Source organism: Pinus tabuliformis, chromosome 2_1 (genome assembly GCF_031772625.1).
Source record: "Pinus tabuliformis cultivar Carrire ecotype Pingquan chromosome 2_1, CPIR1, whole genome shotgun sequence".
Classification (NCBI taxonomy): domain Eukaryota; kingdom Viridiplantae; phylum Streptophyta; class Pinopsida; order Pinales; family Pinaceae; genus Pinus; species Pinus tabuliformis.
This window is the reverse complement of record NC_142299.1, coordinates 256,669,994-256,742,082: the sequence shown is the minus strand read 5'-3', so window position 1 is coordinate 256,742,082 and position 72,089 is coordinate 256,669,994. Positions and strand designations below refer to the sequence as shown.

At 35.9% G+C, this 72,089-nt stretch overlaps 1 protein-coding gene and 1 long non-coding RNA gene across 2 annotated transcripts; both read right to left on the bottom strand.

Annotated features, from left to right (window-relative positions):
• Positions 1–35,965: 35,965 nt before the first annotated feature.
• Positions 35,966–51,584, bottom strand: LOC149199687 (transcription factor IIIA-like). Its single transcript, XM_089402527.1, has 7 exons — positions 51,563–51,584; positions 51,345–51,471; positions 51,112–51,258; positions 43,507–43,810; positions 37,189–37,421; positions 36,947–37,090; positions 35,966–36,859 (listed from the first exon to the last, which is right to left on the bottom strand). Exons 2-7 carry the CDS (start codon positions 51,468–51,470, stop codon positions 36,680–36,682), a joined length of 1,134 nt encoding a protein of 377 aa, XP_089258653.1. The 5' UTR covers position 51,471; positions 51,563–51,584; the 3' UTR covers positions 35,966–36,679.
• Positions 51,585–55,971: 4,387 nt separating this feature from the next.
• LOC149199686 (uncharacterized) lies at positions 55,972–56,286 on the bottom strand. The gene is made up of 2 exons (XR_016253308.1): positions 56,150–56,286; positions 55,972–56,036 (listed from the first exon to the last, which is right to left on the bottom strand). It is a non-coding gene; the product is annotated as an uncharacterized LOC149199686 (long non-coding RNA).
• Between the last annotated feature and the right edge of the window lie 15,803 nt (positions 56,287–72,089).

Sequence of the window (72,089 nt, the reverse complement as noted above, 5' to 3'; positions counted from 1 at the left end):
TCAGTTTCATGTATGAAAGCATGTAGATTTCAGTTTCATGTATGAAAGCAGTACAGGTTTAAAAAACTATTTATCTCACCTTGTTCATTGTATCTCACCGCAGAAACATAGCTGTTGCGCTTCGGCTTCATCCAGCGATCATGTAATCCAGTCGCCATCCCCAGAACTCGAACCAGAGCCACCGACAAGAAGCCAAGGGCCGGACTCTGCTGAGCGGTGGGCCTACTTCGGGTGGACAGCTAGAAGTTAACAGTTTGAATACTACTACAGTCAAGGGAATAGAAGTTAACAGTTTGAATACTACTACAGTCAAGGGAATATGGATCCCTCTGGAATTCAGATGTCATATCACAGTACACAGTTCAGACAAAAGAGAAGAGACAACGAAGGTTTCTCTAGCATACAGTTTGGATCTCCATATTGAAAGAAGCTCAGATATGTCTCTCTGTAATCTCGGGTAAACAGTGACAGTATGAAGTTTGGATCTCTGGGTAAAAGGTCTCATTGCTATAGCAGAAAGATAGGGTTCGGATGAATGAACGGGGTTTTGCGCAGAGAGGTGTTGATATTGGGGACTCTGCTGAGCGGGTAGGCGGACACCTCCCGCCATGCACAGACACCTGCACAACATGCACAACAGCCGTTATGGCGGACACCTGCACAACAGCAACCTTAGCATATGCTTGTTCGGATATAATACGAAACCTGTAACGAATTAATGCTAGCATTAACGCTAACGGTTGACGGTCAGGGATACTGAAACTAGCCATAATTTCCAACTTAACCTATGTTCGGGCCTCTTCCGCCTCGGGAAGAGGCCAAATAAGATGGCAATGATTCAAGGCGGAATAGAACTTTGGCTATGTGCGCACATGACCGCACAGCACATTTCCAAACTTTGGACTAATGACGGAATAACCCTCGCCAGCGACTACAAACTAATGCTAAATCGCACCCTAACGATTACTATAGTCCCTGCCGAATGCCAGATGGCAGGGACTAATAAGATCTATTATGTAATTGTAAGTGATATATAGTATTCATGGAGTTGGATTAGTTTGACCGTACAACACAAGTGGAATGAAAGATTTTATTATTAAAATGATAAATGGTTATATATGATAGTTATTTATATAATTATATATATTATCTTGTAGGGCATGCCTATATATATATATGGTATAAATATATATATATATATTACTTCGAAGTTTTCTAATATTTTCATTTTAATGGTTAATGAAATCTTTAGAGGTAAGGTTTACATTTGGGTCTTTCATAATTGAGAGGCTTATCAGCTGAAACTTTGGCCAAGCAAACTTTGGCCAAGCAAACATGTTGTTACAACTAGAATATAAAGAATGAACCCATGTCCTTTGGAGTCCAATTGTGGTAATTCTTTTTCTTTAAAAACATATATTTTTAAGTAGATAACTTGTTATTAGAATGTTAGTATAAATCTAGTCTGGTCTTTCCATATGTGCTTCTTCTCAAACGGTGCAAAACTATTTTTTGGAAAGATACAATGTACATTTTAAGCTCAACTTAAAAGCTAAGGTTACTTTTAATTATTTATTATTTAGATTTTTACATTTTACTAACTTTGATATTACATGTTAAATTGGGAAAAGAAATTTTGAGATATTTAAACTCTTCAAGCATCATAAAAACGAATGATTATAAAATTTAATAACCGTATGGTTTTATACAATATTTATAATTCTTTTTATTATTATTATATATGTGTGTGAGATTTAGATATTTTCAAGTTTTCAAGATAGTAGAAGCTTCAAATGATATGCTCCACCTTCAGTAGTATGACTACACTTGTTTTCTATCTTAAATGTCAATGTTTTAAATTTTAATTTAAAAAATTATATATAATTTAAAATAAATTAATATGTATGAATGGAAAATTAAAATCTTTACTCTATTTTGTTTGACACGGAGTTATTTTGTTTTCTGCATACTTTAACATTATGTATTTTTTGTTTGGGATTTTGAAAGTATTCCTTTTATTTGATTTTTTTGGTTGAAATTGTATTTCAATGAATTCATTTTATGTTAAATAAAAATGTAATTTAAATTTTACATATATTAATATTTTAATAAGTTTATTTTATTTTTAAATAAAATTATAATTAAAATTTTAAATATAAACCTTTAGTTAAGGATATATATAATTTTATATTTTACTAATCAAATTATATAAGTTTAAATAATGAATCATTTAAAATCATTTTCAAATAATTGTATTTCTATAATAAAAATATAATTGAAATATATATATATATATATATATATATATATAATTAAAATGTTAAATATATAAATTTTCAATGAAGTTTTTTTATTTCGAATATTGTCATATTCATATATATCATTTCAATCAAATAAATTAAAATTTGTAAACACATACTTCATTTCAACCAAATAAACTAAAATCTATAAACACACAATTTATGTGTTGAAATAAGTAGTGGCATGCCACCACGTAGCTCTTGTTTATATTTATATTACCATTTAAGATATGCTTCACATGTGGAGGGAATGTTAATTTTAATATTAAAGATCAAATTTAATGAATAATAATTTTGAAAATTTAATATTAAAATTAACTAGAAATTATATATATATATATATATATATATATATATATATATATATCATTGATTTCACACTTATGTGATCCATATCACTATTCAGAATGTATTTCAGATTAATCACATCTTTAGTTTTGAGTCAACGTTTCGAACTATCTAGATTCATCCTCATGACAAGGATGAAAAACTAGATCTATCATTAGGTATAAATAGCAAAGATGCATCAGGTTCCATAAATAAACCTTGGAAAATAAATTTAATAAAATAAATAATTCAAGTTTAAGATGAAGCATATAGTTTGGTCAAAATAATGTTAAAAGAAATTATTTAGTTGTGAAAGGAAAGAAAAATATAAAGACATTAATTAAAAATGAATAATATAAATAATATTATTAATATCAAAAAACAAAGACAAATGGAAAATATATATTAGGTATAAATAGCTGAGATGCATCAGGCCCCATAAATAACATTGGAAAATAAGTTTAATAAAATAAATAATTCAAGTTTAAGATGAACGTGGGAGTATAGTTTGGTCAAAATAATGTTAGAAGAAGCTATTTAGTTGTGAAAGGAAAGAAAAGTATAAAGACATTAATTAAAAATGAATAATATAAATAATATTGTTAATTTATTAAGCAAAGTCTTTTGGTAGAAATCACATAAGAGAAATTTTTGGCCAGATGGTTTTGAACCAACAAGTGTAGTTCATCATTTGGTCTTGATGATGAACCACACTTGTTGGTTTGAAAAGGGTCGCCCAAAAAATTCTCTTATGTGATTTCTACCGAAAGACTTTGCTTAATTCATTATGGATCACAAAAGCATGAATACAGAAAATATTATTAATATCAAAAATCAAAGACAAAGGGAAAATATATATTAGGTATAAATAGTAGAGATGCATCAAGTCCCATAAATAAACCTTGGAAAATAAGTTTAATAAAATAAATAATTCAAGTCTAAAATGAACATTAGATTATAGTTTGGTCAAAATAATGTGAAAATAAGTTATTTAGTTGTGAAAGGAAAGAAAAATATAAAGACATTAATTAAAAATGAATAATATAAATAATATTATTAATATCAAAACACAAACACAAAGGGAAAATATATATAACGGGTATGAAAAGGACATAAAAATTCAAAAGAAATAAGGTTTAAATAATAAAAAAGTAATTAATTTTTATATTTCTATTAGGCGTGTCTTAATATTTAAAACAAATAATAATAATAATAATTAAATTAAAATAGAACATAACAACAATTATAGAAAAAACAAAGAAAAAGACATGTAAAGTCAAAAAGATAAAAATAATAGAAATTAAAACAAGAAAAAAAATTGAAATAGTTCATTAAAAATAAAAATAAATAAATAAATCAAATGAAATAAAAATAAAAATAAAGAATAAAAAATTGTTTTAATAAAATAAACATAGACATCAAGAAGAAGGGGCAGGAATCCAACTCCTACTTAATTTCCAACCATCATCCTTGTTGAGATTCTTCACATGTTTTTCAATTTCAATGACCTCCCGCAACTTCCTATGATGAAAGTGATTAATCCTAGCGATGACCTGGGAGTCCTCAATGCAGACATGGTGCATAGTTTTCTCTGCATGCTCAACTATAGCTGAGGAGCAAGAACACCTTTGTCTAATGTCAACATCATAGTCTTGAATTTGAAGATTATTGGAGCGACCAATATCCCCAATGTAGGGAATCCCACAAGAGCAAGGGATTGAATAAACCCCTTTCATGTCTTTAGGGTCAACTGGGCCCTTAACAGATCTAAGGGAGCTTTTGATGGTACTAAGGGGGTTAAATGATCGGAATCTGGATTAGGGCAAAAAATTTGCTCAAAAATAAAGTGCCTGGAATCGCTCAAAAATTGAACGAACGCATCCGTCTCGGTAATATGATCCCAACGCAACTCGTTTCACTCAAAATGAAGCTCGTATGAGAAAGATAGAGACTTTTGTTCGCTTTGTCAAACATGCAAAATTTTGGGTACAAGGTTGACTAGGATACTAACTAGGCATCCGTACATCCCAGTGAGAAAAAAGAATATTCCTTAGAATATTTCCAGAATATTCTGACCGATGGCTCAATTAGATTGTGACAAGTGTCGGCATGTTATTGGTCAAAGGCATTTGAGGTGGACCAATGAGAGGCTGACATGTGGCAAGCCCGGAGGCCACCATGTGCCCTCTCAAAGGTCGTGTAAAATGTTATTTGGCAGGCCAGTGGAGTCAAACCCACAACCTACCCCACACAAGCACCAAGACCTATTGCTATGCCGCAACCATGTGACTTAACCATATACATTTTCATTTATATTTAAATGTTAATGCCGCAGAGTTTGGGAGGTGGGCACTAACCTTAACCGCCAGCATGTGAACGCGCCAACCTTAACCTCTAGCAGTTACCGTAACTGTCAGGGACCTTAACCGTCGGGGTAACCGCCAGCATGTGAATGCTCCAACTTTAACCGCTAGAAGTTACCATAACTGTTAGGGGAGCCTAACCGCCGAGGTAACCTCCAGCATGTGAATGCTCCAATATTAACCGCTAACATTTAGTTTAACCGTTGGCAAAGTTTAGTGGACCAGTTATCGATCCTACAAATTCACCCAAAAATTGGGGAATTTATCGCTCTGTTAGCAGAAAATGGGGCGAAATTATAGGATCATGCCAGATTTGGTGCAATTTGTGGAGCGAATAGTGGAGAAACTAGGAGAGGTCTTAACTTCTTCAGTTTTCGACCAATTTTGGCTAAAAAAGAGTCATTCCTAGATGATTTGAATGTTTTGAACAAAATTGAACATGTTGCAGAAGTAGAAAGACACTTTTGTATGTGATTTTGCTACGTTGAAATTTAAGGAAGCCTAGGGCCACCAAGAGAGGAGGTCAAGCCTAGATCAGCTAAAGTCCAATTACAGAGCTTGGATAGTCATTCTTTGGGTTTTTCAGCCTTTTGAATCCAATGGAGCAGGTTGTAAAGCCATTGGAGCACTGCAGGTGCATGTAATCAGAGAATTGACTATTAATCCAAAGAGGGCCTAGCCATTGAAACAAGTCCAAGGAGATGTAGCCCAGGAGGGGTGAGCTCCTTTATCAGGTTTGTGTTATGAGTGGTTGAGTTTTACTTCTATGTAGTTTACTTGTTTTATATGTGTTTTAAACAGCTAATTAACCTCATAAATTGCTCATAAAAGACACTCAATACTTGACACATAATTCCTCACATTTTGGTTAATTTGAAACGATCCTAAACATATTGTTTTTAATACTAATGAGGGAGCTTGCATAGCATTAACAAGTTTTCCCAACATTCAGATCAAGTTGGTATCAGAGAAAGTTATCTCATTTTAACCCTGATATGATTTGCCAAGGTTATCTAGAAATTAGCTATTGGTTTTGTATTTGTGCAAGGAGAATTTAACTGTGTGCAAGTTTATGTGTGCAAGCTAAAGAAGGGAGATGGTCTGAGATGTTTCTTTGTTGAGAAACTTTTTGAAGAGCTTTTATGCATTACAAGTGTGATGGCAGCTTCAACAAGTGATGTTTCTAATCCATCTTCCTTAGCAAGACTCTTTGGTTTAGAGATGTTACAAGAGCTTATCATCATGAGAGATATGGTGTAAGAGATGAATGAAGATAGGAAGAAAAACACTATACTTCAAGAGGAGTTGATGGCCATGAAGGAGGAGAAGCAAGAGCTTCTTGAAAAAATGCATGAGATGGAGATTCAACTCCATGATGCCAAGGAAACTCTATCCAAGTATGTGCATAAAAATGAGGTATGCAATTCAAGTTTATCTTCAATTTCCTCTCAAAATGAATGTTTTGGTGCTTTTGAAAGACACACTAGAGGAATAGGGTCCAAATTATTGATGAAGATGGGTTATGAAGGTAAAGGGTTAGGAAAACATGCACAAGGCATAGTTGAGCCAATTGTTGTTGAGGAAAGGCCTAGGTATTTGGGTCTTGGTTATGGACAACATGATGGAGAATGCTCCAAAGCCAAGGAGGCACATGAAGGTGTTCCAAGAAGGACTTTCATTACATGTTCATTACCTCAAGCTTGTGAAGTTTGTGTTCATGAGGAATGCAAAAGTTTTATACCCACTTTGCAAGAAGATGCTCATAAGCATGCAACTAGTGGAAATGGAAAACAAGAGGATGTTGAAAGCTCTAAGGTCATTGAAACCATTGTTGGTATTCCAAAGAGAGCCACTACCTCATCAAATTCACCTCTTCAAGAAGGCGACAAAGGTGAATGTGCAAGGTATAAATCTACCTTTAATCAAGTTTCTTTTGATTATGATAAACATGGTAAATCTTCACATAATATTTGGAGAAAATTTACATGTTCCTTTTGTGGTTTGAATAACCATATTGTTTCGAGGTGTTGGAAGAGGATAGCCATACACAGGAAACTTTCAAAACAAAAGAGACAGAAAGCCAAAGGTCCATTGGATAATGGAAACCATGTTGAAAAGAAGATGCAATTATTTTGCACTCATTGCCATAAGCAGGGTCATCTTGTAGACAAGTGTTGGACTTTGCATCCAACAAGTCATCCACGACATTTGAAGAAGGTGGAGAGAGATTTTGGCAAGAATGGAAAAGAGGATTCCATAATTGATGTGGGTCAGGATGATACACATGATGAAGTGCAGCTGAAAGAAGCACCATTGAAATGGTTTGGAAAGAGGTGGCTAGATTTATTAGCCAATTAAGGGCTTGCATTTCTTTTGATAATTGATGCAAATCTTGTCTTATTGGTGCATTTCCTTGTTATTCGGATGCATTTATTTTTTCCTGAAAGTATGTTGCATATTGCATGAAGCAAGATGTTGGAAAAGTAGAGTTATGTTGACTCACTTAGATGCAACAAAGATGGCAATTTGCAACTACAAATTTGCATGCATGTTGCATTCTTGAACTTGCATGTTTATGCCAAGAAGGTGTTCGAAAGTGGAGTATGTTGACTCACTTTATTGCAGCAAATTTGGTCATTTCAGTTCTTTAAGTAATCATACATACCAATGGGATTCTTGTACTTGTGATTGTACTTGTGAGAGAGTTGAGAATTGTTATACATGCATGAGAGTTTGTGTGTGTGAACAATGGAATTTTTAATAGTTTCATTGTGCTTGAACATGCATGAGTGATTGACTTGTGTTGGTTGATTGCTTTGTTAACATGTATGTTGTCAACTTGAGAATGTTGATCATTTGCACATGCATGAGTGTCGGCTTATGTGGTCAATTGATTGTTACATGTATGTTATATCGACTTGGAAGATTTGATTTTGTCTCCAAAGATGAAAGGGATATGTGACGAATTGTTTCATGAGAATGTGGAATTCCTGTTGTAAATCGTCAAGTTGTTGTACATGCTTTTGCTTGACTTGAAAGTCAGTTGTTTGAAGAAGCATGTTTTTTCAACTTGTGTTTAGTCAATGGTTTATACACCAATATGTAAGAGTACATAGCGATGTTCACATGATGTGACATTTGTTGCTTTGAAGAAGCAAAAGGAAGAGGTCGTCAAGTTATATTCTTGCATGAGTGTTTTTCAAGGTTAATGGTGTTTCTTGTGACAAGATGTCGTAGGATTTTCGAGGGTCCACGCTTGAGCAAGAGGCTCATTATTAGCCTTCATTCTCAAATCATGACATGAATAACATGTTAATATTAGAGGATGATGGAATCAAGAAGTGAAAGTGGAAAAAAAATGCCAAAAAAAAAATGCATCCATTGTAGACCATTTGATGTGTTGACACCAAGAGCGAAAGAGATGGCGAATGCATTCTTCCAGATGTGGAATTTGGAACCGTGGAGGTAAAATAATGATCATTTATTTTCTTGTTATTACTGATATTGGAACTCATTGTTGTTCACTCAAATGGGCTTAACTTGGAAAAGTGGTTTCCAAGGAGAAGCTTGGATTGAATGCATGTGTTGCAAAGGACGAGCATGATTCTCAGTGGGAAGGCCATCAGTGAGCTTTCCAATCACCGAAGGATCGCTTTGCTACAGCAGGGTGTTTAATCAGCAAGCAGCCAGCAAATGTTGGATTGGGTCAACAACAAAAGGAGAACAATGGTTGAAGTACCAATCCATTTGCAAGGGAAGGCATGTCAGTGAATCCAAGTGGTTGTCATGGAGATTTTTCCAAGTAGAATCAATTGATAAACTTGGGAAGGAGAAGAGTATTCAGCTCTCATCAGATAGCCAGATTGTGTGGGCCCAAAAACCTATTAGTGGGAAGGAGTGATCGAAATCTAGATTAGGGGCAAAAAATTGCTCAAAAATAAGTTCTCAGAATCGCTCAAAAACTGAACGACCGCGTCCATCTCGGCGATATGATCCCAACGCAACTCGTTTCACTCAAAACGGAGCTCGTATGAGAAAGATAAAGACTTATGTTTGCTTTGTCAAACAGGTAAAATTTTGGGTACATGGCTGACTGGGATGATGACTAGGCATCTGTATAGCCTAGTCAACAAAAATAATATTCCTTGGAATATTCCCAGAATATTCCGACAAGTGGCTCAATCAGATTATGACAAGTGTCGGCATGTTATTGGTCAAAGGCATTTGAGGTGGACCAATGAGAGGCTAACATGTGGCAAGCCCGAAGGCCGCCACGTGCCCTATCAAAGGTCATGTAAAATGTTATTTGGCAGGCCGGCGGAGTCGAATCCGCTACCTACCCCACACAAGCACCAAGACCTACCGCTATGCCGCAACCATGTGACTTCACCATAAACATTTTCGTTTATATTTAAATGTTAATGCCGCAGAGTTTGGGAGGTGAGTGCTAACCTTAACTGGCAGCATGTGAATGCGCCAACCTTAACCTCTAGGAGTTACCATAACCATCAGGGGAGCCTAACCGTCGGGGTAACCACCAGCATGTGAACACTCCAATATTAACTGCTAACATTTAGTTTAACCGTTGGCAGAGTTTAGTGGGCCAGTTACTGGTCCTATAAATTCACCCGAAAATTGGGGAATTTGTCGCTCCGTTGGCGGAAAATGGGGCAAAACTGTAGGATCATGCCAGATTTGGTGCAATTTGTGGAGCGAATAGTGGAAAAACTATGAGAGGTCTTAACTTCTTTATTTTTCAATCAATTTTGGGTCAAAAAGAGTCATTCCTAGATGAATTGGATGCTTTGAACACAATGGAACATGTTGCAGAGGCAGAAAGACACTTTTGTACGTGATTTTGCTACGTTGAAGTTTGAGGAAGCCTAGGGCCACCAGAAAAGGAGGTCAAGCCTAGATCAGTTGAAGTCCAATTGCAGAGCTTGGATAATCATTTTGGGGGTTTTTGGGGTCTTCTGAATCCAATGGAGTAAGTTTTAAAGCCATTGGAGCACGGTAGGTGCATGTAATCATATAATTGACCATTAATCCAAAGAGGGCCTAACCATTGAAGCAAGTCCAAGGAGATGTAGCCCATGAGAGGTGAACTCCTTTATCAACTTTGTGTTATGAGTTGTTGTGTTTTACTTCTGTGAAATTTACTTGTTGTATATGTGTTTTAAACAACTAATTAACCTCATAAATTGCTCATAAAAGACACTCAATACATGACACATAATTCTTCACATTTTGGTTAATTTGAGATGATCCTAAACATATTGTTTTTAATACTGATGAGGGAGCTTGTATAGCATTAACAAGTTTGTCCAACATTTAGATCATTAAAGGTAGTTAAGACTTTATGCTTTTTAAGAATATGAGTAATATTATCAATGGTCTCATGGATAAAAGGAAGTTTAACCAAGGAAATTGAATCATCGATAGCTTTTTTAATCCTGGGCCCCTTACTGGGTCTTTGAAAAGCTCTAAGACCTTGATGTTTCCTACAACCATTCTTTTCGAAAAATTTCAGAAGATGGAATTTCTCATCTTCAAGGTGATTAACATCAGAAATTCTTATGGCAGGGGTAGCTAGAGTGTTAACATCTCCAAATTTTTGGGCCAGAAAATGATGAGAACTTGCATAAAGATATTGCTCCATGTGAGTTTTTTTATGAAAAACTCGGTGCGATAAGGAGCCATCTTCCAACTTGCAGAGGAGAACATCAAGGGAAGGAAGGCACCCATCAACCTCAACCTCCATTGTGAATTTGATGGAGTTAGATTGAGAGTTTAGATGATGAAGGAACTCGTCTAACTTATCGCGCCCATGGGGCCACACGACACAAGTATCATCGACAAACATTTTCCAAAGATTGGGGTAGAAAGGAGCAGAGGCCAAAGTTTTGGTCTCAACCTCTTCCATGAATAAGTTAGCAACGACAAGGGAGAGCGTGGATCCCATAGCAACACAACAAATTTGCTCATAGAATTCCCCCTGGAAGCTGAAAAACATAGAGGTAAGGCAAAGGCCCAATAATTTGGTAGTGTCATCATCGGTGATTTTATTTATGACACTAATGGCTTCATCAATGGGGATTTTTGTATAAAGGGACACCACATCGAAGCTAACTAACAAATCCCTAGGGTCAAGCCTTAAATCCTTTAACTCATGAACAAAAGAAGCAGAGTCCTTAACGAAGGAATATGTGCGACCAACCAGAGGTTTGAGCTTTTGGGCAAGGAATTTAGCAAGAAAATAAGTGGGACCACCTATCATATTGACGATAGGTCTTAAAGGGGCCCCTACCTTATGGATATTGGGAAGTCCATAAATCCGAGGCGAAAGGGGGTTACTCTCAATAAGATTAGTAAAAAACATATTGAGAGTAGCCTCTCTAAATTTTGTTGAGGTGTGAGGAGCCTCTCTCTAAATTTTCAAAAAAAATGGAGTAGTTTTGAGTGCTCATTTCACATTTTGTCGAGTCCAACCACAACAACAACAACAACAATTTTTAGGCAATGTGTTTGGATAGATTGAGCCATTTCAGTTGGAGATTTCATTTAATTTCTCACATGGTTATTTCATGCTTGTAGTAGAAAGCCTAGGTTCTATCTATTCACTACATTGTATTCATTTCCAGCTTATGGCTTAATTTTATGGTTGTTATTCTATGGCTCTCTAACCTATTTCTATGTGTAAATTTGTGCTTGCATGTGTGGATAATTTTGGTTGCAATTTAGTGCATGTTTTGATATTCATTGTATTTTCTAGTTTTGAACATTACACATTTTTAACCTGCTTTTATACTTAGATACCTGGTCACAGCCAAACTCTCAATGGGGTAGAGGCTCACTTTAATGAAAATATGATAGGGTGTATTTCCTTTAGCTTTGAAATTATAGGTTATAATTTGTTTTTGAATTTATTCTTTCTCCAAGCCTCTTTAGATGAATACATATACAAATCGAACATCAATATGAAACAAGGTTGCATAGTTGACGTTCCATGTTGCTTAGTTTAAATATAGTTAAATTAGAGTAAAAAATAATAAAGTTATAATGGAACAAAGCCGTAACTATTGTGTGCAAAATTGGCAAAAGCACAAAGAGGGTCCTCCAAGGGAAATACATGGCCATTTGGGTCACACTTGTGAATATGTAAATATGAAGGTTAATGAGCAATCTTTGGGCTAAATTCACCACAAAGACTTTATACCTTGCACAAGCATAGCATGTCTGATTATGCAACAAATTTGTGTTCAAAGTCTACCATTTTGGGAAGCCCTCAATTGTAAGAAGTATTGTACTAGCATAGATCCATCCTAATTGGTTATCTATCAAGTGTCAAGAATAGCTAAATCTCTTAACGTGCAAACCTTCCCTCATGTTTTGCGCTCAAAAAGAGGTTTTCATCTTGAGAGATTTGGTCTCCCTTAGCATTTGGGTGATCTAAAGTTAAGATGGATCTATCCAAGTTTATTAGAATTTCATGTTTAGTTTGATCTCAAAGGAAAATACACATCCATTAAAAGTTAAATATCCACAATTAATTAAATTATTTTTTTAATATTTTTTTAATTATGTGTAATTTAGTATTTTTTAGTAATATTTTAAACCAATATAATAAAAGCATTTATCATAAATTAGATGTTTGTAAAAAATAACAACAATATTTACATTTTTTTTTATAATACTAAAAATTTACATTAGTATTTATTAACCTCAAAAATAAAAATAAAAATAAAAATTAATTTAAAAATCTTTACACGGAAAAAATAAAAATAAAAATAAATAAATAAATAAAATAAAAAAACATTTTTGAAATTTGCAAAAGGCTTCCAAATTCCATAATTCTTAAAACAAATGGAAAATGAAAGAATGAACTTCCAAAATACCTACAATGTTCCTATATAACTATAGAAATATAGGAGACATTATTTTTTGATGAGAATGTATTTCAAATTAATCAAGTCATTAGGATTTGGTGAACATTTCGAACCAACTAATGTGGTTCATATTAGTTGGTTCATCCTCAAGACAAAGGTGAAAAAATCCATCAATCCTAAAGAATAAAGAGCAAGGATGCATGAATATATATATATATATATATATATATATATATATATATATATAGAGTAAGAATATTAATCTTATTCTAATAAATACTCTATACAATTTAACCAATGTTGAATGAGTTTCCATTACGTGGATACTTTGGACACGTGGGAACGAGTATCCGATAAGGATAGAAGCTTTACCCAAATTTACAAGAAATGTCAAATTAGGAGCGGCAATAATATAATATATTAAAAATTAAAATTTAATATATATTAATTTTCGAGTACGCATGGATCTTGTCTATGACAGCGGGGAGATGGAAAAGTGAGAAAGCACATCAATATAGCACCGTACGATTGGAATTCTTCCATCTTCGCATGAAAATCAGACGAAAATGCATCAAAGACAAAATACACCACTCTCACGTCAAACTTCCCCGCGATGGAATGCATTTCTGGGATGACCTGCACAAATTTCATAATTCCACTTCAAGTGATAAATATTTTAATAATTCAAAGTATCGATTTTTATTATAGATCTAATCTCTGGAAAAATTAAATACCCACAATCTCATAAAACGTCGTGTCTCCAATTCGAGGGATAGTTGATGGCTTCCCCAGTTTTCCAGAAAAGAAAGCAGTGGATAGCTTTTCATGAGAGGCCGATGTCTGCACAGATTTCCCAGATCCATTAGTCATATTAAACTCACCACAGTTACAGTAATAAGATTACACATCCACTGATGCACCTCAGAGATCAACCACAAGATGATTATTGGTCCCAGGTTTATTAATTAAACACTTCGTGCAAACAGCTTGATTCTGACCTTTTTGAGTCTAAATCCCTTGTATCCCACACGACTCTGCTCCACCCTAACAAACGAGAATAACAAAGTTAAGTCAAATGCCTGTGTTTTATGGATTATTTAAAAGTAATAAAAAATTGGGCACAGAATACACATACTTGCAACAGAAACATCTTATGTATATCATCGTACGAAACTCTTCCACAACGTAATGTTTGGCTAAACTCCTAATTTGATCATGCATTGCAATTTTATATCTTCCCCTTGGGTGTGGAAAGTAGAAATTATAGTCGTCACCAATCTGAGAAAAACAAACAATTAGGGGCAATAAAAATCCACCAAGACCTCTCCTTTTCGCATGACAAAGATTAAATATAGAAATAATTCTTACGGGTTTTTCCGGCGTGCATTCAGATTCATCATCCGACTCGACTTCGAGATGATATTCTAGAAGGCATTTTTTATGGAGACTTTCCAGGCAATCCAGAATATCGTCGTAACCTAATCCCTCCAATACTTGAGCTGCTAGTTCTGTGTCCTTTCCCACCATGAAACAACTCATGTATTAATTTTTAATATATCGTGTACACATGGATCAGGAGCCCATAGGAGCTCTAATCCTCAATGGATCAGAGCTCCTATGGACTCCCAGTCCGAGCTCTCACTTGAAACCCACTCCGAAAACTGTGATTTTTGCCAGTACAAGCTCCGAGAAAGCTCCAATGCTCAAACAAAAGTTTCCCTCTATTTTGGAGTGTTTCGTACCAGATCCTAAGCTCCCAAGAGCGTCAGAGCTTGGGGTACTTTCTCTCCAACAACTAGGGGCAGTACCCGTGCAACATTGAATTTAACCTATTATGATATTATTGACTTTATTTAATTAATTCATATAATATTATTATAAATGAATATTAATTTAGTTAATTTATATATATAAATTAATAACTACTAATTTACTAGAGCTAGATTAAAATTAAATATTATTTTAATTAATTCAATAAGTAATTCCTCATGGTTAACTATGGATCTTGATGCATTCTTGCTATTTATTCTTTAGGATTGATGGATTTTTTCACTTTTGTCGTGAGGATGAAATACATTAATTGGTATCTGCCAGTGCATTGTTGGAATTGGGAGTCCCTAAAGCATATCGGAAACACCTTGGGCAAATTCATCGACCGAGCAAATAACAAAGACCAATACGACTGTGCTAGAATCTGCGTTGAAGTTGACCTGGAGGTTGGTTTGCCCGAGGCAGTAAAGATCAGGGTTGGAAGTTGGACTCATGTTCAAAAGCTGGATTATGAGCAGCTTCTGTTCAAGTGCAGGAAATGCCAGGTTTATGGTCATTTTGCTCGAAACTGTCCAAAGAATAGTGAAATGGAGAAAGGCAAGGATGAAGGTTGGACCCAGGTTAAAAGATCCAAAAATGCCCATAAAGCCATTCGAACTGGTAATACAAATGGCAATGGCCCTCAGGCAGCCCCTAGAAACCAAACCCCTATCATGGAAGAGCAAGGAAACAAATTTGCTCAGTTAAGCTCAGCAATAGAAGGCACCCAAGAACCAGAGATGCAGAAGGAAGGATCGATCCTCAAGGAGTCCCCCTCGGGACCAAAGCATGTGGAAAACAATGAAGACAGATCAAAAGAGATCCTCATTGAAGAGACAGAGGATGTGCAAGGTTCGGAGGAATCAGAAGAAGAAGGTGAAATAGGAGCTTCGCAAACCTCGGCCAGAAGATCACTGAGAGGCCGAAAATCTGCTCGGGAAAAAAGAGAGCAAGAGACTTACAAAGACAAACTTCAGGGAAGTCAACCAACCCTCGAGAAACTCTTGGAAAATACTCCGAAGAAGAACAGAAATCAGTCCCAAAGCTCTAGGGGAGCTCACCATCCAAAATGCAAGTGATGAAGATCGTCTCCTAGAATTGTAGGGGTATGGGGAGCAGAGTAAAAGAAGCCATAAGAAGCTTGATAAGAACATAATCTCCCGATCTACTCCTTATCTAGGAGACTAAAATGGAGGACTATGCCTTCCTCCAGATCGGTAAGAAGTTGTGGAAGAAAAGCGAAGGACAAGCAGTCTCATCTCAAGGTGCTTCAGGTGGAATGGGCACTATTTGGAATGCTAATAAATTCATAAAGATCAGAGAAGTCAAAAACACCCATTGGTTGTTCTTAAAGTTACAACATGTAGGAACAGATATGATACTCTCCCTCTTTAACGTGTATGCTCCTGTCAGCGCAGGAGAGAAAAAGCACTGCTGGGACTCCATTAGAAATCTAGCAGATTCTGAAGACTTGGCTAATATAATAATAGCAGGGGATCTTAATCTCACCTTATTATTGTCAGAAAACGTGGAGGAAGCATTGTTAGGGACGTGGCGCGGGAATGGGTTGAAGACTTGCTTCAAGACTGGGACATGATAGATATTAAGCCTTTTTCCGGGAAGTACACTTGGACAAACAAAAGAATCGGCCCGGGACATATCGCTGCAAGGTTAGATAGATTCCTTGTTCAAAGTTCTTTTCTTCTTCATGGTCTAGAGTCTAGAATGCATATTCTCCCTTGTTGTGTTTCCAATCATCGCCCCATTAAACTTGACCTGCTGGCACATTTGGACCAAGGTCCCATCCATTTAAATTCAATTCTCATTGGGTCAAGGAATAGTCATTCATGCCTCTGATAAAATAAATCTGGAAGCTCCCAATCAAAGGCTCTGCCTTCTTCGTTTGGGAGGAGAAACTTAGGAGAGTTAAAGCTGCTCTCAAAACTTGGGTAAAAACCTTACCAAATCCTGCTGTGGAAAGGAAAATGATTCAGGAATGACTTGAGATGCATCATCAAGTTTCGGAAAATGTTGAGATCACAAAAGAAATTCTTGACAAGGAGGCTAATTTTCAGCACATGCTCCTTAAGGCTAGCTTGGCAGAGGAAGAGTATTGGAGACTGAAATCCCGCAGTCTCTGGCTCAAGGCGGGAGATAGAAACTCTTCCTTCTTCCATAAGCAAGCTCAGGCCCAAAAATGACTCAACTCCATCTCTGAAATTAAAGTAGAGACCACCACGCACAGAGAAATCCGAAGCATAAATAACGCTGCCTTCACTCATTTCAAAAACCTCTATAGTGAAGAAGAGGCCTTGGGACATATTTCTACCCTTGTGAATGAGGTGCCCTCCCTGATTACCGCCAGAAAGAATCAATTCCTAGAAGCTGAGATCTCTAACAATGAAATAAAAAACACCCTCTTCGCTATGGAACCGGATAAGGCCCCGGGTCCCGATGGTTTCACTGCCAGATTCCTGCAGTCCTGTTGGCAGATTGTGGAGAAAGACTTAAGCAGAATGATTCGGAAATCTCAGGAGTGTCAGAAAATTGGGGGAAGCACTAATTCGGCCTTCCTGGCCCTCATTCCCAAGGAGAAAGGAGCCAACACCTTCAACCGGTTTCGTCCTATCTCCCTTTGTAATATAGGCTATAAGCTGATAACGAAAGTTATTGCCAACAGATTAAAAATCATTCTCCCATACATCATTCCTATGAATCAGGGGGGTTTTATTCAGGGAATAAAGATTGTGGATAACTTTATCTTGGTCCAAGAGGTGATTCACTCTAGTGTGGCTCACAAAGAGAAAGGTATGGTTGTCAAGTTAGATCTTGAAAATGTCTTCGACAAAGTGAGACATATTTTTCTGATGGATGTCCTGCGCAAATTCGGGTTTGGATCCAAATTTATCAATTGGATTAAGGCTTGTATCAGCGAACCATGGATAGCCCCTCTGGTGAATGGGAGGGCCACAGATTTCTTCAAAGTTTCTCGTGGATTGAGGCAAGGGTGTCCCCTATCCCCTCTGCCCTTTGTCCTTCAAGCTTCTGTCCTTAGCTTCCTTTTGAACAAAAAGCAACAGGATCAAGAATTAATGGACCTGAACATTGCGAGAGGAGTTAAAAATATAAATCATGCCCTATTCGCGGATGATTCCCTCTTGTTGGGTGCTGCCTCTGTGTCCTCAACTAAAAGATTCAAAGATGTGGTTGATGACTATTGTGAAGACTCAGGAAGCAGCCTCAATAAAGGCAAATGCCACATCTACTGCTGGAATACCCCTGCCACCACGCTGCAAGCCATCTCCAGTTGCTTTGGTTTCGCGGCCTCCTCGTCATGGTCTTCCTTCAAGTATTTGGGACTCCCTATTTTCCAAAAACGTGCTGTCAGCAGAGACTGGTTGCCCCTGCTGGAAAAGTTTGAATCTAAGATCCACTCCTGGGGATTTAACTGGCTTAATCTGGCAGGCAAGTCAGTGCTTATAAAAGCAGTCCTAAACAGCCTCCCCATCTATCAGTTTGTTGTGATGTTGGCTCCAGTTGGAATTATGAAGAAAATGGAGGATCATATAAGAAAATTCTTTTGGAAAGGCGGGAAAGCAAACGATAAGAAAATCCCTTTGATAAGCCGAACTAAAATCACCATGCCCAGATTGGAAGGCGGACTAAAAATTAAGAATATTTGCACTCAGAACATTGCGTTGGGAGCAAAGCTGATCTGGAGGATTATTGCCCCAAATCCGAGGTGGGCTCAGCTCGCCTTGTGGAAAAAATTCTTTCGTGGGCAGAGAAAAAGGTGTCTGGACCATCCCATAGCAAACTCTAGCTCGCTAATTCAAAAGCTCTGTGCAAAATCTTCCTTCTTAATTAGCCAACATGCACATTGGATCCTTGGTAATGGCAAGAAAATTAGAATATGGGAGGATCGTATAATGGGCTGCGATCCTCTGGCTGATGATCGTTCCCTGACATTGTTGAAAGACTGGATGTACAGAGCAGGTTACATTACTCTGTGGGATATTTCTAATTGGGAGAATGGAGACTGGCACAGCTGGATCAACATTGAGGTGCCCCAGATTCTGTCCAACGAGTTTGCAATCTTCTTAGATTTCTTAAATGGCAAGGCTCCTTTGAACAGCAGGAAGTTGGATACCCGTGGCTGGGGTCCGACCCCTGGGCGTTATTCAGTCTCTCAGGGTTACAGGCAGATCTTAGCGCATCCCCACGTTCCTCCAGATCTGAAACCATGGAAAGGGGTTTGGTCCCAGTTTTCACTTCCTAAAATCGACTATTTCTGCTGGCTCCTATGTCATCAAAGAATCTTGAATGATGATAGATTACAGAAAAGAGGCTATCTAGGCCCCTCTCGATGCTCGTTGTGCGGTGAAAACGCAGAAACTGCTGCACACCTGATGCTCAAATGTAAATTTGTGACAGACCTTTGTAATGAGGCCTTAGGCCCTTGGAGTTTGGATTTCGTCCTCCCCAGTAGCATTCCCGATCTGTTCTCGAACTAGTTGCGTTCATATCCTGGAGGCCCTCCTCAGAATGCACATATCAAAGTGGATTGGTGCATTCTTCCTAAACTAATTTGTTGGCACACCTGGTTGGAAAGAAACCAGAGGATTTTCAGAGATAAGAAGAGAGACCACAAGATTGTCTGGGTGAAAATCAAAAGCCAATTAAAGGAATGTGTCGGATATCAGCTGGACGGGGCAGGCCTGAGAGACCACGATGTTGCTTGGAGCGATATCCTGGACCTCTGATTCATTGAAATTGCTAGGTCTCCCGTTCCTCTCAAAGATTGGCAAATTAGACTTAATGCTTCATATTTCTTGGCTCTTTGCACAAAGCAGGTGCATATCATTCTCTTCTTTGATGGGGCAGCGAAAGGCAATCCGGACAGTTCCGGAGCTGGTGGAGTTATTAAAAGCGCCGATGGCAGAATTGTTCTTAGATATGCCTGGGGAGTGGGCTTCAATACCAGCATCCAAGCTGAAGCCCTGGCCCTTCTCCAAGGTATGAAGCAACTTAAATCTCTCAGTATAAACGATGCAATTGTGATGGGAGACTCTCAGTCTATCATAAAAATCATTGTAGACAGCTCTTCCCCTTCAGATCTAAGACTGTCCAAATTGATCAACAGAATAAGAACCCTGTCAAATTCCTTTCAGAGCTTGAAATTCTATCATGTCAAGAGAGACAACAACAAAGATGTTGACGCTGAAGCTAATAAAGTTGTTCTCCTCCCCCTCGGAGTCATTCTCAGAGATGGAGAAGAAGGCTGGGATCCCATTCCTTAACTGGCTGGTGAATATGTTTTACTGTCTTTTACTGAATTAGTTTGTCTGCATTAGTGGGAAAGATAGAGGCGGTTGTCCGAAAAATAGCTTGTAAAAACCTCTGGCATAGCAAAGAAAAAGACACTCCGAACCTGGCCAAGGAGTTTTCTGGGATTTGGCTAGCATTTTGTAATCAATTTTGCGCATTTTGGCCAGAAATTAATATATCACTTTATCTGTTTCTGTTAAAAAAAAGAAATACATTAATTGGTTCGAAGAACCAAATCCTAATGATGTGATTAATCTGAAAGAAATTCTCATAACATTCTTGTTTGAAATATAGATCACAAAAATCTAAAATCTAACACTAATTTTAAAAAATTTAATACTATTTAATTACAACTTTATTTTTATCTTTAATTTATGAAAAATATAATAAATCTTAGAATTTTATTTTGTATCTCAAATTTATTAAAAATATAATCATATATTTCATTAATTATTCATTAATCGAAACATTATTTTTATAATGTTTAATATTATTTAATTACAATTTTATTTTTATCTAAAATTTATTTAAGTATAAAAAATTTATAATTTTATTTTGTATTTTAAATTTATTAAAAATATAATAATATATTTCATTAATTATTTATTAAAATTTTAATTTAAAATAATTATTAATTGATAATATAAATAAATTGATGATAACTTCGGAATTCATTTATTTTTTATTTTTATTTTTTTTATTTTTTTCAAAAGGTGGAAAAACCTATCAAACTCAGTTTGTCAAACCAACAGTGAGGACAGCCATCTCTGGCTGCTATCCGCGAATGTCAGTTGACACATCACTGTTATCAAGGAAAACCACGCCACCTGAAATAACCCGCTGGTGGTGCTTAAGGGAGCAGACTTTGGGAGCAGACTTTCACTCCTGCCAGATGCCTCTGGGTCTTGGGCCGTTAACCTGTTTCCTTACGTCCGAGGAAGACGAGCTCTTAGCCAAGCAGAAGCCGTTTTAGGGCATACTCCAGGCCCGGGAATTCATTTATTTTTACTACAACAAGAGTAGAGGCATAATTATTTTACTTTAATTTATAATAATTATTAATTGATAATATACATAAATTGATTATAACTTCGAAATTCATATATTTTTACTACAAGAGTAGAGGCATAATTATTTTACTTTAAACATAATCTCCACAATCATGAGGTTTTAACTTCCTTCCGCTCATGTTTTAATGTTGGTGAGTTTTGAGAAAATGAAAACTTTTTAAACTAAAACCAAAATCAGCGTCTAAGCCAAAAATATCTCGTCCAACGAATGTGGGAGGTTGGTCTTTGTGCTTAAGGTTAACCGTCAGAGGTTCATTCACAGTTTCCAATGTACGTTGTAGAGTAGTTCCACGTCAAAAAGGATAAGAGATGACGTTCTGTATAGATTGTTTCAATGTTTATTGCTAATTGGTTTCCGGAACGTTTTGGACAGTGTTGTTTTAGTTAGTTGAGCTCTATATTATGCGTAATGGTGTTCTTTCGTCATTTGTTTATGTAAGCGAAAAAAAATTATGTAAAACATTTAAATAATGTATGCTCATAAAAGAAATTGTATGTGAAGAAATTGGATCTCTCTCCACTTACGTTAGATCCGTATTTAAAATGGATCTACGCTAGTGGGTATTATACATCGTCGCTTGTATGTCCATGCCAACCATTGTACACTGAACAATATAATAATATGTCACTGCAGCAATACAAACTCACGTAGATGGATAATGATTATTAAATAAGATGAGAGCCCCGTTAGCCAATCACAATTTTAAAAAAATAAATTAAAAATAAAATTATTGTTTATTTATAGAGTTAAAAATACAAAGGGAGCATTTAATCTTTTGGTCAAACAACAAAATTTAAAGATCAACCCATATCCAATGGGGGTGATAATAATAAGAGTAATGATAGTCTCAAAGAGGAATTTCTGTTTATCTCGTATTTAAATATTTGCTTAACTATATTTGCTAAACTTTCCATCTATTAATCGTTTTCTCAATGTTAAAATTCCAATGGAACTTGTGATAAATATTAATTCCATTTGATTTTTAAGGATCTAACTATCATAGATTTTGTTTTATCAATGTGAATAGGCATACCCATCTTGGAACAAAAAAATTGGAAGAACCTTCGTTGTTTGCCAAGATCACAAGGATTCCTTGCAAAAAGGAGTGATGACTAGTAAGAGTTGGGCGAGGCAACCAACGTCCTATAAACACTCTTAACTTATCAATGTAGGTGCCAAAAGGCATAGGGGGCAAGTGACAACCCTTGTGTGACTTCAATATTTCAATTAATTTCTTCTAACCAATCCTCAATGGCCCTAAACTTGGTAGTAACATTATCATAAAACCTTATTGTAATAGCGCTCAGCTTAAAAGGAACCTTTAACTCATTGACCCTTTTTCAAAAGTTTGTATTGGGAACAATGTCACAAGCTTTTCTAAAGTCAAGAAACAACACTAAAAATCTGTTTTTTTATTGCCACAAACCTCCCCAATGATCCTCAAAGTAACAAGTCAATGCCTAGTAAAATGACATCTCCTAAATCTAACTATGCCTTTAACTCTTTTTTCATGTATTTCAAAGGCATAGACTAATATGTTTTTCCAAAAATAATTCACTATACTTTGGCTAAAATGGCCTTCTAATTTTAAAAATATTCTTTTATCCCCACTTTTTAAAATAAGTACAATGATACTTTGCATCAAGGATTTCAATAAGCTTCGCTTCACAAACAAAGACCAAATTAAGAAGCGTGCATATGCGAATATGCAGATAGACCTTTTTATTTTAAAAATATTGACTTAGTTGGCCCTCTTACCCTTCCCTCTTACCCTTCCCAAATGTAAGCTAGTTGAAGCCCAAATTTTCCAAAAAAGCAAATATCTAATTTAAATAAGTGTCCAGTTTAAATAAATTGAACAATTATTATTATCTATTTATATAATACCTTTCTATTCAAATTTGTTTTCTATTTATATAATACTTTTTATTCAAATTACCCAATTTAAATAGGTGTCACCGTTATTCTTATTTTCTATTTATGGAATACCATTTTATTCCAATTTATTTTCTATTTATATAATACCTTTTTATTCAAATTACCCAATTTAAATAGGTGTCACAGTTATTCTTATTTTCTATTTATAGAATACCATTTTATTCCAATTTTAAAAATTAAATAGAAACCATTGATAGCGATCAGAAACACCACTAATAATTATTTATTTTAGTGATTTTACTATTACATCTAATGTTGGTAATTCTATTTTAGTGATTTTACTATCACATCAAATGTTGGTAATAGATTTGGTAATTTTATTATTTTTTTGTGTAACTATTATGTTTTTTTTGAACTCTTCTCATGGAGGACTTTTATATATATATATATATATATATATTCTAATCAAATTAATATAAAAATCTTCGCCATTCCATCAAATATGAGCATCATACAACCCAAAATACTGAATATCGCTGCCCAAACCTTGACCAAGTAACGGGCTTATAGACACAAACTGCGATAAGGGCAACCACTATCAATATAGAGATTATTGGCATTGCCTTACTCTAGTGTCCGTGCCAACCAACAGCATTCATAAGCGAATCCCCGCTTATCTTGCAGTGAAACACGTCTGCCACCGATGCACTTCACATGGGGCAAAGAACCATGCACAGGTGAAATTAGCCAATGCTCTCAACACAATGTACTCGGTTTGCCTCTCATGGATCGTTGCTTTCGAGTCGAGAATAGTGCTGCTTCGGCCTGGACATGCTACTCTTTTTCAATGTTGATTGTAAACATTTTTCTGTTTCGGTTATGACCTTTTGCCTGAAATGCAGCAGCATTCTTTGCCAAGAAAAATCTGAAGCAAAGAACCATACAGGTGAAATTAGCCAATGCTCTCAACACAATGTACTTGGTTGGTTGCCATTTTCTCAAGTAGAAGCCTGTTGCCATTTTCTCAATGCTTCTAAGTCAAGAATAGTGCTGCTTCGGTTTGGACATGCTACTCTCTTTCAGTGTTGATTGTATACATTTTTCTCTTTCGGTTGTGGCCTTTTTACTGAAACACACGATTCTCATCAAAGAAAAATCCTTGTTAAACAGATGCATTTTCACCAGACCATAAGCAAATACTATGTTAATACTATATAGCATAGTGACAACCTAAGAATGCTGGTATTTCAAAGAGCGCAAAAGAAGATTCTCGTTGCCAAACTCAATAGTACGAGGCAATGCCTTTTCCTGTTCTTACAATTAATTGTCCGTCACCACTGTAGTGCATAACACTCGCACCCATTAAATCTACACTTTAATGGCTCTTTATCCAATGTGCACTGCTCTAATGTAATATAAATACTGTACTTCATTGATAAAAAAATTATTCAGTGATATAGATCGCTTTGTACGAAAGCATTTGTAGAGACAAATTCTTTTACATAATAAAAAAAATTGCTATAGGCATGTATTATATATATATATATGTATCACCCACCGCAGGTACACTATACACTATGCAGGATATAACAGGTTCATTTACATGGTATTTGTAACAAATGATATAATATGTAGTATAAATGAATTTCATTCAAGATTCATAGTATTTATGACATACAGATATATGCATATAGTATTTATGACATGGCATGGATAGTGCATAAATACGTGCTTAGTATTTGTGACATACAAATGTTATGCATATAGGCTTGGATAGTGCATATATATATGCCTAGCGCATATATGTTGGTCTGAGCAGTTTATCAAACAAGGAAGAAATGAAAGAAAACACTGAATAACACTGAATGGAAACTGAAATACACACATGTGTCGAGAAAATCTCCACGAGGCAAGGGATTGGAAATTTTTATTAATCAAGATTGATTCTCCATGATTACATCTTTTTGGGCATTCACCAATTTCATATGAGCCTCTCCTCCATTACATAACTGCGATTGGTATAAATCTCATTACTAACTTACAAAACTAAGTGGCAGTAACTAATAAAGATTTTACTCGTAATTACATAATTTATTGTCATATTTCAACAAACTCCACCTTGACAACAATTTTCCTAATCCCTTGCTCATGTTCATTCATCATCTCTTCTACAAGCCAAGAGAAGCCAAACACCATTGCAACTTCTCTACTGTAACTGGCTCTCTGAATATGTCTGCACAATTCTCTCACGTATGGACCTTCTTGAGAGCTACTTTTCCGCCATCATTCACATCTCAAAAAATGATACCTTACATCAATGTGCTTGGTTTTGTTGTGATAAGTTGGATTTGTAGCCAAGTTAGTCACAGAATACATTCACTCTCTCCTGCGTAATTCCAATCTCCTCAAGTAAACCCTTTAACCAGATGCTTCTTTACTGGCATCTGAAGCAGAGATATATTCTGCTTCGGTAGTAGACAAAGCAACTGTTTCTTGAAGCTTTGACATCCAGCGAATTACTCCACACGCAAGAGTAAAAGACATAACCTGTAGTAGATCTCCTTTTGTCCAAATCCCCTGCATAATCAACGTCCACATATCCGCACACTGATCCTTCACTACCATTAAAGATGATGCAACGGCTACTTGTGCCTCTTAAATACCAAAGCACTCATTTCACTCCTCGCCAATGTTTTTCACCTAGATTTGCCATGAACCTGCTGACAACTCCAACTGCATGTGAAATGTTAGGTCTTGTAGATACCATCGCATACATTAAGTTGCCTACAGCGTTAGCATATGGAAGTTTTTAAAAATTTAATACTATTTAATTACAACTTTATTTTTATCTTTAATTTATTAAAAATATAATAAATCTTATAATTTTATTTTGTATCTCAAATTTATTAAAAATATAATCATATATTTCATTAATTATTCATTAATCGAAACATTATTTTTATAATATTTAATATTATTTAATTACAATTTTATTTTTATCTTAAAATTATTTGAAATATAAAAAATTTATAATTTTATTTTGTAATTTAAATTTATTAAAAATATAATAATATATTTCATTAATTATTAATTAAAAATTTAATTTATAATAATTATTAATTGATCATAAAAATAAATGGATGATAACTTCGAAATTCATATATTTTTACTACGATTAGAGTAGAGGCATAATTATTTTACTTTGATTTATAATAATTATTAATTGATAATATAGAAAAATAGATTATAACTTCCAAATTCATATATTTTTACTACAACAAGAGCAGAGGCATAATTATTTTACTTTAAACATAATCTCCACAATCATGAGGTTTTAAATTCCTTCCGCTCATGTTTTAATGTTGGTGAGTTTTGAGAAAATGAAAACTTTTTAAACTAAAACCAAAATCAGCGTCTTAGCCAAAATTATCTCGTCCAACGAATGTGGGAGGTTGGTCTTTGTGCTTAAGGTTAACCGTCAGAGGTTCATTCACAGTTTCCAATCCACGTCAAAAAGGATAAGAGATGACTTTCTGGATATATGGTTTCAATGTTTATTGCTAATTGGTTTCCGCAATGTTTTGGCTAGTGGGTATCGTGTGGGTTTGTTGTTTTAGTTAGTTGAGCTTCATATGATGTGTAATGGTGTCTATCCATCATCAAAGTTGAAATTTTGCTCATGTCAGCCCAAAAAAAAAAAACTATACAAAATATTTAAATAATATATGCTCATAAAAAAAAAATTGCATGTGAAGAAATTGGATCTCTCTCGATTTATGTTAGATCCGTATTTAAAATGGATCTATGCTAGTGGGTATCGTACATCGTCGCTTCGTCGTTTGTATGTCCATGCCAACCATTGTACACTGAACAATATAGGAGTTGTCTATAATGAGACTTTTTGGAAGCCTTTCCGGTGGGTTTTTCCGGTAAAAATCCGGCAGCAATTTATTGGAATCGCAAGTTTGATAGCTAGTTTCTGCACAATCAAGGCGTCCAAGGGGTTTTTCAGGGTGCTGAATCCACATATGCAGTTAAAAAACCATTTTAACTGCAACAAATAGAAATTTAACCTCAATTTCTTCCGCCGGATTCCGTCACCGGAATCTCCAAAAAGTCGCATTATAAACAATTCCAACAATATATAGTATGTCACCGCAGCAATAATGATCATTGAATAAGACAAGAACCCCGTTAGCCAATCACAATTTTAAAAAAATTAATTAAAAATAAAATTATTGTTTATTTATAAAGTTGAAAATACAAATGGAGCATTTAATCTTTTGGTCAAACAACAAAATTTAAAGATCAACCCATATCTAATGGGTGTGATAATAATAAGAGTAATGAGAGTCTCAAAGAGGAGTTTCTCTTTATCTCATATTTAAATATTTGCTAAACTTTCCATCTATTAATCGTTTTCTCAATGTTAAAATTCCAATGGAACTTGTGATAAATATTAATTCCATTTGATCTTTAAGGATCTAACTATCATAGATTTTGTTTTATCAATGTGAATAGTCATACCCATCCTGGAACAAAAAAATTAGAAGAACCTTCGTTGTTTGCCAAGATCACAAGGATTCCTTGCAAAAAGAAGAATATCATCAGTGTAAAAAAGGAGTGATGACTAGTAAGAGTTGGGCCGAAGCAACCAACGTCCTATAAACACTCTTAACTTATCAATGTAGGTGCCAAAAGGCATAGGGGTCAAGTGACAACCCTTGTGTGACTTCAATATTGCAATTAATTTCTTCTAACCAATCCTCAATAGTCCTAAACTTGGTAGTAACATTGTCATAAAACCTCATTGTATTAGCGCTAAGCTTAAAAGGAACCTTTAACTCATCCAACCTTTTTCAAAACTTTGTATTGGGAACAATGTCACAAGCTTTTCTCAAGTCAAGAAACAACACTAAATATCTGTTTTTTAATTGCCAAAACCTAGGCAATGATCCTCAAAGTAACAACTCAGTCCCTAGTAAAATGACATCTCCTAAATCTAACTAGGCCTTCAACTCTTTTTTCATGTATTTCAAAGGCATAGACTAATATGTTTTTCAAAAAAAAAATCACTATACCTTAACTAAAATGGTCTTCTAAAAAAAAATGTTTTTATCCCCATTTTTTAAAATAAGTACAATGATACTTTGCATCAAAGATTTCAATAAACTTTGTTTCACAAACAAAGACCAAATTAAGAAGCTTGAATATGTGAATATGCAGATAGACCCTCTTATTTTAAAAATATTGACTTAGTTGGCCCTCTTACCTTTCCCAATTGTAAGCTAATTGAAGTCCCAAATTTTCCAGAAAACTAAGTGTCCAATTTAAATAAATATCCAGTTTAAATAAATTGAACAATTATTATTGTTATCTATTTATATAATACCTTTCTGTTTAAATTTGTTTTCTATTTATATAATACCTATTTATTCAAATTACCCAATTTAAATAAATAGGTGTCACAATTATTCTTATTTTCTATTTATATAATACCATTTTATTCCAATTTTAAAAATTAAATAGAAACCACTGATAGCCATTAGAAACACCACTAATAATTATTTATTTTAGTGATTTTACTATTACATCAAATGTTGGTAATTCTATTTTAGTGATTTTACAATCACATCACAGGTTGGTAATAGATTTGGTAATTTTATTATGGTTTTTTGTGCAACTCTTCTCATGGAGAACTTATTAATAGAATTATATAAAAAAGAAAAAATGGTAATTCTATTATTTTTTTTGTGTAGCTATTAGTTTTTTTTTTTTGAACTCTTCTCTTGGAGGACATATATATATATATTCTAATAAAATTAATATAAAAATCTTCGCTATTACATCAAATATGAGCATTATACAACCCAAAATACTGAATATCGCTGCCCAAACCTTGACCAAGTAACAGGCTTATAGACACAAACTGCGATAAGGGCAACCACTATCAATATAGAGATTATTGGCATTGCCTTACTCTAGTGTCCGTGCCAACCAACAGCATTCATCAGGGAATCCCTGCTTATCTTGCAGTGAAACACGTCTGCCACCGATGCACTTCACATGGGGCAAAGAACCATGCACAGGTGAAATTAGCCAATGCTCTCAACACAATGTACTCGGTTTGCCTCTCATGGATCGTCGCTTTCGAGTCAAGAATAGTGCTGCTTCGGTCTGGACATGCTATTTTTTTTTCAATGTTGATTGTATACATTTGTCTGTTTCGGTTATGACCTTTTGCCTGAAATGCAGCAGCATTCTTTGCCAAGAAAAATCTGAAGCAAAGAACCATACAGGTGAAATTAGCCAATGCTCTCAACACAATGTACTTGGTTTGTTGCCATTTTCTCAATGCTTCTAAGTCAAGAATAGTGCTGCTTCAGTTTGGACATGCTACTCTCTTTCAGTGTTGATTGTATACATTTTTCTCTTTCGGTTGTGGCCTTTTTACTGAAACACACGATTCTCATCAAAGAAAAATCCTTGTTAAACAGATGCATTTTCACCAGACCATAAGCAAATACTATGTTAATACTATATAGCATAGTGACAACCTAAGAATGCTGGTATTTCAAAGAGCGCAAAAGAAGATTCTCGTTGCCAAACTCACTAGTACGAGGCAATGCCTTTTCCTGTTCTTACAATTGTCCGTCACTACTGTAGTGCATAACACTCATCCATTAAATCTACACTTTAATGGCTCTTAATCCAATGTGCACTGCTCTAATGTAATATAAATACTGTACTTCATTGATACAAATTATTCAGTGATGTAGATCACTTTGTACGAAAGCATTTGTAGAGACAAATTCATTTGCATAATAAAAAAAATTGCTACAGGCATGTCTTTTATATATATATATATATATCACCCACCGCAGGTACACTATACAGGACTATACAGGCATGTCTTTTATATATATATATATATATCACCCACCGCAGGTACACTATACACTATGTAGGATATAACAGGTTCATTTACATGGTATTTGTAACAAATGATATAAAATAACCTGATATGTAGTATAAATGAATTTCATTTATACATTCATAGTATTTATGACATACAGATATCTGCATATAGTATTTATAACATGGCATGGATAGTGCATAAATACGTGCCTAGTATTTGTGACATACAGAGGTTATGCATATATACATGCCTAGCGCATATATGTTGGTCTGAGCAGTTTATCAAACAAGGAAGAAATGAAAGAAAAAACTGAATGGAAACTGACATACACACATGTAAACACAAATAGTTTTACGTGGTAAAATTTCGACAGTGTGTCGAGAAAATCTCCACGAGGCAAGGGATTGGAAATTTTTATTAATCAAGATTGATTCTCCATGATTACATCTTCTTGGGCATTCACCAATTTCATATGAGCCTCTCCTCCGTTACATAACTGCGATTCGGTAACTTCTCTACTGTAACTGGCTTCGTGAATATGTCTGCACAATTCTCCCATGTATGGACCTTCTTGAAAGCTACTTTTTCGCCATCATTCACATCTCAAAAAATGATACCTTACATCAATGTGCTTGGTTTTGTTGTAATAAGTTGGATTTGTAGCCAAGTTAGTCATAGAATACATTCACTCTCTCCTGCGTCCTTCCAATCTCATCAAGTAAACCCTTTAACCAGATGCTTCTTCACTGGCATCTGAAGTAGCAATATATTCTGCATTGGTAGTAGACAAAGCAACTGTTTCTTGAAGCTTTGACATCCAGCGAATTACTCCACATGCAAGAGTAAAGACATAACCTGTAGTAGATCTCCTTTTGTCCAAATCCCCTGCATAATCAGCTTCCACATATCCGCACACTGATCCTTCACTACCATTAAAGATGATGCAACGGCTACCTGTGCCTCTTAAATACCAAAGCACCCATTTCATTGCTCGCCAATGCTTTTCACCTAGATTTGCCATGAACCTGCTGACAACTCCAACTGCATGTGAAATTTCAGGTCTTGTAGATACCATCGCATACATTAAGTTGCCTACACCGTTAGCATATGGTACATGAGACATACACTGCTTTTCTTCATCAATTCTAGAACTCAAAACTGAAGAAAGCTTAAAACGGGAAGCTAATGGAACATTAACAGGTTACACACTATTCATATTGAACTTTTCAAGTATTCTTTCCACATGCTTTTGTTGTGATAACCAAAGTTGACCATTTTTCCTATCTCTGTGTATCTCCATGCCCAAGATATGTTTCTCTGCTCCAAGATCCTTCATATCAAACATCCTAGAGAGCTGAGCCTTTAACCTGTTGACCTCTTCCATGCTTTTGCTTGCAATAAACAGATCGTCAACATACAAAACTAAGATAATGAATATGCTACTAAAACTCTTGAAGTATACACAATGATCATACTCACTTTTAATAAGGTTTTGGCTCGCCATGAAGAACTCAAACTTCTTGTACCATTGCGTGGGAGATTGTCTCATGCCATACAATGAATTCCTGAGCTTGCAACTAATCTTCTGCTGCGATCTTGTACAAAACCTTCTGGCTATTCCACATATATCTCTTCATCCAAATCACCATGTAGAAAATTTGTTTTAACATTTCTAACTCAAGGTTAAGTAATGCAGTTAGTGTCAACACAGTATGAATAGAAACAAGTTTTACAACTGGTGGAAAAATCCCATGAAAATCAATACCTTCATCCGAGAATACCCTTTTGCTACCAACCTTGCCTTATACCTTTCAATACTTCCATCAACTTTCTGTTTCAATTTGAAAACCCATTTGCATCCAACAACACTTCTCCCTTCAGGGAGTTCTACAAGATCCCAAGTATTGTTCTTGGCTAAGGAATCCATTTCTTCTTCCATAGTTGTTTTCCATTTTTTGCTATTTGTATCATCCACTGCTTCCTAATAACAAGAAGGTTCCCCATCTTCAGTGATCAAAGCAAAAGATGAAGCGGAATTTTCATACCTTTTGGGAGTTTGTCTTTCCCTAATAGACCTTCTCAGAGTGACTGGTTGTTGAACTGGTTCTGAAACTTCAACAGTTTCCTTTGCATCTTCTTCACTTTTTTCTCCAGGAGTCTCTCCTTCCTTTCGGCTTTCGGAAAAAGGTCTAGCTTCCAACTGAATTTGCTGATTTGGCGATACGTGTACCTGTTCAATTCTTTCAACATCTGATTTTAAAAGAGAAGATTCATCAAGTGTTACATCTCTACTAATGACTATCTTTTGTGAAGTAGGATCCCACAACCTGTATCCTTTCACCGCATAGTCATACCCAACAAAGACATAACATTTCGATTTTGGATCTAATTTTAAACGCTAATTTTTAGGAATAAGAGCATAGGCATCACAACCAAATATCCTTAAATGTGAATAATCACAAGACTAACCTGACTAAACTTCTTCAAGAATTTTATAATTAATTGCTACTGAAGGTGATATGTTAACTAAATAACAAGCAATAGATACTGCGTCTGCCCACAACTCCTTTTGCAGCTTAGCATTGTTGATCATGCTTCTGGCTCTTTCCATAGGAGTCTGATTCATACGTTCAGTTACACCATTTTGCTGAGTATAAACAACAGTTTTATGTCAACAATTCCTTCAGATTTACAGTGTTGTTCAAATTCTAGAGAAGTAAATTCACCACCATTGTCAGTTCTCAAACATTTAATTGATTTACTTGTTCTTTTTTCTACCATTGCTTTAAATTGTTTAAAGACATTGAATACATCAGCTTTCTTTTTTAACATAAAGACCCAAACTTTTCAAGAGAAATCATCAATAAACATTAAGAAATATAAAGCACCTCCATGCAATACAACAGGAGATGATCCCCACAGATCAGAATTAATATGGTCCAAAATTTCTTTACTATTACAACTTCCAGTTTTAAACCTTTGTTTACACGGTTTTCCATATACACAATGTTTACAGAAATCCAACTTCAAGGATTTCAAATCAGAAAGTAATTTACGGTTCATCAGTACCTGAAGACCTTTCTCACTCATGTGACCCAATCGCTGATGCCATGGGCGAGTACCTTCTTTTTCTTTCTCTGACACGATCGTCGCTGTAAAGATTTCTGACCTTTTATGCCTTCATAACAACTAGGACGCCTTTTGAGACTTTCAGCACTCCATTCTGACCTATAACCTTATAACCATCCGAGTCTAACACTCCCAAAGAAATCAATTTTTTCTTCAATTCAAGTACATGTCTAACATTAGTTAATGTTTTAACTGTGTTATCATACATTTTAATCCTGATATTTCCCATCCCAACAGTCTGACATGATACATTATTACCCATAAACACAGAACCACCATTTAAAGCTTCATATGGAGCAAACCAACTTATGTGCAGACTCGTGTGATGAGAAGCACCAGAGTCTAACAGCCAATTCTCAAAATTCGGAAACATTACATACAAGAAAAATTTCATCTACCAAACATAATTCTTCAGCAGATAAAACTTCATCTCTCATACCTGAATCAACTTGATTTGCTTCCTTCTTTGGGTTTTCAAACTCTTTCCGTTTCCAACAGTCCTTCTTGAGGTGTCCAATTTATTGCAGTACCAACATTTCGTCTTACACTTCTTGCCCTTTGATATTGATCTAGAAGAACCCCTTGTTTTCTCCCCTTTCTTTTGACCATCCTCTGGCTACCATGGCTTCTGATGCAGAGGTTTCAACATTGCACTTCTTCCTTAGTTCTTCAGCTAACAAAGCTCCCACAACTGAATCAAATTCCAAAGACTCAGTTGTGCTCAAACTAATAGAGGCAACGAAGTGGTCCCATGACTCAAGCAAGGAATACAGCAAGGTGATAGCTTTGTCTTCTTCCTGAAATTTAACTTCCATATCTGACAATTGGCAAATAAGTGTATTAAAAACATTTAGATGTTCTGCAATTTTTGTACCCTCCATCCAAAGACTGTACAGTGATCTTTTTAGATCAATTCTGTTGGTTAACGACTTGGTCATATATAACGTTTCCAATTTTCCCCACAAACCTGTCGCTGAAGTTTCTTCAACTATATTGAAGAGAACTTCATCTGCCAGGCATAACCTGATGGTACTGAGAGCTCGGGCATCCAAGTCCTCCCAGTCTAAATTTGTCATGCTAGCAGGTTTCTTCTTCACCCCGTCCAATGCTTTGTGCAACCCTTGTTGCACAAGCAAATCCCTAACTTTCAATTTCCATAGAGCAAAGTTATTCTTGCCAGTGAATTTCTCCACCTCAAACTTTGCATTCATCATTTTAGCCATTTCTTTCCTACAAATCCTTCCTCCTAGGGTTTCTGTCTTTCAACTAGGGTTTCCTGGTTACTTGAGTTTCCTTTCTTTTTTTTAATTCTGAACAAAAACCTACTCCAATTTCTGTTACTTAAAAGAATTCCATAATTTTGTTCCTTTCCCAAAAAAAATTGTTCCTTTTTTTTCTTTTCTTCAATTTAATGAAACCCTACACAACAATTTTCTAGAAAATTCTTTTCTTCAATTTAATGAAAACCTACTACAGTTTTCTGGAAAAATTTCACTGGTTTTCTGAAACCCAAAAACAAAGAATTTCGGAAAAGATGTGGTTTCAAAAAGAATTATTTTGCACAAATACTCGGATTTTACAATTCTACGTCATCAAGCATAACCTTGCTCCTCTACAACACTCCCTTGTTCCTTTGCGGAACTCTGCTGGCAGACCCTTCCTCCAACAAAAGCGGTCAGTGCTTTTTCAACAGCGCAACATTATGGTTGCAGCAGCTTTTCCAACGGTGCAATGTTGTGGTTGCAGCGGCTTTTCCAACAGTGCAACATTGTGGTTGCAACGGCTTTTCCAGCGACAACACTGTTCTCTGTGGAAATCTGCTGACAACCCCCTCGACGCCTTTCTTTCTTGGCGATAGCAGCAATGGCTCCTTTCTCGGCGACAGAAACAATCCCTCTTCTCATTCAGAATGAGCGGCTTTCTCCAGCGGCCTCAGCCCCTTGACTGTTCGAACAACGACGACTCCTCTTCGGCAGCGGCAGCAGCGGTGTTCTTCCTTAACAACAGAAGTCCACTCTGCGGTTTCTACTTCTACGTCCTTCAAATGATTGTTGCGTCAGACGAGCTCTTCCCTCCAGCGGCACTTGACTTTGTTCAATGGTGACCCGAGAACTCGCAGATCAGCGGGCCCTGCACGTCTGGCATCTCTATGTTAATCAAGTGCACATTCCGCAGTTCTGCTTTAATCTTCTTTCAACGGCAGAATAGTGCGAATCATACATCAAACAATAGTTGTCCACAGAGGCACACATTTGACAGCTTTGGCTCCAGCTCACGACGATTCTTTTTGCAACACAAGCAGGGGATTCCTTAACTTCTATTGACCTCATGATCTCAGGAGCTTTGATACCATTTGTTGGTCTAAGCAATTTATCAAACAAGAAAGAAATGAAAGAACAAACTGAATGGAAACTGAAATACACACAAGTAAACACAAATAGTTTTACGTGGTAAAACCTCGAGAGTGTCTCAAAGAAACCTCCACGGGGCAAGGGATTGGAAATTTTTATTAATCAATATTAATTCTCCATGATTACATCTTCTCAGGCATTCACCAATTTCATATGAGCCTCTCCTCCGTCACATAACTGCTATTCGGTATAAATCTCGTTACTAACTTACAAAACTAACTAGCAGTAACTAATAAAGATTTTACTCATAATTACATAATTTGTTGTCATATTTCAACAATATATATATATATGGCTCACCGACCCCAGTACACTATGAAGTAACATGATATGTAGGAAGTAACAAGTTCATTTACGTGGTATTTGTAACAAAAGTACGCTATAAAATAACCTGATATGTAGTATAAAAATTTCATTCAACATTCATAGTATTTGTGACAGTGACAGTAAATATGTAACGTCCTCATCACAATACATTGCACTATGAGGTAACATCTTCATTTGCTTGAAGCTAACACGTACATTATATAATATTGAATACGGCTGCACAGACCTTGAACCCAAAATAGACCGACCTTGACCATGAAGCAGACCTGTAGACAAAAACTTCAATCATCCCCTCACCCCCATCAAATAGAAATTGCCTGCATTAAATAACGTCCTCATCACAATACATTGCACTATGAGGTAACATGTTCATTTGCTTGAAGCTAACACGTACATTATATGATATTGAATTAGCTGCACAGACCTTGAACCCAAAATAGACCGACCTTGACCACAAAGGAGACCTGTAGACAAAAACTTCAATGACCCCCTCACCCCCATCAAATAGAGATTGCCTGCATTAAATAACGTCCTCATCACAATACATTGCACCATGAGGTAACATGTTCATTTGCTTGAAGCTAACACATACATTATATAATGTTGAATACACCTGCACAGACCTTGAACCCAAAAAAGACCAACCTTGACCACGAAGCAGACCTGTAGACAAAAATTTCAATGACCCCCTCGCCCCCACCAAGTAGAAATTGCCTGCATTAAATAATCTAGTGCCCGTGGTAACCAAGGAACTCTAAAGAAGAAATCCTATCTTGCCATCTTGCCCCTAAAACACATGTTTAATAGCATTTGAATCTTGTAACATGCACTTGAAATGCTGTTCTACATTTTACCACTCCAATCTGGTGCAAAAAACCATACAAGTGAAATCAGACGATGGTATCATGTACTAGGTTTTCCATCATCTTAATCATTCCCTGCCGCTTGAAATTAACCAATCTAAAAAGGATGATCCACTGTCAAGAACAGTGCTGCTTCGATCTGGACATGCTACTCTCTTTTTCAAAAGAGTGTTGATTGTAAACGTTTTTCTCTTTCGACCACCACGTGGCCTTGACTGAAAGGCAGCATCCTCCTCCAAGAAATCTCCCTGTTAAATGGAAGCAATTTCACTAGACTATACAGAATACTGTACAACAAATAGAGAAACTAAAAAGATTGTTTTTGCTAGACTCACTTGTACATAGCAATGTCTTCCTGTCTTCTCATGATTGTCTCTCACAGCCTTATGTGCAAAACTCATTTCACATTCATGAAATCTACACTTAAATGGTCTTAATCCAAGGTGCACTGCTCTAATGTGCTGATTGAGATTTGATTTCTGGAGAAAAATTCAATTAGATTACCACTCCATACCAAGTAAAAATTCAAATTTCCATTTGTATTAAGAAAAAATGTTAAATTTATAAATAATCATACTTTAGTAAAACTATGCAAGCAATTGTCAAAGTGGCACTTTATCCTCTCCCCACACGTTTGGCTTTCATGAATGCGCATGTGCCTTTTGATCTGTTTCTTCAATTGTTGACTCCCACAAACTTCACAACAAACACGGCTGTAGTTCTGTTGCACATGTTCTCTCAAAGCCTTTACATTTGTAAAGTACTTCAAACAGCCAGGCTCACAGCAAACAACTTGTACATATGTTGTAGCTGCAGACAAGAAACATTTGCAATTAATAAACAGACTACAAGTCTTTTAGCCAGGGGAACAATGCTTCAAACATTTAAAGGAACCCTACAGCACAAAAATTACTGAGTGCAAAAAAAACCTTGGTTAAGTACATGTGGGAGCCCATGCATCATCAATGCAAAGGTGACAACTAAGATATTGTTCTGAAACAAAACTTGGAGACGGTTTAGGTAACAACAGGTAAAAAAAAACATGCTGAAGTACATATGGGAGCCTATGCATCATCAACGCAAAGGTGACAACAAAGTTATTGTTCTGAAACAAAACTAGGAGACGGTTTAGGTAACAACAGGTATATTGTAAATGATATATTTCATTTAGCACTATATTTCAGCAAGTATAGCCAGCGTTGTTGGCCTACAGTGCACAACCTCAGGTTTCTGATTTTACATCTTCAGATTGTTTCAGGCAAACTTTATCTTTCTTGTACATATAATGATAAAATCACACCAGAAACATTCATATTTTGTTCAACAGGATATTTCCTTGCTAATAATATTAAAGAATACCTACAACAAAACCCCACCCCAGGAAATGAATTTCCTTGTCCAACTTTCATTAAACCATAATGGTTGAAAGAGTCAAATGCAAGTTTCAATAATAATTCAGAAAAAGCAAACATTTGAGCAAGAGATTTAATATGGCACATTGGAAAATTTGATATAGTGATTTAATCTGGCACATTGTATTTAGTTCTGTTACAATTTACTTCCAAAACAGCCACTTAAAACCTATTCAGATCAAGTATATTTGATATTTAAAGTCTCCTAGCCATCTTACAAGACAGTTAATTTAGCCACCAGAGATTGACAATGATCTGAAAGTATCACCTCAGCATTCCATTAATGTATAGCAAAATCAGCATTTTTGCCTTGACCAGATTAGGATCAATGTAGATTGGTTAGTGGATAGCCTGCAGAGCAGGTGCACATCCTTGCACGGGCTAAGCTGTCCTTGTTACAGTGCAAAGGATGATGTCCTTATTACAGTGCAAAGGATACACTAACACTGCTTATTGCAAAATTGGGAGGACAATTTGAATTCATCCTTTTCTGTGTTAATCTGACCTGTATAGACAAAGTCCTTTACGGTTCTGGTATAACTAGCATAACAATGTTAGAATTTGGGAGATCTATAATGCATCGATGGCTAAATGCATATCTACATTTAAAAAACAATGTCTCTGTATGTCAAAACTTCATTGACACTGAAGCCAAAATATTTACATAAAGTTGTAAATATTAGAACCTACATAAACGTACATAGACAAACTATGCCAATATGAAGGTGAACACCTATCAACAAGGGTCCTGAATTCATCTACAAGACCTTGTATCATTTCCACACTGCAACGCAGCAAGGACAACTTATTGAAATGGAGAAGAAGCTGTTACAGCTTAATAATGTGGTGTTTTAACCAATGTTGCGAACATCGCGATCATGATTAAATTGGTGAGGGTCTGAAATTGGAAAAAATCGGGATAAATCGGCAAAATTAAGAGAAAAAAAAAAAAAAAAATACAACAAAAAAAAATTAAAATACAACAAAAAGAATATTAAAATCGGGGGATTAAATCGCAATTTTTGCAGCACTGGTTTTAACCTCCCCAACACTTATGGGAGGATGTGACACTGTCTTTATTACAGTGGAAAGGATACAGTAAGACTGCTCATTGAAAAGTTGGGAGGACAGTTTGGAATCATCACTTACTGTGTTGATCTGGCCTGTATGGACAAAGTACTTTATGGTTCCAGTGTAATTGAGATAACACTAGTAGGATTTGGTCGATTTGAACTTCTATAATGCATCAATGGCTAAATGCAGACCTACACACACAAACCAGTGTTTCTCTGCATGTCAATATTTCATTGACACTGAAGTTAATACTTGAAATCATAAAATATTAGAACCACTATAAATGTGCATTAACAAACAATGCCAATCTGAGGGTAAACACCTATAAACAAAGATCCAGGATTCATATACAAGACCTTGCATCATTTGATCACCACAATGAAGCAAGAACAAACTTCTTGAAATGGAAGATGCGGCTGTTACACCTTCATAATGTGGTGTTCTAACTTCTAACTTCTCCAACTCTTATAACATGGGGAAGGCATGTGAGCCCTCAGTTTGAATGGCTTGGATCCTAAAGCACATCTCTCTTACAGTGGTAGCATGGTCATTCCAGTGTTTCTTATAACACAAGTTACAAGAGTCACAGGAATTGTACTGCAGGATGCAATACAGAGCCAAAACACAAGTTACCACGACAGGGATGCAGATACACCAGCTTTTTGAAAAATCAGGAAGATGGATCCAAACGCGGCAGGAAAATGACCAGAACAGAAAACAAAAAGAATAATTTAAAAAAAAAAAATCACTTTATAATTCTGTAATGCAGATATTTTGATCCTTTACAAATTTCTAGAGCTGATAGCAGATTCTATACAGAATATTTTGGGATTTCTAACAGATGCAACAGTACAGAAGAATTTTGATAATCTTTAACAAGCCCAATTATAACAGGTTTGTTTCCACTAACAGTGAGAATGCTTTGATGGACGGTTACCATACACTGTTGTTTATACATGTTACAATTAGGACTGCAAAAGCTCTTTTCTCTGTGTATCACTTCAGTTTGAATTGTAGAAATATGTAAGTAGAGTTAAAAAGAGAACAACATTCTTTGAAGGGAAAGTACATTAGATCAAAAAATTTAATCAATTGGGTTATATCTTTAGCTCTCAACCACATACAACAAACTTACATACCCGTTGTATAAACAGAGCAGGGGCTATAAGATTTATAAGATCCTTTGTAAACTTCATAGCATTTATCGGGACCTATTCATGAGTCAGTTGAATTTGAAGTGCTTCAATCTGTATGTAACAACATATTTAATTAGTCATTATTATGATTATTATTATTTTTATATATTATATTCACAACACTGTAGGTGACAGATCCCAAAGCTTCAGTCTTCAGACTTCCAAGCACTACTCTGTAGATGACAGATGTTGATCCAGGAGCATCAATCTTCCAAACTTGCTTGCAGTCCCTATATGACATGATGGTCTGCAGTCCCAATGTTTTGTACTATGCAATGGGGAAATCAGTCTTCTGAGAGGATGAGTGGGCTTTTGGTTGGCAGAGGCTTTGGCCCTTTGGGACTTTCTAACAATTTAAATTACAAATTATAATTATAATTTCAAATAAATAAACGTTGACTGGGGTCAAATAAAACATTTTTGGATCAGTTTCATATGGCAGGATCCGTTTCCTTCTCCATGGGATATGCCTCCATGATGGAGCTTGGGGGATAAGGATAAGATCCATGGACCAGAGATGCATCACCATGTTGGAATTCTGTTCCAAGTCAATACTCATAAGGACTTCTGGAAACACAAGGACTTAGATTTTTATGTTTACAGTTTTACCAGTATAGGAAGGGCAAATCCAATAACTCAATCCAAAATTGGCAAACATAAAATTTGAAGTCTCCTGTTTTCAAAAGCTTCTATATAACAAATATGGAAGAGAATCAATGTGGAACATAATCCCAACATAATGATATGTTGCTGTAGTATAAAGACTTGCAATAGTAGTAAGACTTGCAATTATTACAAGGACCAACCATAAACCAAAACTGCTAGTGATGTTAGTACCAGAGTTAGGGGTTATGTTTCATATCAATGCAGGGATTTAAACTCTGATACGATCTTCCTGAATAGCAAATCTTCTGGTCCATAATTGAAAATAATATCTTAAAAAATACCTTTGTATCGTAATCATTCACCATGTAAAAGCATTCAAAAGCGACACACCTAACATTAACAATTATGAGCATTAATGTGGAACAAAATCCTAGCCACTGTAGTAGTCAGACTTTAATTATTACGGACATTGTGTAGATAACAACAATGAGTAAACGAGGGCACCAGAGTGCATAGCACTGAAACCACAGACAAGGTTTGTACTGGTTTATGGGAGATTGCTATCACAACAACACAGGGACTTGCAACCCAAAGCCAGTTTCCAGATTTGCAAAACGCTTTGGAGGTGTAATGTCTTATAAACCACCTCTCGCTCACCTATGGATCACTTACATAAACTGCTTATAAAGGACAGCATGTGTAGACTACATTAATTAGTGCAGACATCCTGTAGATAAATTAAGAGTGCATAACACTGAAACCATAGACAAGGTTGGTACTGGATTATGGGAGATTGCTATCACATCAACACAGGGACTTGCAACCCAGAGCCAGCTTCCAGATTTGCAAAACTTTTTGGAGGTGTAATGTCTTATAAACCACCTCTCGCTAACCTATGGGTCACTCACATAAACTGCTTATAAAAGACAGAATGTCAAAACTAGATTAATTATTACAGACATCGCATAGAGAACAACAATGAGCCAACGACGGCACCAGTGCATAACACTGAAACCATAGACAAGGTTGGTACTGGATTATGGGAGATTGCTATCATATCAACACAGGGACTTGCAACCCAGAGCCAGCTTCCAGATTTGCAAAACTTTTTGGAGGTGTAATGTCTTATAAACCACCTCTCGCTAACCTATGGGTCACTTACATAAACTGCTTATAAAAGACAGGATGTAAAAACTAGATTAATTATTACAGACATCGTGTAGAGAACAAAAATGAGCCAACGACGGCACCAGAGTGAATAACACTTGAAACCATAGAAAAGGTTGGTACTGAATTATGGGAGAGCAGCAGAGTGAATAACACTGAAACCATAGAAAAGGTTGGTACTGGATTATGGGAGATTGCTATTACATCAACACAGGGACTTGCATCACAGAGCCAGCTTTCAGATTTGCAAAACTGTTTGGAGGTGTAATGTCTTATAATTTTATAAACCACCTCTCACTAACCTATGAATCACTTACATAAACTGCTTATAAAGGACAGCATGTCAAGAATAGATTAATATACATGATTTCAAGATCTGATTTGTATCTTTGCATATCAAATGAATGCAATGCTAAAGCATTCAATCCTTTTCCTGTTACCATGTAGATTATGCTTCATCATAAATATCTTAAAGGTACTCTAAAAAATCAACTCATCTTCCAAAAGCTGGACCTACAAATTAACAATTTCACTAGAAAACAAAGTCCATATAGAGTTTGGAACAACATTGCTATTGGGAAAAAGTTTTGCCCCTACACACAAGATTTCATGTTAGAGGTGTAGAAATATAAATAAGCAGAACTGATATCAAATGCTTAACTAAAATGACACTCAGACCTGCAGGCACGTCATTCTGGGCAATAATCAAACACTCAGTTCTAGTGCAAATGGGACTCTCTAATAGAGGCTAAAGCGTTCAATCCTTTTCCTGTTACCATGTAGATTATGCTTCATCATAAATATCTTAAAGGTACTCTAAAAAATCAACTCATCTTCCAAAAGCTGGACCTACAAATTAACAATTTCACTAGAAAACAAAGTCCATATAGAGTTTTGAACAACATTTCTATTGGGAAAAGGTTTTGCCCCTACACACGAGATTTCATGTTAGAGGTGTAGAAATATAAATAAGCAGAACTTATATCGAATGCTTAACTAAACTGACACTCAGACCTGCAGGCCCATCATTCTGGGGAATAATCAAACACTCAGTTCTAGTGCAAATGGGACTCTCTAATAGAGGCTAAAGCGTTCAATCCTTTTCCTGTTACCATGTAGATTATGCTTCATCATAAATATCTTAAAGGTGCTCTAAAAAATCAACTCATCTTCCAAAAGCTGGACCTACAAATTAACAATTTCACTAGAAAACAAAGTCCATATAGAGTTTGGAACAACATTGCTATTGGGAAAAAAAATTGCCCCTACACACAAGATTTCATGTTAGAGGTGTAGAAATATAAATAAGCAGAACTGATATCGAATGCTTAACTAAACTGACACTCAGACCTGCAGGCCCATCATTCTGGGCAATAATCAAACACTCAATTCTAGTGCAAACAAAAGAGAAATATTTGCAGTGAGGGGGTAAATACTTACAATGCACATCATCTAGGTGCTTCACTAGCCTTGATGGATTTTTAAAAACCTTCCCACAACATGGCTTTGGGCAAGAATACTTCTTCACCTCTCTGGATTGTAGATTTAGACTCTGCCATGACTCACCTCTCTCTCTATGCCGCTTCATATGGCGTTTCAAATTAGACATAGTTGATAACTGCAGTTTGCAGTCCTCTTTGGGGCACACAAATAACTTTTCTTCATGCTTTATCATGTGACGATTTAAATGGTCCTGCCTCTTGTAACTGCAAAAGCAACCATCTACTGGGCAAACAAATGTTCTCTGCAAAATTAAAAGCAATTACAAACTTCATAAATATTAACATGGCAATTTGTTGAGGATTCCACCAATTAATTAAATGATCACTCACACACACATACATCATCAGTTTCAATAAATTGGTGGGAAATGTTTGTTAATCCCCTTTTGATTAATGTCTTTGTGGAGCCTTTTTATTTCCAAGCTTAATAAATACCAAAGTGGCATATTAATTGTTGGGGATTTCATCCTACAACAATATGTTCACACATGACACACCACATTTGGGAAATGTGTAAAAAATAACTTTTTGATCAATTGTGCAGATGAATGGAAAAAAAATGAAACCAACCTGTGATTGCAGGAAAAAATGTATCATAATGATGAAGCGTGAGCAAGTAGAAGGCAGAAGGAACTTCTCAGGGGGGTCACCCCACCTGGTACTAATCCATGGACACTCTGCCCTCCCTCACCACTGTGGAGTTCGGATGGGATCCTGTGTTGTCACGCATTCAAACACCCAGGTCTTCCAAGGCAGTCTCCTCCCTTGTACTAACCTGGGTTACAAACCTCCTGCAGAAAAGAACTTGAATACCACCATTCCAGGTAGACATTGAAATTAACCACCATTGTAGGCATATATTGAAATTAAAACCACCATTGGTGGCGTACATTGAAATTTAAACCACCATTGCCAGCTCACATTGAAATTAAAACAAACGTTGCAGATACATTAAAATTAAAACCACCATTGCAGGCTCACATTGAAATTAAAACAAACATTGCAGACACACTAAAGTTAAAACCACTATGCCAGCCATCCATTAAAATTAATATCACTATTTCAGATGCCAATTTGTATTAAAGCCACTATTAGAGAGTCCCATTTAAATTAAAACCAATGTTACCATTTAAAATTAAAACTTCCATTGCAGGCACCTATTAATATTATGAACACTGTTACACACACATTAAACCTAAAACCACTATTGCAAACACTCATTACAATTGAAACCACTATTGTTACAAACACGCACTAAAAATAAAACCACTAGTATTGAACGCATCCAACAAAATGAAAACTATTTATAACTTCTTACACACGTTAAAATTAAAACCACTATGATTAGTAATTACAGACCCATTAAAAATAAATCCACCACTGTTACTGGCACCCATCCAAATGAAAGCCACTATTTCAGGCACCCATCCAAATCAATGCCACTATTTCAGGCACCATCCAAATCAAATCCGCTATTTCAGGTACCCAACAAAATTAAAGCCACTACTACAAGGCACACAATATAAGTAAAGCCACTACCACAGACACCCATTAAAATCAGAACACGTATCCATGGTACACAAGATGGGGTTATCATTCCAGATCCCAAAGGAAATCACCTCTGTAGGCGTCTGAACTATGCTTCAAATAATGAAGCAGCACTTTCAGTTTATCCAAGCCTTGTGTTGATAAAGCTGAGGAGAAGAAAAAGTGCAGCTGTGCTAAGAGAATCCTCTATCACAGTACATCATTCTGCAAGATGTCTGCCTAAGCCAGAGTCAAAGTACTAGCAGAGAAGTTTGAAAAAATAGAATTTTTCTAGGTCCTGCACATCTATAATTCAAGTGCAGACATCCAGGTCAATTGGGGAGTGTTAAATTAGGAGTGATCACCTAATGCATGACAACACCACATAAACCAAAGTGTCAACCTACACATGCAAACGGAAAGCAAGAGTGCCCCTGCAGAGGTGCATGCTCTTTTATTTCACACTGGATGCATCAAGTGTTATTAAGGGCAGCAAAATGAGGATGGTCCTTGAATGTGGTTTTATTGTTCTGCTGTGGAATGTTGGGTTGGCATGCTCTTTTATTTCACACTGCATGCATCAGGTATCACCATGGGCAACAAAATAAGGATGGTCCTTCAGGTTGGCACGTCTGACAGTTTCCCTGGCACTTCGCTGGGCTTGACCATCAGCACATTTTTACGGGGTGAATGGGTTAAAGATTCTGGTCTTTGTGAGCTCTCTATGTGTTGGACTCTGCAGAACACCTAGCCATCACTAGTAATCATAGCCAGCCTGGTTTGTGTTATGTGTGAATTATCAGATGTCAGGAAAGGAATAAAGAATGTGAGCACCATATTTCAAAGGCACAAAGTGATTTATATAATTCTTCTAGCAGGTGGTTGAGATGACAGAATGATTGTGAATATAAGTTCACAGTGCAGACCCAAGTCCAGGACCAGCAAGCAACTGAGATTGCTCTTCAACTGTCAGTGCTTCAATTAAAGGACAAGGAATTTGTAGAATTCATGCATAGGCATCTGGGGAGGTATGAGGAACTGGGAGAAAGAATGAACTCCCTGTACTCCTTTGTTTCCAAAATTACAGCTCATATTCAACTTCTAGCACTGCCCATGCAGTCATGTTCACCTCAGGTTAAGGAGGAAACCTCTGAACATCATTATCCATTCAAGGTATCACAGAACTATGTTGCAGGATCAAACATAACATCGTCATCAGCAGATATCTGGATATGCAAGCAGTTGAATACATCATGGAGATCCAAGTTGGCCTTGAAGAAGCAGCCCCTTAAGGTCCAGATTTAATGTAGCTCTCTGTTTTTATCATGTTCCAACAGGTAGTTTATTTGCTCAAACAGTCTCTGACTCTGTACAGCAATATACTTACCAGTCATATAGGATTGAGGCTTGGGAAGGGTGGCTAGAACAGCTTTTGGATGAGAATTTTGGTTATTTTGGACCTTTTGACTGGCAGTTTGCAGTCAGTCTTCTTATATTCTGTATTACTACACTGACTGTTTGGCCATGTCAGTGTGCATACTCATTTTAAGTTCACTGAGGTATATTATTAAATGCTCAGTTGGTAAACCCACCAATCACCTTTAATGCTGGATTCCTCCCACTCTTCTGTAAAGAGGGCCTCACTCTCTATTTTAAGACACAACAGATTTAACAGATGCAGTTATTCTCTTGTTCCTTATATTAGTTTTGAGTCTCTGTTCATTTTCTATGTTCTGTTGTCTGTATAAGGTTAAGCCTGGTATTATCTTGCTGTCTGTAGTTTTATTTTACATAGTACCAGAGCTGCAGGGCATCAGTTTCCTCCATATTCCTCGGCCACCTTCATTTTAAGATCTGAAAATTGTTGGGTCGCTGCAGCACCATCTACCAGTTTCCCCTCTTTGTGGCTTGATAGATTGCTTGGCATTGCTTGCAGCTGCTGCTCATGGTCATCATTGGCTGCTGCTTGATTTTTTTTGCAGATGGTTTGCCTCTCCTTGTGACAGACCTCACACATCGCAGCCTTCCTCTAAACTGCTGCACCTTCTCTTGCATATCGAGCTGCTCAGTTCCCAGAAAATCGCTCAGTAGTAGCCTTTGAGAGTTTGACCTTTTGCCATAAACGTTAAATTAATATTTTAAGAAACAATTTTTCCTGTGCTAGGAAATTGCCTTTGTAAAACTTGGGTGCCTCTCTGATTAAGTTCTTTTGAGATGTTGGGGAGGGGGGTGGGGACTGATTTTCCACCTATCTCCTTTGTTGATGGTGTTTGCACTGGATGTGTTCTTGGCAGACATCCTCAAAATACTTTTGATAAAGAAAAAATTTGGAGAGCTTCAGAAGCTCTTCAACCTGTTCACAGTGATATTGCATGCCCTTTTCTTATCTTGTTTTTTCAAAGAGCCCACTATTTGCTTACAATCATTGATGACTACTCCAGACACCCTTGGGTCTACAGGTAATTAACAAAAGTGAGGCTGTTGACATTTTTATTATGGTTGAAGCCTTAATTGAAAAGTAATCTGGAAAATCTACCAAATGTTCACATACAGATAATGGCTGTGAATACATCAACCAAAGATTTGAGAACTGTTGTGCCATTGAAGGTATTCAGCTGCTACTGTGCCCTTCTATCCACAGCAAAATGGTGTTGCTGAAAAAAAAGAATTGTACTTTGAAGGAGAAGGCAAAATGTATGATCCATTCTACAGATCTTACCCCACAATTTTTGGCTGGCGCCATCAATTGTACCAATCATGTTCACAGTTGCACACCTCACAAATATGTCCAAGTGGTGACCCCAGAGGAAGCTTGAAGAGGACAAACCTCTATTGGCCATCTCAAAGTCTTTGGGTGTAATGATTGGGCCCACATCCCCAAAGAAAAATGCAAGGCAATGGATATACAAAATAAATCTTGCATATTTGTTGGCTACCCAAAAGACGTTAAAGGGTAAATATTACTTGATCCTAACACACAAGTTAATCATCAGAGGGAGTGTTGGATTTGATGAGCATTCCCGTCAGCTTCTTGGATCTTCATATGATTTTTCTTCTTTCAAGTTAACTTCTCCAGCTAATGATCATTCTCTTGAAGCACAATGTGTGAAGTTCTTCTACCACTTCCTAATTGGGGTCAACAAAAAACTAGCTCCTTTCTTCAAAGACTCCTGAAGTATTTATGGCCAGTGCTTCAGATCCAAAGGACTTTAGCGAGGTCCACAGTGTTGTAGAGTGTGATACGACTATGGAAGATGATTATCTTTCCTTGATGAGAAGTAGCAGATGGTATTGTAGACAAGTATAAAATTCATTTTTCCTAAGTCGGTATATCATAGTTTCAAACCAAGTATGCAGCAGATGGTATTGTAGACAACTATAAGGCTTGATTGGTTGCTAGAAGTTTTTCTCAAGTCGAAGGCATTGCCATTTTGAAACCTTTGCCCTCGTGGCTAAAATGAATTATATTTGCCTTGCTCATTCTCTAGTTGCATCTCAAAGTGGGTAGTACACCAAATGGATGTCAAAGGTACCTTTCTTTACGGGGATTTACAGGAAGAGATATACATGGAGCAAACAAAGTTTTATCCAAGGGTTTTCATTTGTCTGCAAAATTAAAATTCCTAGTACTCAAACAAGCACCTGGGGCTTGGTATGAGAAGATGGATTACTTTCTTCTCTAAGATTTTCTCACTACCACTCTGAGCCAAATGCTTATATTTTGTGGCAAGGCGATGAACTCCTCCTACTTGCTCTCTATGTGGATGATCCCATTCTCAATCGGAGTTCACCTACCTTGATTGATCATGTGAAAGTCCACCCTTCATCAACATTTCAACACGACAGACTTAGGGCTCCTTCGCTACTTTCTTTGATTACAGATCACTCAGTCTGCATCTAGAATAGGTATCTCTCAGCCCAAGTATACCTTGGGATCTCTTAAGCAGATTTCACATGTAGGATTACAAATTTGCACCCCATGCCATTTTTGTCAGGGAGCAAGTTGCCAGCCAAGTGTTCCACTCCTTTGGTTGATGCTACGTTGTATTAGCAGCTCGTTGGCAGCCTTCTGTACTAAGCTTATAGTCGTCCCAATATCTCCTATGCAGTTGGGTTGGTTTCCCAGTTCATGCGAGAACCACATGAGCTTCATTGAAAGCTGAAATGAGAATTCTTTGCTATATTAGAGGGACACACATGTGAAATTCAATATTCTTCCGATGGTAATGCAAATCAAGTTGGTTATATTGACTCCAATTAGGCTGGTGATCTCGATGACTGCAAGTCCACATCTGGCTCTTTCATCTTGGCTCTGACCCTTTCTTCTACAAATGCAGAGTACCAAGGTGTTGTTAATGCTGCCAAAAAATCTATTTGGATTCGACCAATTCAGCAGGAAAAAAACTATAATTTGGTGTGCTAATCTGAGTGCTATCCATATTTCCAAGCAGTCAGTAGCATCAATGCACCAAGAATATAGAAATCCACATGCATTGCATCTGAGAGTTGATTCATGGTAGGACTATTGATTTGTAGTATTGTTGCTGACATATTTACTAAACCCTTGACAGAGATTCTGTATGTACAACTTCATATCTTGCTTGGGGTGAAGAAAGTTATCCTGGGAGGGGGTGGAGGGTAGTCTGAGTCCTCCTTGTTTTTTTGCCTACTGTTCTGAGAATTATGTACATGGATACCTATCATGGCCTTGTAACCAGGACCCATTTTTGAGATTTAACCTCCTTTTTATACTTTCCTGAGTTTCACTTAAGGGGGCGTATGTACGTACCCAGTTTAAATTCACTTAGGTAAATTATTAAATGCTCTGTTGGTATACCAGCAAACCACCTTGTGAAATCCTAGACTTCTCCCAGCTTGCTGTAAATAGGCGGCTTCACTCTGCATTTTAAAACACAGTAGATTTAATAGATGTAGTGATTCTCTTGTTCCTTCTATTGGTTTGAGTCTGTTCATTTTCTGAGTTTTGTTTGTTTGTATGGCGGTTAAGCCTGATATTATCCTGCTGTATGTAGTTTGCTTTTAAAGACTGGAGCCCCTTCTTAAAAACGCCTATTATGGACATCCACCAGAATTATAACCTCTACACAGACCCATTAAATTGACCATGTATTATAGATATCCATTAAAAGTAGCACAACCATCACAGAGAGTCCCTAAAAGTAAAATCACGATCACGGGTTTGGCTTTTGGGGTCGATTTCGTGAATATCTCGTTAGAGACAGACAATGGGAGGGAACTCATCGATTAAGTAAAAGTTCCTCTTCCTTTGGTCGAGCACTTCGTTCCTCGTGCTTTTGCGGGCGAGTCACTAACCGTACCTTGATCTCACAAATCGTCTATTAGATGGCTTTAGAATCTAGATATCTGGATATAGATATAAAAACGGATATGTAGATGCCGAGAGAGAATCTGATATAAAAGAGACTTCTCTTCCATAGCCAAAATGCAGGCCTGCCGAAGAAGAGTGGCTTTCCACTGATTAGCAGAGATAGGACAGTATTCTGGAAATAAGGATTAAAACCCTTTCAGATAAGGAGAGATTAGGAGAGGGGAAGAAGAAACCTGGCTGACTTTATGCTAGCCCCGGGCGGAGAATAACTTGAAAAGACGAGAGGAGCGAATGCTGTCGGAGTGAGAAAAATGAAAGAGGCATCTACGTAGGGTCAGGATTTGTTTCCCTGAGGTTGAACGGTATCTAAGCAGGAATGAAGTGCAGTGTACAGCCAGCGGATTGACATGCTATCATCCTCCAAAATGTTAATCGGATATAGCGGGTTGCGTATTGGGAGTAGCCAAGCCACTATAACAGACAACACTTAGAATAAAAGCCATCCCAACAGAACCCCGCTAAAGATTAAAACTACCAGCCACCACAGGCGCACATTATAATTAATACCACTATAAAATACATTCATTAAAATTGAAGGGTTTCACTAAACAAATACAAGTGCAATGACAAATTTGGGCAAATTTAAGGGTTTGTGATGCCACCAACCTGGCCTGTATGCGATAACTTGTGCTGTTCAAGATGAGCGCGTTTATTAAACGAAACCCCACAATCTTGACAAACACATGGAGACCGCCTATGGCTCTGGCCTTTGGCCTCTGAAGCAAATCTTTCATCATTTTCGAGGGCTTCTCTCTGCAAAGATGCATATGAAACACTATTAGCAAGATAATCCATTTAATTGGGGTTTCATGGGGCGATTAAAGGCATAAGAAGCCTACTCCGTGGCTAGAGATTATGTGAAGCTTGAGCAAAATGCGCTTCGATCTTGTGATTCCACAAGTTTTGCAGGAATAACGGCGCAGATCCTTAGGACGTTTAGAGCCGTTCCCTTCTCCTGTGGCCATTCTGCAGAAACAGACAACAGTTCGAAACAGACTCAGTAGAATTAAATGAAGCCTGTTGGGTATATAAAAAGATATATAGAATAGAGCATAACTGTGAGTAAACCTGTACCGGAAAAAGGAAGAGACCTCTTTTCTTAGCTAAAGAATAATATATGTAAGCTACCAAGTATATATACAGATTTATTTCCGATATTTATAGGAATAAAAAGTTAGAACCTATTTTTAGGTTAACATTTCAAATGAAAAAGAAAAACAAACAAATAGAACCGAGTGCGAGCTAAGAACAGGTTACGTTACACAATATATAGTTAGTCTTGTTTAGAACAAAACAAATATATATATAATCAGATTTGAAAGATATCTGTATTTCTTCATAAAACAAAAATATTTAAATATACATAGTCTGGCACAAATGGCCTGAGAGAGAAATTCATAAAAGAATAAAATTTGAAATAAATAGTTCCAGAATAATAATTCTGAAGTCATAATTAATGTATATTTACAAATGGCCGAAGCCATGAAAAAGAATTCTCTTCAACAGGGGAGAAAAACTTCAAAATTGAACAGAGACGGAAATGTCTTCACATATGGCATTCACCTCAGGAGCAACAGACTTGAAGGGTTGAAGTCTCTGACCTGATAAGGAAAGAGGACGAATATTTAACAAAGAGTATAGGTAATGGAATGTTGAGGACGCCGAGAGAAAGTTATACTATCCAAGCGCCGGGACAATACCTGAAACACATGAACATCGTTACAAAAGAATAATTAAATTGATTACTGAATAGAACTCGAACTTAAATTAGAGTATTGACTGTATGAGGAAAAACGAAAGGAAGAACCTCATAGTTTTATCTCGGAACAGAAGTTCGGCTTCCGTCAACCCGCCTGCAATTAGGAAGAAATAAGTTCTTTCTGGAAAACAAAGAAAAAGAAATGATTACAAAAAATACAGATTACAGTAAACTCTGAAGCTATAACGGTTACAAATTCGAAGCAAAGAAAGGGGAATTTTAATCCTGTTTACAATCTGGCGTAAAGCTTGAAACGTCAACAAATATACTACTAAAAAGAAGTGGAATATCGATTATGTCAGACGTTGATCATTTTTTTCCTAATTATTTTATATATATATTATTTTTTTCAGGTTATTATTTTATATATATATTATATTCAAGTTATAACATGCAAGGCAATTAGAAGAAATATTATCATAGGTTTGTGTGAGCAATTAAAAAAAATGTAACTAGCATTTGCACCAAATGTTGCAAAGGAAACGCCGTAAGGCATAAATTGAGGAACAATCAGGACATGGAATGGGCAAATCTAAATGAAATGTAGAGATGTAGTAGAAATGAAATTGATTTAGGGTGCCTTACACTATTTTTTATTAATTATTGAATTAATATTGCATATAAATTGTTGTTCATGACTATGAAGCTACCAAGTTGCTCAATGGGAAAGCTATAGCCAAAGGAGAGGAGAGGTAGGAAGAACACTATAAATTGTACATGTGAGTTAATTTGAATTTACTTTATCACTATATCACTGAGAAAATAACTTGTAATCAGATATGCCAATCAAGAACAAAGAACTGGATGAAGGTTGAACACTTTCTCTGAGTGTGGACAACCGAAGAAGAACCTCGTGAGTAAGCCCCAACTGAATCATGGAATTCGAAAAGGATGAATAAAAAATAGCTGCCAGTTTTCATCTTCTACCAAATCCCCCATTCTTATTATAGATGTCTCCGCAACTCCAATTTCTAACAGGACTTTGCGATTCCTTGAACTTACAACGAGTCTCGAGTTGGAGTGGTGGGTTAGCAGCAACAAACCAAATTTCTTCCATCAACTGGGAACCATCTCTCCAAACTTCATCCAGAAATAAAGCAAACCTCTGAGTTTGCAATCTCTGTATCAACCACATCTTTGCATATTCATCACCATCATTTCTATCTAATTCTATCTTTGTAAGCGTGGCTATTTGCATACACAGTTCATTTCTAAGATTGTAGAAGATGGATTATTGGAAACAATGAGCAAAAGCAATAAGTCATATCTGAAGAGATTTCTCACCTTTGAACTGTGGAAGACTGATATGTTTGTTGAGGGTTCTTGTGGAAGAGTATTGAAATTACTTACGATTATATGAATCTTTTGGTAGATCTGACGAGAAGACACGGGTTTCTAGTATTTTTGGTTTCTTCATAAAGGGTGTCGTTGGGTTTCAATTTGCAAGATTATTTTCCCTGGAAAAATGCTCGTAGCATGGATCTGTAGTTGTTCTCCATATTACTCAATCATCGCGATGATTTTCCTCTGAAATACTCTTTGGTGAATTTGAATTTTAAGTGTTAGATTTTGCTGGTGATAAATCTAACAACACTAATGGTTATGGATGTTTGATTTGTCATTTCTGAAATCTAATCATCTTTGCCAAAATCTGAGGAACGAGTTTTTTTCAAGTTCCTTCCACCATGAATCCTTCATCAGAGAATGAATTATATAGAGGCATAATAATTGAAATCAATTCTTGATTCCGTGATCTGAAATTGTTTGAAGCAGATTGTCCATTGAAACACCCATCTCCATCTGTTTCTATTGAATATCTCCAGCTCTTGTTTCTCAATAAGTCTGAGCATTATATTGACCTCAGAGCTCACTGTTTTAATATCACAAGTGGCTACTCATAGTGTACATTTCCCCTCAAAAAATAGAAAGGAAGCAATGTACAACTTTGTGTTGTCATGCCTCAGTAGCAAACTCAGAAGCACCATTACTTGAGAAGACCGAGCTTTTCTTTGGGTATCTGTGATATTTATGTTCATATTAGGAGGCTCTACCTGTTTCTTCTCTTCAAGTTTTGATCCTAGGTCTGAAGCTTCACCAATAGCACTAATAGCTAAAGACCTTGACACAGGACAGAAACCTTGTGTGACAAATCCTTGACGATTTGTTGATGCTGTAAGAGTAACACTGGTTGCATGACATTGACTTATGTGTGACTGTAACAATGATAGCAATGAGCATCCTATTGATTGGTTGTATATTGCATATTCATCACCCTCATTTCTACCTAATTCTATCTTTGTAAGCGTGGCTATTTGCATACACAGTTCATTTCTAAGATTGTGAAAGATGGATTATTGGAAAAAGTGAGCCAAAGCAATAAGTCATCTTTGAAGAGATTTCTCACCTTTGGACTGTTGAAGACTGATATGTTTGCTGAGGATTCTTGTGGAAGAGTATTGAAATTACTTACGGTTATACGAATATTTTGGTAGATTTGACGAGAAGACAAGGGTTTCTGGTGTTTTTGGTGTCTTCATAGAGGGTGTCGTTGGGTTGCAATTTGCAAGGTTATTTTCCTTCGAAAAATGCTGGTAGCACGGACTGTTGAACATATATATATCGAGCTCTCGCAGAGGGACGCTCCATCAAGAATATGTGAGCATTACAAGCATCCTCAGTGTGGACTAATAAAATGGAACCCATGATATCATGAAGCTCCCTTAACCATTCAAAATGTTCAGCGTTGCCTGAGAGATGTGAACATTAATATAAGAACAGGAAAAATGGGCATTTTTCTGTTAATGGCAGATCTGAAAATTATGCTCTTACCCATTGGATACTGAGAATCAAAATGTTCAACATTGATACAGAGATGCGACTTTAATATAAGATTAGATGAAATGAACATTTATATATTGATTTCAGATTTCATGTATCTTATTGATATGTAACAAAACTATGCTTATACCCATGAGATACAGAGAATCCATAATCAACTTAAACTCAATGAAATAAAACAATCCATAAGAGAAACACCAAGCCATGAAAAATTACAAAAATAAGATCAAATATCTAATGAACGCATACCATACGTGTGACAAGATAAAAATGTAAATTACATTTTTCTAAATATCAAGAGATTTGCATTTCAAAGTAATTTCAAAATAATGGTTGAGAAGCTCATTTTACAGTCGAGTCAAAATAATGATTGTGTTGGGTAGGAGATTGTGTTAAGAAGCTCATTTTGATAGTGGAATATGAAAATTATTTGGGATTTCATCACTTTTTAAAACCGGTCTACATTTATCTAATTCTAAATCTATTATGAGCATACAATTTTACAACTCATAAATTTGATCCTCTGCAACCTAACCCTAATAAATCCAGATTGATTAGATTTATCTAATTCTAAATCTATTATGAGCATGCAACTTTACAACTCATAAATTTGATCTTCTGGACCCTAACCCTAATAAGTCTAGATTGATTATATTTGAAGTTAAGATAAACTTACGGATCTTTTAATACAAATCTTTGAAGTGAGTAGTAACAGCGAACTTACCCAGAAAATAGGCTTTTCATGTCTCATGATATCGATTGGGGTCCAGCAAGATTCATCAAGGCAGTCCCTAAATTCGCCATCATCATTAAGTGGCGAGGCTGCAGTTATGGATGATGTGTAAATTACACGCCTCACAGACTTTGCCTGACTGCAAGTCCTCAAAATATCAAGAGTACCATTCACCTCAGCTTCGATAACATTCATCTGTGTCTGAAGAAAAAGTACATTAAAAGGGAAAATTTATATCCAAAAAAGGGGTCAAAATCCAGTAATAAATTCGTTGTTTCCGGAAGTTGTACATTCGGGTGGTTGTTAAAAAATACCTGTGCTTCAATGGCGAAATCCGTTATAGTTGCCAAATGACAAATGTACTCACAACCCTCAACGGCAGCATGGAAGCTTCCCTCTTGGCGGAGGTCGGCTTTGAAGAGTCTGAGCCTCTCTTTTTCTCCTGGCAGGCACATAATACGACGAGTTTTGCTATTGTTGCCTGCAGCATGTGAAAGACGGTTGACAGTTCGTATGGACCGTCGCGCCTGGCATTGCTCAATTCAAATCAACGGTTAATGATTATCCGATCATCTAACAACCAAATCGAATGGCACATATTTTGACACGAAAATAGTTTGGAGAGTTCATTTCAGAGGGAAACGCCTTACGGCGTAAATATGTAAAGAAATAAATATGCTAGGCAATAAATATGTAAAGTAAAACTGAAAATAGAGCCGCGTGACGAGACACATCAAAAAGATGGATGGGAGGCTGAATTTTTATAAACAATTCATACTCCAATTTTTATAAACAATTCATACTCCAATTTTTATTCTGTAAATATAGACACAGTGTGAAACAATTATCCACAATTATTTTCTCTAAATATCCTAATGGCAAAGGAAAAAAAATATCACCTAGAAATTCCAAACTTATTATAGATTGATTAGTGGAACATTTGAAATAAGAAACTACACCTTGTTATCAATATATCAAAATATGATTTCAAATCTCATGCCTCTCCTATCAGTTTTCATCACATGCATAGAATCAAAGGATCCATGAATTGTGTAAGAACAAATCTAAATGCCATAGTTTAACTAGCCTGCAATTAGGAAGAAATAAGTTCTTTCTCGAAAACAAAGAAAAAGAAATGATTACTAAAAATGCAGATTACAGTAAACTCTGAAGCTATAACGGTTACAAATTCGAAGCAAAGAAAGGGGAATTTTAATCCTGTTTACAATCTGGCGTAAAGCTTGAAACGTCAACAAATATACTACTAAAAAGAAGTGGAATATCGATTATGTCAGCCGTTGATCATTTTTTTCCTAATTATTTTATATATATATTATTTTTTTCAGGTTATTATTTTATATATATATTATATTCAAGTTATAACATGCAAGGCAATTAGAAGAAATATTATCATAGGTTTGTGTGAGCAATTAAAAAAAATGTAATTATATAAAGAAAATAACTTTGAAAATGATTAAAGTCAGTTTGTGTTGATAATGACATTAAATAAAGAGCATATATTTGAATGACTTTCAGATTCAAAGATCTTGAGATTCCACTCTTAAAGAGGTCACATAGGCTATCTTTGGTCTTATGGACGTTAAAATTTTCTTTCTTTCTTTCTTATCTTTCCATAAGTAATTATGATTGCCTTTGCATGGCTTGTGGGGTCCCACAATAACGAGCGACCATGTAAGTTAGTTGTAGTTAAGAAGTCTTTATGCCAAGTATGGTCATTCCTAAACAAAAAAATACCCAATAACCTCTTTGGTTGAACACGATTTAAGGTGAGATTTTATCATAATTAGTTAAAGCAATTTTGTGTGGGAGCTATCTTGAGAATTTTGATTTTGAGTACTTACTAAGTATATGATATACATTTATAGTTTGGAAATTTTTCACATTATTGTTTATTATATATATATTTATTTTGTATGGGAATGGAGAAATTATAAATCTCAATTTCATATTAACAAATTATAAATATAAATGAGAGAAATTTAATATATATATATATATATATATATATATATATATATAGATAGATAGATAGATAGATAGATAGATAACAAGAGTTAAGAGTATGTGTTTCTTTGGTAAAATTTTATAGGTTCAAATTCAAAGAGGATTAAAATATATAGATATAGATATGTATAAACTTTAAATGAAAAAATATGAAGGGAATATGCTTAGTCTTAATGTTTATCAACAGTTGTAGTGTATTACAGAGTTTGTTAGGTTGCAATGACTTTTAATAAATTTAAAAAATTAGATTCGTGCCACATGGCTCCCCGCCCACCAATTTCCTAAGGATTTGAGATTATTCCAATTCTAATAAGTTCCTCCATGATAAGTTCCTCATTATTATTTATAACATTCATTTATATATAAGCAAATTTATTTAGCAAAATGGTCCATTACTTTTAATAAATTTAAAAAATTATATTTGTGCCACGTGGCTCCCCACCCACCAATTTCCTAGGGATTTGAGATTATTCCAATTCTAATAAGTTTCTCCATGATAAGTTCCTCATTATTATTTATAACATTCATTTATATATAAGCAAATTTTATTTAGCAAAATGGTCCATTTTACAATAAGATGTGTAATTCCTTTTTTTTTCTTAAATTAAAGTTGACCCATGTCAGAACATGCGAGGGACAAATGTCAAATGGAGATGAAAAAGGTAGACAATGCCTAGCCTAACCAATTTCAAAAATGGACACCTTCCGGGTGTAAAGATGTGACTGAATTTCTGCATCATATAAAATGAAGAAAAATGAAATGGAAAGATGTGAGTGAATTTTTGCATCATATAAAATGAAGAAAAATGAAGTGGAGGAAAAAGAAGTTTAATTATAACAAAAGTAATAGCTGAAATGCACAATAGTCCATGCCTCTACTACTAATTAATTGATTAAATGATGTGCTCAGCAAGCTTATTTGCTAGAAGCTAAATCCAAAAAATCAACTTAATTGTTTTTTAAATCAAAATTGTTATTAAAATTGATATTGTAATGAAAAAGTTATATTTGTTTCACTTTTTCACCTTTTCTATCAATTGTCATTTTTTATGAGCCATATCCAACTAGCTAGCACATGAATTTGGAGGAGAAGAACTAGAAAGAGCAGACATAAGAATATATTCAGATTGAGTAGCAGTTGCATACAGCTTGAGTGGGCCTAATGGTTAAGAGCATATGTTTCCTCCTAAGAGGTCATAGGTTCAAAACCGGAGAGGAGTAGAGTATGTATGGCTTCGTAGACGTAACAGTCAAATCGCTACATGGAGGTGGGTCCCTTGTCCCAAAAACAAGGGGTCTCATACACTAATTTGGTGTCCGGCTTGGTTGTGGCCTTAAAATTGGATAATAATAATAATTATTTCTATACCTAGAGTTCCTTGACCTCTTTTGAGGACGATGGTCTTCTTCACGATCATCAAGAGCATCTCTTCATCTATCATCTCTTCTTCTTCAATCATCTCCACTTCTTCTATAATTCAACTTGTTGTTGTTGAAGCCAAGATTGTTATTGTAGTTGGATCTTGGAGCATCTCTCTTTTTCGAATAGTCTTAAGCATAGTAGTGATGTCTATGGCAATTAAAGCATTCAATTCTCCTTCCTCTTTTATGGGAGTCCTTTGATTCATGTGCATTCTTCCTTGAACCAGATGGTATCCCTCTTCCTTTTCTCTTATTGTCTTGTACAGCAAATGCAGAGGGTTCTCCTTCTTCATGCTTTTGAATTCTACATCTTAATATCATCTTGAGGTCCTTGAGTTTATTTTTCAAGGAGAGGATGTGATTCAAATTGTCGACCTCATACATCCCAACCAGCTCATCATAAATGTCCTTAGACTTCTTCAATGTTCCAACGTAAGTAAGCAAATGATCTTTCAAGGAATCAATAAGAATTTTCTTGCCTTTGATCTCACCTTTCTTATATTTAGACTAGGCAACAACAAGAGCATTTTCCGGTGGCTCATATACTTTTCCTTCCACATATTCCAAGACATCATTGTTATCAAATATGACTTCCAACCTAATCTTGCAAGTGTTAGAAAATCAGAAAGGTAGAAATATTTTATTATATTGACAATTACTTGTGTTATTATTGTATTCTTATTAACTTCCTTTATGTTCTTCTTTTATCTTCTTCTCATCAAACAATCATCAAAATAAAAACATGAAGATCAGTGACATTAGATATAGGCACTCAACCAAGGCTAAAACCCCTAAGAAGAGGAAAAATCAGTCAAACTCTTCCACTAGTAGATTCAAATCAAACTTTAGACGAGGGAAGACCTTAGGCCAGACCAAAAGACCTTCCTCACTCCACCAAGTCAACTTTCCAAGATGATTATGCAAACTTCAGTAGTCTCTTCTCGTCAACCAACTTCAATTTAACTGCTACACAGAATTTTGACTCTCCAACTTCCAAATTTCTGGCCTTCCTGCAATTTTGAAACTTTTTGCCCTCCTGCAACCCAGAAACTTTACATGTGTGGTAGTAGAGAGAGAAAATTTAACTTCCTTTTACTTGACAAAGGTTTCCTTCTTCTTCATTGGGAATATTTCTTGCATCCACTAACAATATATCATCTTCAAAATCCCATTGTAGAGTAATAATTGTGGAATCAATTTTTTTTATCAAAAATTTGTCTCTAACATTTATCCCTACTTCACAAGTGTTTTTATCATGGTTTTCTTCACAAAAAATGCTCCATGATCTCGAAAGTATAGCTCTAGAATAGAACTTTTGAGTATGACTTCTCAAAGGTGGTTGCATGGAATTTTCTATAGAGGTTGAAGCAAGACCCTTTCTTTCAAAGGTTTTCATCCTATTAATCATGTCTTAAATGAACTACAAGATTGTATACATGTCAGTTTTCTTATTGAAATCTTCAACAAGAATACCAATTCTTATCAATTTTTCTTCATATTCCAAGCAAGTTTTCAAAGTTGAACTTAAACTATTAGCAGTATTCTCTTCCAATTTATGTTGATAGGGAGAAGGTAATGCATTATAATAATTCATCAGGGCAGCTTGTGTTAGGATATTCTGACAAATAGGAAATAATTAAGTACAACTTGGTCTAGTGTATAGTTAGGCAAAGTGTGTTTCTTTAGTATGTACTTTTTGTAACTTACAATCTGATGGTCACGATATGTTCTAGACATGAAGTGATCTGGCGCTTCATTCTCTCCTCGGTATTATCAACACTTGATATGTGTCTTAACACCTGATTGGCCTATGATCTCTATTTAAAGAGCATGTAGGGTCATTTGTTAGGTGATCGTTCATGAGAGAAGCTTATGTAAATTTACTTTCTTTTACATTAATAAATTTCCTGAAGTGATCGCGTTGAGTCGGGTCATGGACTGTTTCCTTATTTGAGGGTTTTAACCACGTCAAGAATACAAGTGTATTGATCTGTGATTTGTTTATGAGCGGTGTCCTTTGGTGTTTTATCTAAGGAACTTACCCTATAAATTCTTACATGGTGTCGGAGCTATTTGAGGGCCGCATCTATTGGTGATCCAAATCTGAAGTCGGTACAACTGCATCCGACTGTCGTTTCCTAGATCTAATGTTTCTGACCACTTTTAGGTTGATATGACTGCTCTATTATATTAGAAGCATCTGTTCCAGTGAGGAACCACTTTTGTTTCACGCGAAAAGGTTTCTGGTAGCCCTAGCTGCGTCATTTTTAAGATTTGGAGTTATACAGTCTTTATTTACAGTTTTAGTTATTTATCTCTTAGTTTATCTCATTTTATCTATCTCTCTGGTTTTTATTACTAGTTATATACCTTTCATTTATGTGTATGCTCTTTGACCTACGACTTTGTGCGATTTGGGAAAACTAAAAAACAAAAAACAAAAACAAAAACAAAAAATGATTTTTCTCATGCGTACGCTCTTTTTCGCCATGCCTTAGGGTGATCTCGAAAAACTAGAAACATTGAGAAAAATACATAGTTTTCGGCCAAATCTAACTTTAAGTCGTAAGACTTGGATCATTTTTGAGTGTTCGTTTTGGTTTGTGTGGTTTTTTTGTTTTGTAGGCAAAAAGGGGTTTTTCAAGCAAACAGGCACTCCAAAGCTTCAGCGAAAAAAAACTTAACCCTTCCTCTTTTCCAAAAATTACTAACATTTTAAACTAGCTCACTTGGTCCAAAGTTACTTTATGAGAATAGAGGTCTTGGGTTCAAGTTTTTCTTTTTGTTGAGTTACTTTTTCAAAAAGCACATGTAACTTATGTTTTAAAGTTACTTTATGTAAAAGTGTTCTCACCCATTATAAGAAATGAGTCACTTATAATTCTAAAGTCACTTTATCTTTTATTTAAGTTACAACTTAGTGGATAGTACATAAAGTACCATTGTAAAAGTGACTTTCACTTATTTATAAAAGTGAGTTACATAAAGTGATCTTTTGTTAAAAGTGAGCTAATTAGATTAAGTTTGGAAAGGGGGAGGTCGGGGGAGTTTTTTTTAAATATAACATTATCATTTACTTCCCAACATTCACGTAGTTTGTCGGCATCTTCAACAACTTTTCTTCAAAAAGCCATAACTTCTTCATTCGGAAGCCTTTTTTTTTAATCAACGTAATTTTTCGAGATCTTTCCATTGGAACACTTAGTTTCAGCATCTACAACTTTAGTTTCTTTTAAAATGGACTTAGTTTCGGCATCTACAACTTTAGTTTCTTTTAAAATGGAAATTTCATGCATATTTATTCTTGACAGCACCAACTACTTCTAATGGTTATCCTACATTGTGGATTTACTTAGAAGTAAAGGTCTTTATAGAATAGCCTCAGGCCAAGAGTCTAAACCTAAAAATGAAGACAAGCAAGCCAAATGGAAAATAAACAAGATCAAGCACGCAGATTGATAGGGATGTGTATTTCTCCAGACCTTAGATTTCTTATCATAGAAATTGATACCCTCGATGAAGCAATGACACAACTCAATAAAGTTTTTGGAATTAAAAATGAAATTAGAGCCCATCAGCTCGAAAATGAGTTGCTTACATTGGACCCCAATAATTTTTCTTCCATTGAATATTTTTTGTCCAAGTTCAAGACCCTTAGACTTCTCTTGGAAGATGTTGAGGTTACTAAAGAATATGGTAGCCTTATCTATTCCATTCTTACTAAGTTAGGACCAGCCTACTCTGTGTTTGTTTCCACCTTCCATTCTACTAGAGGAGCCTTTATTTCTCAATGACAAGCCTACAAGTCCCCCTCTTTTGATGTCTTTTGTGATTCTTTAATAATAGAGCAAGAAAAAATCTTATATCTTGGTCTTCTTAATACTGGAAACTCTTCTAAGAAAGCCTTAGCAGCCCAGCAGCAACCAAGTTCAAAGAATCCTAAGAAGCAGCATCCTAAAAATAATGGTCCTAAATCAAACAGGGGCCCTAAGCCATTTCAGTCTGACAATGAAAAATCAACTCAACAAAATGATAAGGCAACTAAAACAAAGGGAAGAAGACTAATAGACATTGAAACTTTTGTAATCGTGATGGCCACTTAGAATCCAAATGCTTTAAGAAGATGGAAGCCTTGGAAGAAGCGATGAAGAAGCATAACATCCATTTGGAGCACTCTTCAACTTTAACTTCATCTTCAGGAATAGCACTTTTTGCATGTGGTTGTCAAGCATCTCGGTCTAGTTATGCACTGAATATACCTTCTTCTTCTCATTCTCATGAGTGGATCGTTGATTCTTGAGCTTCTTATCACATGGTAAAAAACAAAGCCATGTTTTCTTCTTTAAATGATTGTAACACCAAAAATACATATGTTGGTGATGATAGATCTCTTAGTGTTGTAGGGATTGGAACTATTCATCTAGACAATGATCCATTTAATGATTTATTATGTGGTCCTACCTTATCCCGCAACCTTTTATTTGTATATCAGATAACTCATTCAAATGAAGGTAAAACCATTGAATTTTCACCTCATGATGTTGTAATTAAGGACCTAAGAGATCCTAGACATATTTTAGCTACTGGCATTGCTAATGATTCTACAAAGTTGTATAAGTTTAAAAACTTTGGGTCATCAACTCTTCCCTCTGTATTTGTTGCTCATATTGATGAAGTGAGCAAACTTTGGCATGAGCGATTTGGTCACTTAAACTATCGCTCCCTTCAAAATATATGTAAAGAAAATATGGTGACAGGGCTTCCTATGGTATCTTGTAGAGATGATGTTTGTTCCGGATGTGTACTCGGAAAAGATCATCGGGATAGTTTTGAAAACGTGCCCCTTGGCATGCCTCAACCACTTTACAACTTGTGCATAGTGATTTATGGTGTCTAGTTCCAATTGTTTCATTCTCTGGCTACAAGTATTTCTTAACTTTCATTGATGATTTCTCCATACTCGCTTGGGTATACTTCTTAAAACTCAAGAGTGAAGTTTTTAACATGTTCTTGACCTTTAAGGCCTTTGTTGAGAAATAATTTAGACATCAAATTCTTAATCTAAGATCTGATAATGGCAGAGAATATGTTAACAATAAATTCATCAAGTTTTGCATTGAGCATGGAATTCAATTGCAACATATTGCTCCATATACTCCACAGCAAAATGGTGTAGCTGAAAGGAAAAATCGCACCTTAAAGGAAATGGCTAATTGTATGCTTCAATCTAAAGGACTTAGTCTTAATTTTTGGGCAGAAGCAATTAAGTGTGTAAATTACATAGTAAATCACGCTCCTACTAAGATTTTAAATAATATCACTCCAGAAGAAGCATGGAGCTCAATTAAACCATATGTAAGTCACTTTCGTGTTTTTGGAAATGAAGCATGGACCCATATTCCAAATGAGAAACATAAAGCCTTAGAACCTAAGAGTGAAAAATGTATTTTTGTTGGATATTCTAAAGATGTCAAAGGATATAAACTTCTTCAACCTAAATCCAAAAATGTTATCATTAGAATAGATGTAAAGTTTGCTGAAAATATATCGGCCTACAAGCCTAGTTCGGCGGATGTACCACCTCTCTCCATCCCTTCTACTTCTAAAAATATTCCATCTTCAGATGATGACAGTGAGGATGGAAATCCTCCCCCACTTTCTCGGGATCCTCCTTCAGCTCCTCAACTTCCAAAATGGGTTTGCACTACTCGGAATGCAGCAAGTGCTCTTGCAGGTGATCCTACATATCAGCGCTGTGCATGTTCTCAATTTGATAGAGCCTCTTCTTTACTAGCTCAAGCTTCAGCGAATTATGATCCTGACACCATTGGAGAAGCTTCAGACCATCTAGATTGGGATGCAACTATGAATGAAGAATATCGTTAATTGTTGGCAAATGATACATGGGATCTTGTTCCTCTTCCAAAGGGATGAAAACTTGTTAGATGCAAATGGGTTTACAAAACCAAGTTTGGACTAGATGGAAAAGTTGATAAACATAAAGCTCATCTTATTGCTAACGTTTTTTCACAATTTGAAGGCATTGCCTATATTGAAACCTTCTCCCATGTTGCCAAAATGAACTCTATCCTCCTTGTTCTTTCCCTTGCTGCCTCTTTCAAATGGGAAGTCCATCATATGGATGTTAAATTCGCCTTCTTTCATGGGGAATTACATGAAGAAATCTATATGGAACAACCTCCTAGCTTTCTACAAATAGACTCCATCCTTGTATGTCGACTTAAGAAATCCCTTTATGGTCTCAAGCAAGCCCCTCGGCCTTGGTATGCCAAAATGGATAGCTTTCTTTTAGATACTGTCTTTTCTAGGTGTCATTTTGATAATGCTGTCTACACCAAGAAAGTGGGTAAGTCTCTTATCATTCTTGTTCTTTATGTTAATCATCTTGTCCTCACTAATAGTGATCCCAACCTTATAAAACATGTGAAGTCCAACCTTCAAAAGAAGTTTGAAATGATAGACTTAGGACACTTGCATTATTTTCTTGGTCTTCAAGTCTTGCAATCCAAAGAAGCTATTTCCATTTCCTAGTCCAATTATGCCTGTGATCTTTTACGCCACTTTCACATGGAAGACTGTAAGCCAGTCCCTTCTCCCTTTCAGTCTAGAGCCAAACTTTCAGTCACTTGTACTTCCCCTGAAGTTGATGCTACCTTATACCGTCATCTTGTTGGAAAACTTTTGTATATGACCCATACCCGTCCTGACCTTTCCTTTGGTGTTTGCCTTGTTGCTCGATTTATGCAAAACCCACATGAAATTCATTAGAAAGTAGCTAAAAGAATACTTCATTATGGTTGAGGTACAGTTCAGTTTGGGATTCATTACAGTATAGAAGCATCTCCTCTATTGCTTGGTTTCATTGATTCTGATTGAGCTGGTGACCCTGATGATCGGAAGTCTACTACGGGTTATATCTTCACTCTTAGTTTTGGAACTATTACATGGGCTTGCAAGAAACAAAGTTCCATTTCTCTTTCTTCAGCAGAAGCAGAGTATCATGGCGTCGTTGAGGCTAGTAAGGAAGCCATGTGGCTTTGTCATATCCTGTCAGAGTTTGGTTTTCAACAGCAGCATCCGACTACACTTTGGTGTGATAATCAAATTGCTATTCAACTATGAAAATATCCAGTCCAACATCAGCGCAGCAAACACATTGAACTACACATGCACTTCATCAGAAAGCTCATTCATAACCATGTTCTTGAAGTGCAATATTGTTAAATTGATGATCAAGTTGCAAACATCTTTACAAAGGCTCTCACAGAGGCGAAGTTTACTAAACTTCGATTTATGGTTGGAGTTTAGGAAGTTGTCATTAAGGGGGGATAGGCTCTAATGCCTCCTTCCTTCTCCTATTGTGTCATCTTTGTACATCCTTCAATCCTATCCCAAGTTGTTCTTAAAGGGGGATGTTAAGATATTCCGACACATAGGAAATAATTAAGTACAACTTGGTCTAGTGTATAGTTAGGAAAAGTGTCTTTCTTTAGTATGTACTTTTTGTAACTTACAATCCAATGGTCACGATATGTTCTAGACATGAAGTGATTCGATGGTTCATTCTCTCCTCGGTATTACTGACACTTGATTTGTGACTTAACACCCGATTGGTCCATGATCTCTATTTAAAGTGCATGGAGGGTCATTTGTTAGGTGACCGTTCATGAGAGAAGCTTATGTAAATTTTATTTCTTTTACATTAATATATTTCCTGAAGTGGTCGCGTTAGCTCAAGCCGTGGACTGTTTCCCTCTTTGAGGGTTTTAACCACATCAAGAATTTTGGTGTACTAATATGTGATATGTTTGTGAGCAGTGTCCTTTGATGTTCTATCTAAGGAACTTACCCTGTAAATTCCTACAGCTTGATTTTGAGGTCTAATAAACTTGGGAGTTTGATTATATAATCCACTGAAATGTAAATTAAAGGACTTGATTGTCTCTCCTTTTTCTTAAAACAAGGTTGTTATATTCCGTACAAATCTATTAGACTTTATGGTTCTTTGCAATCCAGGAGGATCTTGACACCAATTTCCAAAGAGTACCAAGTCAAAGAAGACTTCAAGGGAAGATTGGTAAAGGTGAAATTATTTAAAATTTCATGAGAATAAAATGTTCAATGTACTCATGAAATTTTTCATGTAAATTGTAAAAATGAAATTGATTAAATGTGAGAATCCACCTCACAAACCATTTTCCTAATTTCAAGTGGGAGCTGAGAATTACATGGGATTGTTTCCCTTAAAAATCTGTATAACGTCCAAGTTTGTTGGAGTTAAGATATTTTCCCCTTAAGAGTCTCATAAGTTCTGTTGTTTATCAAACAATAGAGTTATTCTCTCCTTTGACATGGATCTAAGGAGATATTCTCCCCTTTGTTTTTGGATCTCAAAATAGTTGTAAATTCGCTTTTTTACTCTTTGTTTTGGAGAGAGTTTTGGCTAGAGAGAGATCTTGAGAGTGTTTTTTGGAGAAGTTTTGGGAGGTTCATGTGCAGAAAGCTTTTGTGAGCTTGTACAGCTCAGAAGGTATTTTGGAGGAATTATTTGTATACACAAGTCTTGAAGTATTTTTATAGTAGACGACAGCTCTAGTTTGGCCACCCTTTTTGATAGAGCATTGTACAAATTCCTCTTTGAAGAAAGACAATAAAAGTGATTCGACCTTTGGAGATGAATCTAGAGATGTAACCCAGTGGAGGGGGTGAAATCCATTGTCATTTTGGTTATGTTGATGTTCTTTGTTCATGCTTGACTAAGTTGTTTTATATTTGGCTTTAAGTTACAAGATTATGATGAAATTTGCATGTTATGGATAAATTTGTAACTTAAATTGATAATCCCTTAGAGTCAAGTGAAAGTGTATTATTGCATGTTTTATGTGCTCTAAAGTTTTCAAAACACTTGGTGTCAGAGCTTGGTTCACAAATTTGTAGGGATTGTGATGGGCTATGGGGAAGCTTCGAAACAAGCATGGATTCATGAGCTTGAAGAGATAAATTAGACTATTCAAGCAGAGAATGCAAATTTAAGAAGATTGCTTCAAATCTCGGAAGTGGAGAAACAAGAATTGAAGAATCATGGAGAATTCCTCGCAGGAATTATACAAAAATTACAACTTGAGCTACAAGCTAAGGAGGAATTGTTGGCTAAGCCTCAACAAGAGTCAAGCACATGAAGTCCCTCCGAGATAGAAGGTGACAAAATATATACATTTTGTCCACACAATGAGGGTGATGTTTTGAATCTTTTATCAACAACAAATTCCAATGAGATGAAAGAAGAACTATCAGAAGGCAAGGAGAATACTTTAAGAATCAGAAAAGATTATATGAGCATGTGTGTTCCTCAGTCAAAAAATGAGGTAATTTGTAATCATTTACAATCAGTAATGGTTTAAGTTCTTTTGCAGCCTTCGAGAAGCATACCAAGGGTGTAGGTATGAAGCTCTTGACCCAGATGGGATACAAGGGAGGAGGCTTTGGAGTAAATGGCTAAGGCATTATCCATCTGATCGAAGTAAAGGAGAGATTTGGCTTCGAAGGTCTGGGCTATGGTGAAATAGGTGAATGTTCAAAAAACTCTAAAGTTGAGCATTCTTCCATTAAAGATACATTGGAACATAACAGTAGCAGCTTTTGGGTATCATGTTCTTTTTTCCAGAAACAAGGACATAATAAGGCACTTTGTTTGGATTTGCATCTAGAATTGAAGCTATAATGGATTAAAATACGAAAAGGTAACAAGAGAATGAATGGGAGAAGTAACTCAAAATCAAAAAATAGCAGTTCAACTAAGGAGTCTCCAGGTATAGTTCTAATGGTTCTTCCAAATGTGTGATATTTTGTACTTTCCATGGAAAGAATAATCATTGTTTTGTTGAATGTTGGAAATATAAAGCTTATGGTAGAAAAAATGGGGAAAGAAAGAGCAAACCACAAAAAAATGATTCTTCTTCTTGCATAAAAAAAGAGAAAAGCATGGTTGATAAATGCGGAAAGATTCAACTGCATCTTCGTCCTCGAGTTTGGAAAAAATTTGTGCGCAATCCACCAAAGAAAAGGGAATTTGCAAAAGAGAAACAGGAGGTTAGTATTCCTGCACAAATTCATCAAGAAATCATACATGATGAGAACAAAAAGAATTCATTCAGTTGGTTTAGTAAGCAATGGGTTACATTTCTTCTTAACTGAAATCTTTCTCGTAACGAATTTTGAATGGATGTAAAGACTATTAAGAAGTAGAATTAATCTTATAAAAAAGTATATATGATGCGTGAGAAGGTATGGAGATAGGTATTGTCTACAGTTTTGAAATAGACCAACACTTACGGTGTATCTCAATGGGATTGTGAAATGATGCATTGCTATGGAAGCTGCTCATAGTGGTGTATGGATCAATATTAGCGGAACCATGATATACTCTTCTCAGTAATTTGTGATGGGTGTAAGATTGCATATCTACATATCACTGAGAGCGTTCCACATTTTTTCAAGGTATTTCATAGATAGTTTGGTTTTGTAACGCCTGGGTGGAAGTACCAACATTCTATGAATCTAGCGCGAATTAATAACATGGAACAAATCCACTATTTGGGGACGGTTGCGAAGAGCCAATTAACGGAGGTGGTTTGTTGATCCACGATTCATTGACATGCTTCACTTTGTAGATGCATTAATGATTGGAAAGACCAATGGTGATCAAACCCACAAGGTTTAGGGACAATTGTTAATATTTGATGCATAGAGTTGCATGCATTAATTTTTATTTTGCAGAGAACTATGGACATTCGATGTATTTGAAGCATTTATAGCTGGGAGGTTGTGTTTAACTTGGAAAAGGAAGATTTAGGTGGCATGTACCACGTAAAACGTGGTCATATGCCATAGTCAACATTATTTCTCCAACGATGGTTTAGCCCACATCCAATGGAGGTAGTTACGTTGCACAGTCCACGTAATAACCAGTCAACAAAAGTCACAGAGGGGATTAGAATGTCCACTCCTAGTGTACAACTGGAAATTACATTGAATGTATTTTATTTTTTTGCAGCAAAGTCATGAAACTGTCTATAAGCTACAGGTGTACAAATCATGGTTGGTGATAAGGAGACATTAATTCTAGGCTCATGGTGTATGAGAGTGGATCTCTCAATTGCTGTCAGCAATTCAGGTATAGCAAAATGCTCCTACATGATGAAACCTTGGTCAAAGATTAAAGAAAATCGACCACGGAAATATGCATTGAATTTTTGGGAATATTGGCACAAAACCTCTTAAATTAAGGCAACAAAATTCAAGTTGGTCAATTTCTACAAGGTGGCATGCCATTGGCCCAATTCACAACATTAAACAACGATGTCAACGATCAACGAAAATGTTGAAATATGGCAACAAGAATATTCCAATTTAATTTGTCCTTGAATTAAATTGTGAATTAAAATCAAATTTAGTCTTAACAACTACTTGTAAATAGTTAATTAATTTATTTTAAATTAATTAGTTGGAGAAATTCAAGTTAGAAGTCTTTCTGAAGTCATGCAAGAGTTATCCCTTAAATTAAGGAGATAAGATTGAGTTATATTTGAGTTGTAATTAGTTAACTCAATTTACTAACTGAAGTCTAGCTAAATTAGTTCCAAACTGTTTGAGGAACTAATAGTGAGTTAACAGTCATTTGATGCATTAATGCTCTCAATTAGTGCTACTCCATTTAACTGAATATTCCCTCATCAGAAACTCATGCATGTCTATTATGAGAAAGACCCAGTTGATATTCATGTTCAAGGATAGTGTACTATCAGTTGCATGTGTTTTCTCATGGAGAAAACTCATGTATGTAGTCAAGGATTCATCCTTGAGGATTGCGCAGTTTTGAAGGCTTGGTTTTCCACTTGGTAATACGCTAATCATCCATAAGGAACAACACAAGGAAATAGGAGCTTGGAGGGCAGAGAGGAAGGCGGGAGAGAAGCCAAGATTTCCTGTGAGCATCTGTGAGGATTGTACTGAGAGCTGGCTAGCTGTGAGAGCTAAGGCTTTGTATAATTCTATTAAAGCCCCAAAAATCGGGTCTACAACAAGGGGGATAACCACCCAGTCCGAACCTTGAAAGCAACTCCTTTTCCGTTTGGGATAGTGGCTCTGACAGGGGATAATGGGACCGGTTTCCCAATTTTTTTGTGACAATGCTAAGGGATGATGTTTTCCTTCCTAAAAGTTTCTAAAGAGAATGCTTTTAATCTAAATCTAATCTAACACAAGCAATTTTATTCTATTGAACGGAAACATCTAATTCTAAAAAATATCCCGGGATTAACTCTTCACTTATGCGATCTAAAATAGTTTCCAACAGAAATCGGTAATAAAGATTATTCAATTGCTACGAGAAAAGAATCCATTAAAAGTAAATTGTTTGGTATAAAAAATTAGCCAAAACAATTATGATAAGCATATCGCTAATAAGTTATTCATACACTCAGCATAAAAAGAATAGTTACCACCGTACAAAAGTGAAAAAATGATAACTAAACATTCAGACCTTCATATATAAACAACTAAAAATAACATATCACTTGATGCATAAGCAGAAATCATTAAGAGATAAAAGTACCATTGATAATAAGTCCTACTCATGAGCTTCAGTAACACAAATTTATCTTCTCATAATTCAATATCTACTAAGAGTACAAAAGTGCATTTCAGTAGCAGACATTAAACACAGATATAAATAAATTTCGTTCCATTCATTTATCAAAACCTCCTCAGCGAGGCAAAAGTGCATGT

What these genes read in the sequence shown, in the direction of transcription:
- LOC149199687 (XM_089402527.1), bottom strand. Translation starts at nt 51,470, where the DNA reads ATGGCCACAGGAGAAGGGAACGGCTCTAAACGTCCTAAGGATCTGCGC. An exon ending in ACATAATCTCTAGCCACGGA is followed by an intron (nt 51,259 to 51,344) that starts GTAGGCTTCTTA and finishes GCATCTTTGCAG; the next exon opens with AGAGAAGCCCTCGAAAATGA. An exon ending in GCACCTAGATGATGTGCATT is followed by an intron (nt 37,422 to 43,506) that starts GTAAGTATTTAC and finishes TCTTGTCTGCAG; the next exon opens with CTACAACATATGTACAAGTT.